At 42.9% G+C, this 60,412-nt stretch overlaps 2 protein-coding genes and 2 pseudogenes across 2 annotated transcripts in view; 2 read left to right on the top strand and 2 right to left on the bottom strand.

The window, feature by feature from the left end:
• Positions 1–2,989, bottom strand: part of LOC126945690 (protein SSX4-like) — a 9,266-nt gene extending 6,277 nt beyond the window's left edge. The window contains exons 1-3 of the mRNA XM_050775823.1: positions 2,919–2,989; positions 2,367–2,481; positions 1,606–1,701 (exon numbers count right to left, since the gene is read on the bottom strand). Of these exons, the coding sequence (XP_050631780.1) occupies positions 1,606–1,701; positions 2,367–2,481; positions 2,919–2,987 (280 nt within the window). The 5' untranslated portion in view covers positions 2,988–2,989. The remainder of the gene's footprint in view (positions 1–1,605; positions 1,702–2,366; positions 2,482–2,918) is intronic.
• Positions 2,990–3,895: 906 nt separating this feature from the next.
• LOC126945769 (ornithine aminotransferase, mitochondrial-like) lies at positions 3,896–6,189 on the top strand (annotated as a pseudogene).
• Positions 6,190–30,372: 24,183 nt separating this feature from the next.
• LOC126945768 (ornithine aminotransferase, mitochondrial-like) lies at positions 30,373–45,639 on the bottom strand (annotated as a pseudogene).
• Positions 45,640–45,775: 136 nt separating this feature from the next.
• Positions 45,776–54,739, top strand: LOC126945767 (protein SSX5-like). Its single transcript, XM_050775857.1, has 8 exons — positions 45,776–45,798; positions 46,946–47,081; positions 47,517–47,631; positions 48,173–48,268; positions 50,108–50,157; positions 52,156–52,291; positions 53,795–53,872; positions 54,639–54,739. The coding sequence occupies exons 1-8, from the start codon at positions 45,776–45,778 to the stop codon at positions 54,737–54,739; spliced, it is 735 nt and encodes a 244-aa protein (XP_050631814.1).
• Positions 54,740–60,412: the final 5,673 nt, after the last annotated feature.

Here is a 60,412-nt window from a genome sequence, read left to right as displayed (position 1 = left end):
ACGTGTCTTTTACTTTTTCCCAAATAGTTAAATTGATTGTTTAGGAATCTGAACTGTATCCACTCAAGATGTGCAACAGCTGAAAATCTCTCTACACTTGAAATGGGTGAATCTTATGGTATGCCAATTAAGCTGTTAAATGTGTGACGAACCCACGGATGATTTAGTCCAGTGGCTCTGAAATATTTTCAGTATAAAGACACTCCTTTAATGTCAAAAACTTGGCAGATACTCAAGCACTGGATTTTCAGACCTCTTATAGTGATTGTGGGAGATGGTAGAATCTGGCCTGTTTAGTTGGGGAGTAATAGGTCTATTGGAGACAGTTTGGACATTTTGACCTTGTCTTATAACTGTGTTCTCAGAGCAGAAGAGCAGGTAAACACATATGTCCCCTTTATATTCCTGAAATGCACAAAGATCTCTACTCAAGAACCCGTCTGTTTTTCACCCTATATTATCTCTGCTCACTGAGAAGTGGGAAAGCTCTCTGTGTGTTGGATAAGGGATCACTCTTTCAAACCCTCTTCCAAGCTCAACACGGAGAACAGGGGTTGTTGCAGAATGTGAGGACTATTTGGTTTTGATAAAATACAGAGAAACAGCGATCTTTATTACATAATGTGTTCATCACCCTCTCTTAAGATACTTATTCAATACCCACATGCTGTTAATGAAACAAACTCTGGAAGTTTTTGGCGGATCTACAGTTTTAACATTTTCTTTTTTTCACCTTTAACATTTTCTTAAATGTCCTTTGATTCATTAACAGTGCTTAGGAAGAACAACACGTTCTTTAAAAAAGAAATATTTCAAACCCACAGAAAAGTATGGGGAATAAAATTGAGTCCAGTCGGGTCTCAACATTACCTCACAGTTATCTTAGATCTGATTTATTTATTCAGAATATTAGCAATAGTATAAACAGTCCAGGAGTGGTAGCTCATGCCTGTAATCCCAGCACTTTGGGAGGCTGAGGCAAGTGGATCACCTGAGGTCATGTAGTTTGAGGTCAGACTGGCCAACATGGTGAAACCCTGTCTCTACCAAAAATACAAAAATTAGCTGGATGTGGGGGTGGGTGCCTGTAATCCCAGCTACTTGGGAGGTTGAGGCAGCAGAATTGCTTGAACCTGAGAGGTGCAGGTTGCAGTGAGCTCAGATTTTGCTATTGCACTCCAGGCTGGGTGACAAGAGCGAAACTCAAAAACAAAACAAAACAAACAAACCAAAAAAACCCAAAAAACGCAAAACGTACTATCAATAAGTCACAGCTGAAGCTGTCTGTGCAGCACTCACCAATCCATGCCCTCCCTCCCTCCTCCACTACAGCCAGTCACCTTAATTTGATGGCTTTTTATTCACATTCAGGTTTGTATACATTTACCATTTACTTATTATCCATAAAAATATATTTTCTTGTTTTGCATGTTTTAGAATTTTATATGATTGGCCTCTGTAATTAATTTTCTGCATGCAATTTCTTTTTTCACTCAGCCCTGATGTGTATGAGGGAACAAATGTCTGAGGATCTTTCCCAGGTCGCTGAGCTGAAAAGCAACTGGGCTTGAGGAGACCCTTTCCAGCCCCTTCCCATCTACTCACCCTGATTCCCGCGGTTTCTATCGTTATCAAAATCATTCCTGTGGAAGTCTGCAGCCCGTTTACTACACATGAAAGGTGGGAGGGTGACCTTGAAACCTAGAAAGAAGCAAAATGTTTATTCTTTAAGAGACAAGCTTAGGCCTGGCACGGTGGCTCATGTCTGTAGTACCAGCACTTTGGGAGGCTGAGGCTGGAGGATTGCTTGAGGCGAGGCACTCAACACGAGCCTGGGCAACATAGAGAGACCTCTATATCTACAAAATATAAAATAAAATTAGTTCCGCATGGTGGCACGTGCCTGTAGCCTCAGCTTTTCCACAGGCTGGGCAGGAGGATTGCTTGAGCTCAGGAGTTCAAGGCTGCAGTGAGCTATGATTGCACTACTGCACTCTAGCCTAGGTGACAGAGTGAGACTGACTCATAGAAAAAAAAAAAGAGAGAGAGAGAGAGAGAGAGACAAGCCAAGAGACGGAAGGGAGGGTATGTGTGTTGGTTGAGGGGATGGAGGGATGCCACAGAGACAGCTGGGCTCATCAGAAAAGACGGTATGAGCAGGATACAGGTATGAGCTCCACTGTGGCCAGTCCCTGCCCTCAGCCCTGCAGGATACAGAAGAGCAGAACACCCAGAAGCTGCCTTGCGATTTTTCCCTACACAAAATGAAAATGTGGGGTACTTTCTGTAGCCTAAGAAGTAGCCAAAGCAGGAAAAGGGATGCTCATGTGTCCCCAGACTTCTGTGTACCTAGAACTTTCTGTTACCTAGTTTAGTCATGACCTCATAGTTTATCTTCATATACACATAGATGATTTTCTCTGAGGCTTTCATCTTTTCCCACTCTTTCTTAGAGAAGTACTGGGCAATATCATCGAAGGCCTGGAAAAAAAAAAAAAAGAAATTCTGGCGGTGACTCAGCTAGGCATGTCTGCCATTCAGCTGGAGCCACTTCCTGTGTGCTGGATCTAGGAAGTGGGGATGATAATCCGTCCTGGTTGATGCCATGGTTAACTGAGAGAACATGGGGACCTACCCTAGCTTCTCCCCTGTCACACAGTAGGGCTTTAATGCTGCTGGCTGACTCTCTTCCCACCTTCCAGAGTGGACTGAGAGTCACCAAATGAAGTGCAAGATCACAGACTTGTCTCCAGGGATGCTAGGTGATGACAGAGCGAGGGTGGGAGGCTCCCAAGGGTCCAGATCTCCCCCGAGACCCTGCTCCTTGTCCCTAGTACCTCTGTCCTCTCCCCCTCAGAAACCTACTCACCCCACACTGTCCCCTGGTCCACTACTCTGCCCCCTCCAGGTCGCCTCACCTTTTGTATCTTCTCTGATATTTGAGCATCATCCCTGGGTCTCCTTGCAAAGGTGTTGTCTCCGTTCATGGCACCGGGAGCAGTCTGATCTGCAAGAGAAACAGCCTGAGCCTTTCCAGCCACAGGACCTTTGGTGCTCTGGGCAGGGTGGTGTGTGCCTGTAGTCCCGGAGCCGAAGGAATGATTTGAGTGAGTTTTTTTTTTTTTGAGACAGGTTTTCGCTCTGTTGCTTAGGCGTGTTGCAGTGGCATGACCCTGGCTCACTGTAACCTCCACCTCCCAGGTTCAAGCGATCCACCACCTGTGGCCTCCAAAGTGCTGGGATTACAAGCGTGAGCCACCGCACTCCGCCCAACTTTCTTAAGTTACTACAGAGTTCCTAGGAAAAATACCATACCTGAAAAAGTTAGAAACGGACAGGAAGGAGTTGAGATGGCGACCTGCCTCATATAAACACATTATTAATGCTAGATAAGAAATGCACCACGGGGGAGGGGATGGGTAGGAAGAACGGAAGGAGAAAATCAGCGCACGCTTACCCTGATTGTGGAAGAATCAAAAGAGCAAATCAGAGCATGCGCACTCTGAACTTAAAGTAGCCAATCCAAGGGGATGCTTTTGGCGGGAAAATCAGAGTCTCCGCCCCGCTTTTGAGAAGGTTCGTTCCCTGGAGCCTGGACTGATAGACGCCAAATCAGCTTCGCTTGTTCCGCCTACTGTCCTGACTTCTAATTGGCCAGATGGAGTTCACTAACTGCCCTGATTGGTCCATCATCCTTGGGCAGTGACATTGCAGAATATTGTTGCCTCCTCCATCCACACTTTGTGTGACAAAGTGGGTGGTCCTCAGGTGCCATCAGGAGATTTTGATCTCTCTGAAGACCGTCCCTGGATCTTGCGTTAAACATCTGTATTCTAGTCTGAACCATGGGAAGAAAACAATAGTCGATTTGTGATTTTTCTACTTGAAAGACACAATGTTTTCCAAACTAGCACATTTGCGGAGGTTTGCTGTGCTTCGTCGTGACATTCATTCTTCAGTGGCTTCTACATCTGTTGGAACTAAAAAATCCGTCCAAGGCCCTCCAACCTCTGATTGCATTTTTGGAAGGGAATCTAAGTATGGTGCACACAATTACCATCCTTTACCTGTAGTCCTGGAGAGAGGAAAAGGTATTTACTTACGGGATGTGATTGTGGTATTGATTACGTCCGCCTTGGCCAATCCTCCCACCTCGTTCTCAGTACTATAGGCATGCGCCACCTTGCCCACGTTTTTTTTTTTTTTTTTTTTTTGTAGTTAAAACCGGGTTTCTCTATGTTGGCCAGGCTGGCTTCAATCTCCTGGGCTCAAGAGATCCTCCCGCCTCAGCCTGGGGTCTACAGGCATGCACCACCTTGCCCACGGTATTTTTTTTTTCAGTAGAAACCGGGTTTCGCTATGTTGCACAGACTGGCCTCAATCTCCTGGGCTCAAGCGATGCTTCTGCCTTGGCCTCAGGACTACAGGCGTGTGCCATTCTGCCCTGATAATTTTTTTAGGAGAGACAGGCTTTCGCTATGTTGACCAGGCTGATATTGACCTTCTGGGCTCAAGCAATCTTCCCACCTCAGGCTCGGAACTACAGGGGTGAGCCACCCTGCCCATGCTATTTTTTGTTGTCCTTGTTGTTAGTAGAAATGGGGTTTCACTATGTTGGCCAGGCTGGCCTTGACCTCCTGGGCTCAAGCAATCCTCCTGCCTCAGCCTCGGGACCACAGGCATACACCACCCAGCCCCTTCTAATATTTTTAATTTTTCTAGTAGAGACAGTTTTGCTATGTTGTCCAGGCTAGTCTCTACCTCCTGGGCTCAAGTAATCCTCCCCCCTCGGCCTCGGGACTACAGGCATGCACCACCCTGCCTTTTGCTATTTTTCCCAGGCTGGTCTTGACCTCCTGGGCTCACTCAATGATTCGAACCCGGGAGGGGGAGGTTGCATTGAGCTGAGATCCCACCACTGCACTCCAGCCTGGGCCACAGAGAAAAACTGTTGAAAAGAAAAGGAAGGCAAGGGAGAAGGGATGGGAGAAGGGAAGGGAAGGGAAGGGAGAAGGGAAGGGAGAAGGGAAGGGAAGAGGGAAGGGAAGAAAGGGAAGGGCAGACGGAAGGGAAGATGGGAAGGGAAGAAGGGAAGAGAAGAAGGAAGGGAAGGGAAGGAAAGGGAAGGAAAGGGAAGAAGGAAGGGAAGAAGGAAGGGAGGGAGGAAGGAAGGAAGGAAGGAAAGAAAGAAAGAAAGAAAGAAAGAAAGAAAGAAAGAAAGAAAGAAAGAAAGACAGACAAGAAAGACCAGCTGAATCTCTGTAAGAATAGTAAGCTTTGTGGTATTTTAACTTACTCTTGTCGCATCTCATGATCCCAGCTTGGTTCTGTTTATTGTTGATGAAATACATACAGGAGTGGCCAGAACTGATAGATGGCTAATTGTTGATCATGAAAATGTCAGACCTGATATAGTCCTCCTTAGAAAGGCCCTTTCTGGGGGCTGACAATCTGTGTCTGCGCTGCTGTGGAATGATGACATAATGCTGACCATTAAGCCAGAAGAACATGGGTCCACATACGGTGGCAATCCACTAGGCTGCCAAGTGGCCATCGTAGCCCTTGAAGTTTTAGAAGAAGAAAACCTTGCTGAAAATGCAGAAAAAAATAGGTATTATCTTGAGAAATGAACCCATGAAGCTGCCTTCTGATGTTGTAACTGCTGTAAGAAGAAAATAATTATTTTATTTATTTATTTACTTAAGTCACAGGTTCACTGTGGTTGCCCAGGCTGGATTGCAATGGCGTGATCTTGGCTCACTGCAGCCTCTGCCTCCTGGGTTCAAGTGATTCGCCTGCCTCAGCCTCCTAAGTAGCTAGGATTACAGGCACGCACCACTATGCCTGGCTAACTTTTGTATTTTTTAGTAGAGACAGAGTTTCACCATGTTGGCCAGGCCGGTCTCAAACTCCTGACCTCAGCTGATCCACCCACCTTAGCCTCCCAAAGTGTTGGGATTACAGGTGTGAGCCACTGAGCCCAGCGAGGAAAAGAATTATTAAACGCTATTGTTATTAAAGAAACCAAAGATTGTGATACTTGGAAAGTGTGTCTAGACTTCAAGATAATGGACTTCTGGCCAAACCAACCCATGGCGACATCATCAGATTTCGCCTCCGCTGGTGGTCAAGGAGAATGAGATTCCAGGGTCCATCGTTATCATTAACAACACCATCTTGTTGTTCTGAGGGTAGCAGCTGTTTTCAGTGGTCGCTGGGAGCCGGCTGGAGAGACAGGTGGTCCTATAAAAGCTCTGCTCTTAATGTGGGCACATCCCACTCCCATGTGTCTTCAAAACCTTTTTGTGGAATATGTGTTTTTTGCAGTTGATACATACTAGAACAACATTTATGAACTGGCCCTTTGCTTTGTAACGTAAGTAAGAGAATTTAATGGCATTTATATTCAGTGAATGTTTTGATGTGCACGTGTACTTTCTAAGGTGAAACACATCTATGTATATAGATAGCCTTTAAATCACATCCTTCAGTATAATTTATGTATGTTTTTATAATTTCCATGCTAGTATAAATGTTTTGTATTTGAAAATGTTATATCTGGGGTATTACATAAATGGCTTCACCTTATAAATTCAAATCATTGTTATCATTGAATTTTAGGAAGGATGAATAGTTAAGCATATATAAAATACCAATATTAAGTAAACCTGATGTTGGCTAACACCAGGATGTATTCTATGGATGTCATCATTTTCAATTAAGAATTAGTGTTTAACATTCCTGAATTGCTTTGAGTGCTTGATTAAAATTTGTAGAAAAATGTGTATTTATTTTTTATTCTTTTATTTTTTATTTTTGAGACCGAGTCTTCTTTGTCACCCAGGCTGGAGTGCAGTGGCGCGATCTCGGCTCACTGCAGGCTCCACCTCTGGGGTTCATGCCATTCTCCTGCCTCAGCCTCCCAAGTAGTTGGGACTACAGACGCCTGCCACCGCACCTGGCTAATTTTTTGTATTTTTAGTAGAGACGGAGTTTCACCGTGGTCTCGATCTCCTGACCTCGTGATCCACCCGCCTCGGCCTCCCAAAGTGCTGGGATTACAGGCATGAGCCATCGCGCCAGGCCGAAAAACGTTTATTTTTAGTATTTCTTTAAATTTTAAATAAAGCTTATATTTCAGAAAAAAAAAAATACAGAACACGGCCAGGTGCGGTGGCTCATGCCTGTAATCCCAGCACTTTGGGAGGCTGAGGTGGGTGGATCATTGAGGTCAGGAGTTTGAGACCACCCTGGCTAACATGGAGAAACCCCATCTCTACTAAAAATACAAAACTTACCAGGCATGGTGGCACGCACCTGTAATCCCAGCTACATGGGAGGCTGAGACAGCAGAATCGTTTGAACCTGGGAGGCAGAGGTTGCAGTGAGCTGAGATCGTGTCACTGCACTCCAGCCTAGGTGACAGAGTGAAAATCCCTCTCTGGAAAAAAAAAAAAGTTACAGAACATTTCCATCACCACAATGCTATCCCTTGTGCTACTCATTTTTACTAATACCCACTCTCCTCCCATCCACCATCCCTAACCCCTGGCAACTACTAATCTGTTTTTCATTTCTATAATTTTGTCTTTTCTATGATGCTGTACAAATGAAATCTTATAGTATGTAATGTTTTAGGGGCTTATTTCACTCAGCATAATTCCATGATGATTCATCTAAGATATTAATATTTTTGTATCAATAGTTCATTGTTGTTGTTTTTGTTGTCGAGACGGAGTCTCAGTCTGTTGCCCAGGCTGGAGTGCAGTGGCGTGATATCGGTTCACTGCAACGTCTGCCTCCCAGGTTCAAGCAATTTTACTGCCTCAGCCTCCTGAGTAGCTGTGACTACAGGTGCGCGCCAGCACGGTCGGGTAATTTTTTTTTTTTTTAGACGGAGTCTCCCTCTGTCGCCCAGGCTGGAGTGCAGTGGCGCCATCTCTGCTCACTGCAAGTTCTGCCTCCCAGGTTCACACCATTCTCCTGCCTCAGCCTTCCGAGTAGCTGGGACTACAGGCGCCCGCCACCACCCCCGGCTAATTTTTTGTATTTTTTAGTAGAGATGGGGTTTCACTGTGTTAGCCAGGATGGACTCGATCTCCTGACCTCGCGATCCGCCCGCCTCGGCCTCCCAAAGTGCTGGGATTGCATGCATGAGCCACTGCGCCCGGCCAGTTGTTCATTTTTATTATTGAGTAGTATTCCATGGTATGGAAGTACCACAGTTCAACCATTCGCTTATTGTAGGACATATTGATTATATCCAGCTTTTGACTATTACAAGTAAAACTGCTATGAACAATTATGTACAAGTTTCTGGATGGGCATACGTTTTAACTTCTCTGAAGTGTAATTGTTGAATTGTATGGTCATTGCATGTTTAGTTTTATAAGAAACTACCAAACTGCTTTCCAGAGTGGCTGTAAGATTTTACCTTCCCAGAAGCATTTTACTAGATGTCCAGTTTCTCTGCATCCTTGTCACCATTTGGTGTTGCCACTATGTCTTTTATTTTAGCTATTGTAATAAAGTGTGTCGTGATACCTCATTGTGGTCTCAATTTGCATCTAATGAAGCGAATGAGTGTGGAATCTCTTTTCATGTGCTTATTTGCTTATTTCCTCTTCAGTGAAATGTATGTTAATATCTTTTCATAATTTTCTAATCATATTATTTGTTTTTTTACCATTGAGTTATTATTATTATTATTATTATTTTTTTTTTTTTAGGCAGAGTCTTGCTCTGTTACCCAGGTTGGAGTGCAGTGGCATGATCTTGGCTCATTTCAACCTCTGCCTTCCAGATTCAAGCGATTCTCGTGCTTCAGCCTCCCGTGTAGCTGGGATTACAGGCGTGCATCATTATGCCTGTCTAATTTTTGTATTTTTAGTAGAGATGGTTTTTTGCCATGTTGCCCAGGCTGGTCTCAAACTCCTGGCCTCAAGGGATCTGCCTTCCATCCATCTCGACCTTTCAAAGTGCTGGGATACACCCGGCCTACCGTTGAGTTTTGAGAGTACTATACGTATCCATTATATATTCTGGATGTGAGTCCTTTCTTGAATATGTGGTTTGCAAACATTTTCTCCCAGTCCATATGTTGTTTTTTCATCCTTTTAACAGGGTTTCTTGCAGAGCAAAAGTTTTAAATTGGATGAAATCTAATTTACTTTTTTCCCTTATGGTTTATGCTTTTTGAACTGTTCACTATGCCCTAGATCTCAGACGTTTCTCCTATGTTTTCTTGTAAAAGTTTTTTTTAGTTTTCTATTTCAGATTTAAATATATGATCCACTTGAGTTACTTTTTTGTATAAAGTTATGAAGACTAGGTCTTTTTTTTTTTTTTTTTTTTTTGGCCTATGGCTATGCAACTGCTCCAGCACCATTTGTTAAGCAGATGATCCTTCCTTCTTTTTGTCTCTTTGTGAAAAATCAGCGTGGGGCTCTTTCTAGGTTCTCTATTTTGTTCCAGTGATCTATGTGTCTATTATTCTCCCAATACTACACAGTCTTAATTCCTGTGGCTATATAAGAAGTATTGAAAAATGGTACAGCCATTCCTCCCACCTTATTCTTCTTTTTCAAAAATGGTCTTAGCTATATAAATATTTTTTTGAGATGGAGTCTCACTTGTGTCACCCAAGCTGGAGCTCAGTGGGGTGATCTCGGCTCACTGCAACCTTCACTTCCGTGTTCAAGCAATTCTCCTGTCTCAGCTTCCCAAATAGCTGGGATTACAGGTGCATGCCACCACACCCGGCTGATTTTTGTATTTTTAGTAGAGACGGGGTTTCGCCATGTTGGCAAAGCTAGTCTTGAACTCCTGACTTCGAGCGATCCGCCCGTCTCAGCCTCCCAAAGTGCTGGGATTACAGGCATGAGCCACCGTGCCCAGCGTTGTCTTAGCTATTGGCAATTTGTTACAGCAGCAATAAAAAATGAACACATATAGAAACAGATTAATCAGTGAAAAAAATAGAAAGTCAAGAAACAGACTGATTTATGTACAAACTTCAGCATGCATTTCCAAACAGTGGCCTAAAGATGGGTTGTATAATAAATGATTGCTTGACAAGTGTCTATGCATTTGAAAAAAAAAAGATTAAATCCTTACTTTGAACCACATAAAACAATAAATGCCAAAAATTCAGAGACTTAAATGTGAAAACGTGAAGTCATAAAGAATTAGATGAAAATTTAGGAAAATATTACAGTGTAAGACATCTTGAGTTGGCATAGGCACTTCCTGACATTACACCAAAGCTATGAACAATGCATCTGACATACTTAAAGATGTAAAAATTAAAGTATCATCTAGGTCAAAAGACACCATAAACAACTGTTTAAACAGGCAAATTTTGGAGAAAATGGTGAAGCATCAGCAGTAAAAGTAATCATCTCTAATATACAAAAAAGCTTTTGCATATCAGTAAGAGAAACTGGAACAGCCCAATGAAAAAATGTGTTCAGGCACCGCACTACTTCACTGTATAGTAGAAAAGGATTACGAAATAGAAAGTATGAAAGTAAAATAATAAAGGAAATGGAGAATAGATCCCAGAAGTTTCACGGTTCATCCAATAGAAGTTCCAGACATACAGAATAGAAAGACTGGGCCGGGCGCAATGGCTCACGCCTGTAATCCCAGCTCTTTGGGAGGCCAAGGCAGGCAGATCACCTGAAGTAAGGAGTTCGAGACCAGCCTGTCAAACATGGCAAAACCCTGTCTCTACTGAAAATACAAAAATTAGCCTGGTGTGATTGTGGGCACCTGAAATCCCAGCTACTTGGGAGGCTGAGGCAGGAGAATCAGTTGAACCCGAGAAGCGGAGGTTGCAGTGAGCTGAGGTCTTGCCACTGCACTCCACCCTGGGTGACAGAGCAAAACTACGTCACAAAAGTGAAAGAAAAAAAAAAAAAAAAAAGAAAGAAAAGAAGACTGTAAAGACTAGAGAGAAGGCAGTACTTGAAAAAATAATGTTCTAGAATTTTCTGAACTGAGCAAAGACATGAATCTTCAAACTGAAAAGAGCCACCTAGCTCTGAGTCTGATTAACGCATGTGCACACACACCTGTGCGCATGCACACACACACCCCCTAGGAATAAAATTTCTAAGATAAAGATAAAATCCTGAAAGGTCCCAGAGAGAAAGAGAGAAGAGAGAATTTAATGGAGAAGTTTTTCAAGGAGCTGATTAAAAATAACTTTGGGCCAGGCGCAGTGGCTCATGCATATAGTCCCAGCATTTGGGAGGCTGAGATGGGAGGATTGCTTGAGCTCCGGAGTTTGAGACCAGCCTAACAAACAAGGCGAAACCCATCTCTACAAAAAATACAACAATTAGCCAGGTGTGTTGCCATGTGCCTGTAGTCCCAGCTACTTGGGAGACTGAGGCAAGAGAATAGCTTGAGTCCAGGAGATGGAGATTGCTGTGAGCTGAGATTGTGCCATTGCATTCCAGCCTGGGTGACAGAGCCAGACACTGTCTCCAACAAAACAAAACAAAACAAAACAAAAACAAACAAAAAAAGATGTACCTGGATATCTATATACCAGGTTAATCCAGAATGAGGTAAAAAAAAAATTTTAGAAAATTAATGAGACATATACCCTTCAGAAATAATTATTGGTGTACAGTCCTATGAGAAGAGAAAACTAAATTTAGGAGGAAGGAGGTGGTTTCAATAAGCAATGGTGAGGAGAAAAATAGTAAAATGTATTGAAAAGTGTAAACTTCAGATTGTAAACATAAAAAATTATAGTCTTAACTAAAATTCCTGGTATTATAAACATGGAAGATGGGAGGAGGGACAGGAAAGAAAAGAGAAGTTCTTTTGGTGTTCAAGGAATGGATACAGATGCTAATGAATGATAGAATGGTTAAAAGCACTAGCATTTCATTTGGTTTTATTTTAGACAGAGCCTCACTCTGTTGCCCAGGCTACAGTTCCATAGCACAATCATGGCTCACTGTAGCCCCAGCCTCCTCAGCTCAAGTGATCCCCCTGTCTCAGCCTTCCATGTAGCTGGGACTACAGGCATGCACCACCAAGCCTGGCTAATTAAATTTTCTTTTTTTGGTAGGTATTTTCTTTTTCTTGCTATGTTGCCCAGGCTGATCTTGAACTCTTGTCTTCAAGCAATCCTCCCACCTCTGCCTCCCAAAGGGGTGGGATTACAAGAGTGAGTCACTGTGCCCAGTTAACGCTAGTATTTTAGAGTACAGACTCTGGAACCAGACAGCTTGGGTTCAGTTTCTGGCTTCTCGACTTATTAAGCTGTGTGACCTTGTGTAAGTCATATAACCTTTCTGTGTCTCAGGCTACTCAAGAGTGAACTGGGGATAACCACATTATCTAACTCATTTGATTGCTATGATTAAATGGGTAAATACATGTAAAAAACTTAGAATAGTGCCTGTCATGTGGTTAAGTGGTATATATATTTTAGTTGTTGTCAGTAATGACTTCACATTACTTTCAAAATGTACAAGCATATCTGGTTCCAGAAGAAGATGGTGAACCAGCAATAGCTGCTGGCTTCCTTCCCAAACCCAACACTGCAGATGCCACAGAAGAGGTGGGAAGTGGTTGGAGTTCAGAACAGTTCCCAGTAACAAAACCCTTGATGTTTGGCCCCACTGAAGGATGAGATAGCTTAGAGTGGGAAAAGGTCAGAGGCCACAGATGGAGGATCAGCCCAGGTGGAACTTTCTAAGTTGCATTCTTTATTCTCCTTGTTTTCTGGAAGGCTTATTACCTGTTCTGCGAACATATAGAGCAGACACTTGGCAGGGCTGGCCCAGTGCTAGCCCAAAGTGGCGTGATAACATTAAGGAATGGGGGCTTGGAAAGCTCCTAGAAAAAGTGCAGACTCATCAAAGCTGGCCAGTAACTGAGCATTCCTTTCCTACTTCTCCCTCTGCCCTCTGAGCTAGGCAACTACAACCAATATCATTCACCCGTAGACTCCCTTCACATTGTAAGGCAGAAATCCTGTAAGCTTCTGTAGGGGTTCATAGGCTAGAAATTGAAAAGAAGAATTGTCTCAGCTCAGCTCTAGAGGCTCTCTACTCTAAGTCCTATCAATCCAGAAACCCTGAAACTCACGTGGAATGTCTGGACTTACACATCTTCCCAGTAACAAAGAGTTATATAGAAAAACTATCGGATAGGTCGGGCGTGGTGGCTCACACCTGTAATCCAGCAGTTTGGAAGGCCAAGGCGGGAGGATCACTTGAAGTCAGCAGTTTAAGACCAGCCTGGCCAACATGGCAAACCCCATCTCTACTAAAAATACAAAATTAGGTGAGTGTGGTGGTGCACACCTGCAACCCCAGCTACTCAGGAGGCTGGGGTAGGAGAATCACTTAAACCTGGGAGACAGTGGTTGCAGTGAGCTGAGAACACACCATTGTACTCCAGCCTGAGCAACAAGAGTGAAACTCCGTCTAAAAATAAATTTAAAAAAAGCTCAGGCGAGGTGGTTAACGCCTGTAATCCCAGCACTTTGGGAGGCTGAGGCGGGCGGCTTACTTGAGGTCAGGAGTTCGAGACCAGCCTGCCAACATGGTGAAACCCTGTCTCTACTAAAAATACCAAAATTAGCCGGGCATAGTGTCACACGCCTGTGGTCCCAGCAACTCAAGAGGCTGAGGCAGAAGAATTGCTTGGACTCGGGAGGCACAGGTTCATTGAGCCAAGATCGTGCCACTGCACTCCAGCCTGGGCGAAAAAGCAAGACTCCATCTTACATAAATAAATAAATAAATAACCTGTTGTATAGCTTGGATATGAAACATTAAGTGCCCAAATAAATAATGCAGTGGAATAGGTTGGATATTAAAATGGATATAGTTGAAAAAGCAATGACTGAGCTGAGGAAATGCATCTAAGAAATTCATAAAAGTAAATGGTAATGGTAGAGATGAAGTAAATGATAGAAAAGTTAATTAATAGTGAGGATTGAAGAACAAATGTCAAAACACATCTAATAGTAGCCTTATAAGAAGAGAATATAGTCATTAAAAAGGAGAGTATACTTAAATGAGTAATGAATGAGAAGTTCTCAGATTTAGAAAAATGACTTAAGATTTAAAGGTATTATAGTGCACACACACACACACACACACACACACGGGAACAGTGAAATGTACAACTGTGAAAGGCAAAAAATATTTTAAAAATTATCAGAGAGAAATAATAGCAGGTTACTTACACAGGAAAAATAATTAAACTGACATGGGATCTCTCAAACACCACACTGGAGGTAAGGATGCAATGGTGTAATAACTCCAAAGTGTTGAAAGAAAAGGATTTTTTTTTTGAGACAGAATCTTGCTTTGTCACTTAGGCTAGAGTGCAGTGGCATGATCTGGACTCAATGCAACCTCCGCCTCCTGGGTTCAAGAGATTGTCCTGCCTCAGCCTCCCGAGTACCTGGGGCTACAGGCACATACCACCACACCCGGCTAATTTTTGTACTTTACTTAGTAGAGATGGGGTTTCACCATGTTGGCCAAGCTGGTCTCAAACTCCTGACCTCAGGTGATCTGCCCACCTCAGTCTCTCAAAGTGCTGGGATTACAGGCGTAAGCCACTGCAAAAGAAAGGAATTTTTATATCGGATGGAGGAAAGACAACGTCAGGCACATAAGACTTCAGGAAATTGAAGACAGGGAAATGTTAAAACAAACAAGTATTTATTACACCTATTAAAGACTTAAGGAAGGGCCAGATGCAGTGGCTTATGCCTGTAATCCCAGCACTTTGGGAGCCCAAGGCAAGAGGACTGGTTGAGACCAGGAGTTCAAGACCAGCCTGGGCAACATGGCGAGACCCTGTCTCCGCAAAAAATACAAAAATTGGCCCGGCGTGGTGGCTCATGCCTGTAATCCTGGCCCTTTGGTAGGCGGAGGCTAGTGGATCACCTGAGGTCAGGAGTTTGAGACCAGCCTGGCCAACATGGCGAAACCCCATCTCTACCAAAAGTACAAACATTAGCTGGGTGTGGTGCCACATGCCTGTAATCCCAGCCACTCAGGAGGCTGGGGCAGAAGAATCGCTTGAACCCGGGAGGCAGGGGTTGCAGTGAGCCAATATCACGCCACTGTACTCCAGCCTGGGCGACAAGAGCAAGAATCCGTCAAAAAAAAAAAAAAAAAAAAAAAAAAAAGCTGGATTTGGTGGTGCGTACCTGTAGTCCCAGCTACTGGGGAGGCTGGGGCAGGAAGATTGCTTGGGATCTGGAGTTTGAGGCTGCAGTGAGCTAGGATTGGTGAGCTAGGATTGGGTCACTGCACTCCAGCCTGAGTGACAGAGTGAGACTTTGTCTCTGAAAATAAAAAAAAGATCTTAAGGACGATTTTACTCAGAGCGGGGACTACTGTGCTAGGTACAGGGACCACTGCAATGGGGTCTTGCAGTGGGAGAGTGATATTAGGATCGACTTCAACTCCACCAAGGACAAGTGGGGATTTGTAGTCAGGGAGTAGGAGCGGGGTGTCAGAAGATGGGAAATTACTTGGAGGAAACCTCAGGGGCAGGGGGATTCTGGCTAAACGGACTTGACACGATTTTTGCTGAAACAGGCTAAATGGGCAGAGTCCCTGGATGAAGGACAGAGTCTGAGGTTGGGACCTAGTCAGAAACAGGACTCAGAGGAGCCTGACTCAAGTTTGGTCAAAGGATAGTGTCTGTCTGAAAGCATAAGCAATAAAGTCAACAGCAGTATAATGAATGGATCACAAAGGAGAATTTTTGTGCATTGCTAAGCAGGACTCGATTTACAATCATTGTAAAAGTTGATTATGTGAAGTGAGTCGTTCTTAGTTTTTTTAAAGTTCTTATTTGCAGAGGAAGCCTTCAGCTACTACACTTCAGAGAGAATTGGTTGTAACATGTTTCTTTTCGTTTTGTTTTGTTTTGAGTCGGAGTCTTGCTATGTTGCAGTGGCGAAATCTCCGCTCACTGCATCCTTCGCCTCTCAGGTTCACGCCATTCTTCTGCCTCAGCCTCCCGAATAGCTGGGACTACAGGCGCCAGCCACCACGCCCGGCTAATTTTTTGTATTTTTAGTAGAGGCAGGGCTTCACTGTGTTAGGATGGTGTCGATCTCCTGACCTCGTGATGCACCCTCCTCGGCCCCCAAAGTGCTGGGATTACAGGCGTGAGCCACCGCGCCCGGCCGTAACATGTTTCTTATCAGACTTCAAGTCTGTGTTGATGTTGATGCCAGAGAGGTAAAATAAGGCATGTCTGACCCCCACTTCCTGTCATGGCCTGAAACCGTCTCTCAGGTTAAATTTTAAAAGAGCCCTGACTAAGGAGGAAGTGCATTCAGATGGTTGGGGGCAGACGGCTTAGGATTTTATTTTTGATTTACAAGTCCTATGAAATAAAACTGCATAAATTTTAAGGAACAAGTCTTGTGCCTGATGTATGGACCACATAAAAAGTTCACGAAACTGTCCAATGCCGTAACCAGAGACATTTGAACGACAAATCAGGGTGAGAAGATGATGTTTCCACACTGTAGACAGCTTTTCCCAAGATGTCAGAATAAGTCTTCATATCATAATGAAACCCTTACCCCCTGAATGTCTACATTTTTCACTTGACAGAACCTGATCCCCAAATCCTTTACATCACCTAGTGATCACCTAGTGGTCCCTTTTATAGAGTTGGCACTCTGCTTTCATTCAACCCACTCCTAAAATGCTACTCAAAGACTACAGGAGGCCTCATTCACTTCCTCCATAGTCTTTCCATTTGTTTAGCTGGTGGCCTCTAGGCTTGGGATCTTGGTTCAAAACCATTGTACAAACTAAATTTATTATACTATTGCTAATTATAGCTGGGTGTGGTGGCTCATGCCTGTAATCCCAGCACTTTGGAATGCCAAGGCAGGCAGATCACTTGAGGTCAGGAGTTTGAGACCAGCCTGGCCAACATGTTGAAACTCCGTCTCTACTAAAAAGACAAAAATTAGCAAGGTGTGGTGGTGGGCACCAGTAATCCCCACTACTCGGGAGGCTGAGGCACAAGAATCACTTGAACCTGGGAGGTGGAGTTTGCAGTGAGCAACCTTGCTCACTGCACTGGCTGGATCGCACCACTGCACTCCAGCCTGGGCGACAGAGTGAGACTCTGTCTCAGAAAACCAAAACCAAAACCAAAACCTAATAAATGCAGTTAAGAAACTATTTTAATTTTTTTTTTTTTTTTTTTTTTTTTTTTTTTTTTGAGACGGAGTCTCGCTCTGCCGCCCAGGCTGGAGTGCAGTGGCTGGATCTCAGCTCACTGCACGCTCCGCCTCCGGGGTTCACGCCATTCTCCTGCCTCAGCCTCCCGAGTAGTTGGGACTACAGGCGCCCGCCACCGCGCCCGGCTAGTTTTTTGTATTTTTTAGTAGAGATGGGGTTTCACCGTGTTAGCCAGGATGGTCTCGATCTCCTGACCTCGTGATCCGCCCGTCTCGGCCTCCCAAAGTGCTGGGATTACAGGCTTGAGCCACCGCGCCCGGCCAAGAAACTATTTTAAAACACAAAATCCCCGTTTTTTCAGATTGATTATTTAAAAGATGAAGAAAAGCAGATCAACATGTTGAGAAAACCTATGTCAATCCTAGAGGAGCAGACTCGTCCTGCTTTCAGTGCACCCTTGACACTAATGTTCGATTTTTAGAAAAACTGATAATTTCTTTTCAATCCCAACCAATCTGATCACATATAAGACTCCCTTCCCAAGGCTCATCCTTCATAAACCCTTAGCAACTTGCCTAGACATTCCATCATTTTTTTTTACCCCTAGTCTTAGTCCTATAGTTTTTCATTTTTATATTGGACTCCAATCCAAGAACTAACCAACCCCGACCCTGTTTAACTTCTAAAATCAGACAAGGTTTGGCAAATTCAGGTGGTAGAGCCATAGACTTTTTTTTTTTTTTTTTTTTTTTTTTTTTTTTTTGAGACGTAGTCTCATTCTGTTGTCAGGCTGGAGTGCAGTGGCGCGATCTCAGCTCACTGCAACCTCCACCTCCTGGGTTCAAGCAATTCTCCTGCCTCAGCCTCCCAAATAGTTGGGACTACAGGCGTTAGCCACCACACCCAGCTAATTTTGGTATTTTTAGTAGAGTCAGATTTTCATCATGTTGGTCAGGATGGTCTCAATCTCTTGACATCATGATCTGCCCACCTCTGCCCCCCAAAGTGCTGGGATTACAGGCCTGAGCCATCACTCCCGGCCTAGACTATTTTTAATATAAGGCAACCAATCATTTTATTTTAGGATAAAAATGTATTTATCACTCAGATCACACAAAATTTTGCCATATAAAAATTATTTTTTGTACATTTTGTATACAGAATTACATATACTAAGAACCTTTAATTTTTAGTAACCTTAATTTCTTTTCTTTTCTTTTTTTTGAGACAGAGTCTTGCTGTGTTGCCCAGGCTGGAGTGCATTGGTGTAATCTCAGCTCACTGTAACCTCCACCTCCTGGGTTCCAATGATTCTCCTGCCTCAGGCTCCTGAGTAGCTGGGATTACAGGCACGGGCCACCACGCCTGGCTAATTTTTTTACTTTTAGTACAGACGGGATTTCACCACATTGGCCAAGCTGGTCGCGAACTCCTGACCTCGTGATCCACCCGCCTCAGCCTCCCAAAGTGCTGGGATTACAGGCTTCAGCCACTGCACCCGGACGTAATCTTAATTTTTAGTAAAAATCTGGAAAGTAGTTTGGAATTGTTATATATTAACATCTCATGAATATGTACTTTATAATCTTTAAAAATATTTTTATAGAACAATTTTTTCATTATATTTTAAGTTCTATGGTACGTGTGCACAACAGGCAAGTTTGTTACATATGTATACACGTGCCATGTTGGTGTGCTGCACCTATTAACTTGTCATTTACATTAGGTATATCTCCTAATGTTATCCTTCCCCCCTCCTCCCACCCCATGACAGACCCCAGTGTGTGATGTTCCCCATCCTGTGTCCAAGTGTTCTCATTGCTCAGTTCCCACCTATGAGTGAGAACATGTGGTGTTTGGTTTTCTGTCCTTGCAATAGTTTACTCAGAATGATGGTTTCCAACTTCATCTATGTCCCTACAAAGGACATGAACTCATCCTTTTTCATGGCTGCATAGTATTCCATGGTGTATATGTGCCACATTTTCTTAATCCAGTCTATCATTGATGGACATTTGGGTTGGTTCCAAGTCTTCACTATTGTGAATAGTGCCACAATAAACATACATGTGCATGTGTCTTTATAGCAGCATGATTTATAATCCTTTGGGTATATACCCAGTAATGGGATGGCTGGGTCAAATGGTATTTCTAGTTCTAGATCCTTGAGGAATCACCACACTGTCTTCCACAATGGTTGAACTAGTTTACAGTCCCACCAACAGTGTAAAAGTGTTCCTGTTTCTCCACATCTTCTCCAGCACCTGTTGTTTCCTGACTTTTTAATGATCACCATTCTAACTGGTGTGAGATGGTATCTCATTGTGGTTTTGATTTGCATTTCTCTGATGACCAGTGATGATGAACATTTTTTCATGTGTCTGTTGGCTGCATAAATGTCTCCTTTTGAGAAGTGTCTGTTCACATCCTTTGCCCACTTTTTGATGGGGTTGTTTGATTTTTTCTTGTAAATTTGTTTATGTTCTTTGTAGATTCTGGATATTCGCCCTTTGTCAGATAGGTAGATCGCAAAATTTTTCTCCCATTCTGTAGGTTGCCTATTCACTCTGATGGCAGTTTCTTTTGCTGTGCAGAAGCTCTTTAATTTAATTAGATTCCATTAGTCAATTTTGGCTTTTGTTGCCATTGCTTTTGGTGTTTTAGACATGAAGTCCTTCCCTATGCCTATGTCCTGAATGGTATTGCCTAGGTTTTCTTCTAGGGTTTTTATGGTTTTAGGTCTAACATTTAAGTCTTTAATCCATCTTGAATTAATGTTTGTATAAGGTGTAAGGAAGGGATGCAGTTTCAGCTTTCTACATATGGCTAGCCAGTTTTCCCAGCACTATTTATTGAATAGGGAATCCTTTCCCCATTTCTTGTTTTTGTCAGGTTTGTCAGAGATCAGATGGTTGTAGACATGTGGTGTTATTTCTGAGGGCTCTGTTCTGTTCTATTGGTCTATATCTCTGTTTTGGTACCAGTACCATGCTGTTTTGGTTACTGTAGTCTTGTAGTATAGTTTGAAGTCAGGTAGCATGATGCCTCCAGCTTTGTTCTTTTTGCTTAGGATTGTCTTGGCAATGCAGGCTCTTTTTTGGTTCCATATGAACTTTAAAGTAGTTTTTTCCAATTCTGTGAAGAAAGTCATTGGTAGCTTGATGGGGATGGCATTGAATCTATAAATTACCTTGGGCGGTATGGTCATTTTCATGATATTGATTCTTCCTATCCATGAGCATGGAATGTTCTTCCATTTGTTTGTGTCCTCTTCTATTTTGTTGGGCAGCGGTTTGTAGTTCTCCTTGAAGAGTTCCTTCACATCCCTTGTAAGTTGGATTCCTAGGTATTTTATCCTCTTTGAAAGAGTTGTGAATGGGATTTCACTCATGATTTGGCTCTCTGTCTGTTATTGGTGTATAGGAATGCTGTGATTTTTGCACACTGATTTTGTATCCTGAGACTTTGCTGAAGTTGCTTATCAGCTTAAGGAGATTTTGGGCCGAGACAATGGGGTTTTCTAAATATACAATCATGTCATCTGCAAACAAGGACAATTTGACTTCCTCTTTTCCTAATTGAATACGCTTTATAACAATTTTCTTTTTTGAGACAGAGTCTTGGTCTGTCCCCAGGCTAGAGTGCGGTGGTACAATCTAGGCTCACTGAAACTTCTGCCTTCTGGGTTCAAGTTATTCTTCTGCCTCAGCCTCCCGAGTAGCTGGGACTACAGGCACCTGCCACCATGCCTGGCTAATTTTTGTATTTTTAGTAGAGACAGGGTTTCACCATGTTGGCCAGAATGGTCTCAATCTCCTGACCTCATGATCCAACCACCTTGGCTTCCCAAAGTGCTGGGATTACAGGCTTGAGCCACCGCACCCAGCCAGAACAATTTTCAGTGTGAAACAGGGCATTTTATTAACAGATCCAAATATCTTTTGTCTTTTATAAAACTTAAGGGCCAAGAACAAACTTGTATTTATGTTCAGTGATTTGTTTCAGTTGTTTTCTTAGTTGGAAATGATCCCAACATTTAATGAGTACCTATTACTTAATCTAATATAACATTACTTTAAATTTCATCTTCCTATGATAACAGCAAGATAAAAAAAATTTCAAATTACATGAAAAGTTCATTTATAAACATGTATCTCACATTTACCTCATTGATTCATTTTTAACAATTATACCTAGATTACTTATAAAAACTGACATATTAAACAAAGCCAGTTGGCCAAGTGAGGTGGCTCATGCCTCCCCATCCAGGGACTCTGCCCATTTAGTCTGTTTTAATAAAATTCGTGTCAAGTCTGTTTAGCCAGAATCCCCCCGCACCTGATGTCTCTTCCAAGTAATTTCCCATCTTCTAACCCCCCGACCCTACTCCTTGACTATAAATCCCCACTTGTCCTTGGTGGAGTCGAAGTCAACCCCAATATCACTCTCCTACTGCAAAACCCCATTGCGGTGGCCCATGTATATATCATAGTACTCTCGCCTCTGAGTAAAATCGTTCCTAAGATCTTTTTTTTTTTTTATTTTTTATTTTCAGAGACAGAGACTCAGGCTGGAGTGCAGTGACCCAATCCTAGCTTACTGCAGCCTCAAACTCCAGGGGTGAAGCAATTTTCCTGCCCTAGCTTCCCCAGTGGCTGGGACTACAGGTACACACCACCAAATGCAGCTATATATATTTTTTAATTCTCTACCAAGGCAGGAGAATTGCTTGGACTTGGGAGGCAGAGGTGCAGTGAGCCAAGATCACACTACTGCACTCCAGCCTGGGTGAAAGGGCAAGAGTCCTTCATAAATAAATAAATAACCTGTTGGATACATTGGATATGAAAACATTAACTGCTCAAATCAATAATTCAGTGGAATGGGTTGGATATTAAAATGGATATAGTTGAAAAAGCAATTACTGAACTGAGGAAATGACCCTGAAGTATTCATAAAGTAATCAGTAATGGATAGAGATGGAGTAAATGAAAGAAAAGTTAATTAATAGGGAGGATAGAAGAATAAATGTCAAAACGCATCTAACAGTACCTTTATAAGAAGAGAATATAGTCATTAAAAAAGAAAGTGTACTTAAATAAGTAATGAATGAGAATTTCTCACATTTAGAAAAGTGACTTTTTTTTTTTTTTTTTTTTTTGACAATTTCACTCTTGTTCCCTAGGCTGGAGTACAATGGTATGATCTTGCCTCACTGCAAGCTCCACCTCCCAGGTTCAAGTGATTCTCCTGTCCCAGCCTCCTGAGTAGCTGGGGTTACAGGCATGCACCATGATGCCCAGCTAATTTTGTATTTTTAGTAGAGATGGGGTTTCACCATGTTGGCCAGGCTGGTCTCTAACTCCTGACCTCAGGTGATCCTCCCACCTCAGCCTTCCAAAGTGCTGGGATTACAGGTGTGAGCTACCATGCCTGGTTTATCTGATAGTTTTTCCATATTACTCTTTTTTCCTGGGAAGATGTGTCAGCCCAGACATTCCACTTGAGTTTCAGGGTTTCTGGATTGATAGGACTTAGAGTACAGAGCCTCCAGAGCTGAGCTGAGACAATTCTTCTTTCCAGTCCCCAGCCTATGAGCCCCCAGAGATGCTTACAGGATTTCTGCCTTACAGTGTGGAGGGAGTCTATGGGTGAGTGATATTGGTTTTAATTGCCTAGCTCAGAGGGCAGAGGAAGAGGTAGGAAAGGAATGCTCAGTTACTGGCCAGCTTTGATGAGTCTGCATTTTTTCTAGGAGCTTTCCAAGCCCCCTATTCCTTAATGTTATCACGCCACTTTGGGCTAGCACTGGGCCAGCCCTGCCAAGTGTCTGCTCTATAGTGTTTTCAGAACAGGTAATAAGCCTTCCAGAAAACAAGGAGAAAAAAAGAATGCAACTTAGAAAGCTCCACCTGGACTGATCCTCCATCTGTGGCCTCTGACCTTTTCCCACTCTAAGCTATCTCATCCTTCAGTGGGGCCAAACCATCAAGGGTTTTGTTACTGGGAACTGTTCTGAACTCCAACCACTTCCCACCTCTTCTGTGGCATCTGCAGTGTTGGGTTTGGGAAGGAAGCCAGCAGCTATTGCTGGTTCACCATCTTCTTCTGGAACCAGATACGCCTTTACATTTTAAAAGTAATGTGAAGTCATTACTAACAACAACTAAAATATATATACCACTTAACCACATGACACGTGCTATTCTAAATGCTTTACATGTACTTACTCATTTAACCATAGCAATCAAATGAGTTAGATAATGTGGTTATCCCCAGTTCACTCTTGAGTAGCCTGAGACACAGAAATGTTATATGACCTACACAAGGTCACACAGCTTAATAAGTTGAGAAGCCAGAAACTGAACCCAACCTGTCTGGCTGTTGGGGGAACCAGCCCCCTATATTTTAACGTAGGTTCTTTTCTATTTCCCTAAGTGTCAACTGGTCTGAGAAATAAAGAGAAAGATTACAAAGAGACAAATTTTACAGCTGGGCCTCCGGGGGTACCATCACATATTGGTAGGATTGTGATGGTGACCCTGAGCCACAAAACCAGCAAGTTTTTATTAGGGATTCCGAAAGGGGAGGAGTGTATGAATAGGGAGTGTGTCACAGAGATCACATACTTCAAAGGGCAATAAAAGATCACAAGACAAAAGGGCAGAGCAGGATCACAAGGCAAGGGCAAAATTAGAATTACTGATGAGGGTCCATGTCCTGTTGGGCACACATTGTCTTGATAAACATCTTAACAGGAAACAGGGTTCGAGAGCAGACAACCGGTCTGACTAGAATTTACCAGGCTGGAATTTCCCAATCCTAGTAAGCTTAAGGGCACTGCAGGAGACCAGGGTGTATGTCATCCCTTCTCTCAACTGCATAAGACAGACACTCCCAGAGTGGTTGTCTATAGGCCTACCCCTGGGAATGCGTTCCTTCCCCAGGGTTATCAGTTATTAATATTCCTTGCTGGGAAAAGAATTCAGTGATATTTCTCCTACTCACACGCCCGTCCTCTGTGAGAAGGCTCTCTGTGAGAAGAAAATTAAGACTCTACTCTGCCCGACCACACAGGCAGTCAGAGCTTATGGTTATCTTTCCTTGTTCCCTGAAAATTGCTGTTTTTCTGTTCTTTTTCAGGGTGCCCTGATTTCATATTGTTCAAACACCCATGTTTTACAACCAGATTTCATATTGTTCAAACACACATGTTTTACAAAAAATTTGTACAGTTAATGCAATCATCACAGGGTCCTGAGGCAACAATCATCCTCAGTTTATGAAGATGACAGGATTAAGAGATTAAAGTAAAGACAGGCATAGGAAATTATGAGTACTGATTGGGGAAGTGATAAACGTCCATGAAATCTTCACAATTTATGTTCAGAGATTGTAGTAAAGACAGGTGTAAGAAATTATAAAATTATTAATTTTGATAACTAATAAATGTCCATGAAATCTTCACAATTTATGTTCTTCTGCTGACGCTTCAGCTAGTCCCTCCGTTCAGGGTCCCTGACTTCCCGCAACATTTGGCTGCAGAGTTTGTACTCTAAAATACTACTATTAACTGGACACAGTGACTCACGCCTGTAATCCCACCACTTTGAGAGGCAGAGGTGGTAGCTTTGTTTGAGGACAAGAGTTCAAGATCAGCCTGGGCAACATAGCAAGACTCTGTCTCTACCAAAAAATAAAAAAATAATTAGCCAGGGATGGTGGTTCATACCTGTAGTCCCAGCTACATGGAAGGCTGAGGCAGGAGGATCACTCGAGCTGAGGAGGCTGGGGCTACAGTGAGCCATGATTGTGCTATGGAACTCTAGCCTGGGCAACAGGGTGAGGCCCTGTCTAAAATGAACCAAAATAAAATGCTAGTGTTTTGACCATTCTACTGTTCTATCATTCACTGGCATCTGTATCCATTCCTTGAACACCAAAAGAACTTCTCTTTTCTTTCCTGTCCCTCCTCCCATCTGACAAGTTTATAATACTAGGAATTTTAGTTCAAGACTGTAATTTTTAAAATTTATAATCTAAAGTTCACACTTTTCAATACATTTTACTATTTTTCTCCTCACCATTGCTTATTGAAACCACCTCCTTCCTCCTAAATTTAGTTTTCCCTTCTCATGGAACTGTACACCAATGATTATTTCTGAAGGGTATATGTGTCATGAATTTTCTGGAATATTTTTTCCCTCATTCTGGATTATCCTGGCTGTATATAGATATCTAGGTTCAACTTTTTTTTATTTGTTTGTTTTTGTTTTGTTTCATTTTGTTTGAGACAGTGCCTGGCTCCATCACCCAGACTGGAATGCAGTGGCACCATCTCAGCTCATGGCAATCTCCACCTCCTGGACTCAAGTGATTCTCCTGCCTCAGCCTCCCAAGTAGCTGGGACTACAGGCAAATGGCACCACACCTGGATAATTGTCGTATTTTTTGTAGAGATGGGTTTCACGTTCTTGGCCAGGCTGGTCTCAAACTCCGTAGCTCAAGCAATCCTACCATATTGACCTCCCAAAGGGATGTGACCACAGGCGTGAGTCACTGCGCCTGGCCCAAAGTTATCTTTAATCAGCTCCTTGAAAAACTTCTCCATTGCATTTTCTCTTCTCTCTTTCTCTCTGGGACCTTTCAGGATTTTGTCTTTATCTTAGAAATTTTACTCCTAGAGGGGGTGTGTGTGTGTGGGGTTGGGGCGGAGGAGGGGTGCACATGTGTGTGTGTGCCCATGTGTGTTAATCACTCTCAGAACTAGGTGACTCTTTTTAGGTGAAGATTCATGTCTTTGTTCAGTTCAGAAAATTCTGGAACATTATTTCTTCAAGTACTTCCTTCTCTCCAGTATTTCTATTCTTTCTTTCTTTCTTTTTTTTTTTTTTTTTTTTTTGATGAGGAGTTTTGCTCTGCCACCGAGGGTGGAGTGCAGTGGCACAACCTCAGCTCACTGCAACCTCTGCCTCTGGAGTTAAAGTGGTTCTTCTGCCCAGCGTCCCAAGTAGCTGGGATTTCAGGCACCCACCACACACCGGGCTAATTTTTGCATTTTTAGTAGAGACAGGGTTTCACCATGATGGCCAGGCTGTTCTTGAGTGCTGACCTCAGGTGATCTGCCTGCCTCAGCCTCCCAAAATGCTGGGATTACAGGTGTGAAACACCGTGCCTAGCCCAGTCTTTCTATTCTGTATGCCTGGAACATCTATTGAATGAATGTTGAAACTTCTGGGATCTATTCTCCATTTCCTTTATTATTTTCCTCTCATCCTTTCTATTTTGTAATCCTTTTCTGCTATATGGTGAAGTAGTGCCATGCCTGAACACATTTTTTTCATTGGGCTGTTCCAATTTCTCTTACTGATATGCAAAACCTTTGTTATATATTAGAGATGGTTACTATTAATTTACTGTGGATGCTTCACCAGTTTCTCCAAAATTTGCCTGTTTAAACAGTTGTTTATAGTGTCTTTTGACTTAGATGATACTTTAATTTTTACATCTTTAAGTATGTCAGATTCATTGTTCATAGCTTTGGTGTAATGTCAGGAAGTGCCTATGCCAACTCAAGATGTCTTACACTGTAATACTTTCCTAAATTTTCATCTAGTTCTTTATGACTTCACGTTTTCACATTTAAGTCAGCGAATTTTTAGAATTTATTATTTTATGTGGCTTAAAGTAAGGATTTAGTCTTTATTGTTTCAAATGGATAGACGCTTGTCAAGTAATAATTTATTATACAATGCATCTTTTGCCCACTGTTTGGAAATGCATGTTGAAGTTTGTACATAAATCAGTCTGTTTCTTGATTTTCTATTTTTTTCACTAATTAATCTGTTTCTATGTGTTCATTTTTTATTGTTGCTGTAACAAATTGTCAAGAGCTAAGACAACGCTGGGCACAGTGGCTCATGCTTGTAATCCCAGCACTTTGGTAGGCCGAGGCAGGTGGATCGGTTGAGGTCAGGAGTTCGAGACCAGCCTTGCCAGCATGGCAAAACCCCGTCTCTACTAAAAATACAAAAATTAGCCGGGTGTGGTGGTGGGCACCTGAAATTTCAGCTATTCAGGAAGCTGAGACAGGAGAATCGCTTGAACATGGGAGGCAGAGATAGCAGTGAGCTGAGATCACCCCATTGCCTTCCAGCTTGGGTGACACAAGTGAGACTCCTCAAAAAATATTTATATAGCTAAGACCATTTTTGAAAAAGAAGAAGAAGGTGGGAGGAATGGCTGTACCATATTTCAATACTTCTTATATAGCTACAGGAATCAAGACTAGGTAGTATTGGGAGAAGAATAGACACATAGATCACTGGAACAAAATAGAGAACCTAGAAACAGCCTCACACTAATTTTTTACCAAGAGACAAAAAGAAGGAAGGATCGTCTGCTTAACAAATGATGCTGGAGCAGTTACATATCTGTAGGCAAAACAACAACAACAACAACAACAACAAAAACCCTAATTTTCATACGTTTATATATATCTCAAGTGGATCACAGATTTAAATCTAAAATATAACACTAAAAAAACTTTTACAAGAAAGCGTAGGAGAAACGTCTGAGATCTAGGGCATACTGAATGGTTCAAAAAACATAATCCATAAGGAAAAAAATAAATTAGATTTCATCCAATTTAAAACTTGTGCTCTGTAGAAACTGTGTTAAAAGGATGAAAAAACAGGGTATAAACTGGGAGAAAATGTTTATAAACCACATATCCAACAGAGGACTCACATTAAGAATATATAATGGATATGCATAGTACTCTCAAAACTCAACGATATGCCGGGCATGGTGGCTCACGCTTGTAATCCCAGCACTTTGGGAGGTGGAGGTGGATGGTGGGTAGATCCCTTGAGGCCAGGAGTTTGAGACCAGCCTGGGCAACATGGCAAACCCCATCTCTACTAAAAATACAAAAATTAGACAGGCATGATGATGCACGCCTGTAATCCCAGTATGTGGGAGGCTGAGGCACAAGAATCACTTGAACCTGGGAAGCAGAGGTTGCAGTGAGCCAAGATCATGCCACTGTATTCCAGCCTCGGTAACAGAGCCAGACTCTGTCTCAAAAATAAAACAAAACAACAGTAAAAACAAACAAACAAATAATTCAATTAGAACATTATGAAAATATATGAACATACATTTCACTGAAGAGGAAATAAGCAAATAAGCTCATGAACGGATGTTCAACATTTATTTGCTTCACTAGATGCAAATTAAGACCACGATGAGGCATCACTACACACTTATTACAACAGTTAAAATAAAAGACATAGTGACAATACGAAATGCTGGAAAGGATACAGAGAAACTGGATATCTAGTAAAATGTTGCTGGGAAGGTAAAATCTTACAGCCACCATGGAAAGCAGTTCGGTAGTTTCTTATACAAGTAAACATGCAATGTCCATACAATTCAACAATTACACGTCAGAGAAGTTAAAATTTATCCCCATCCAGAAATTTGTACATAATTGTTCACAGCAGCTTTACTTGTAATAGCCAAAAGCTGGAAATAATCAATATGTCCTACAGTAAGTGAATGGCCAAACTGTGGTACATCCATACCATGGAATACCACTCAGTAATAAAAATGAACTATTGGCCGTGTGCGGTGGCTCATGCTTGTAATTCTAGTACTTAGGGAAGCCGAGGCAGGCAGATCATGAGGTCAGGAGGCAAGTAGATCATGAGGTCAGGAGTTCGAGACCAGCCTGGCTAATATGGTGAAACTCTGTATCTACTAATAATACAAAAATTAACAGGGCGTGGTGGTGTGCACCTGTAGTCCCAAGTACTTGGGAAGCTGAGGCACAAGAATTGCTTAAACCTGGGAGGCAGAGGTTGCAGTGAACCAAAACCGTGCCACTGCACTCCAGCCTGGGCAACATAGTGAGACTCCATCTCAACAACAACAAAAATATGAACTATTGATACACAAATATTAATATCTTGGACAAATCTCCAGGTTATCATGTGGAGTGAAATAAGCCTCTAAAATGTTATATACTATGAGATTTCATTTGTACAGCATTCTAGAAAAGACAAAATTGTAGAAATGAAAAACAGATTAGTGGTTGCCAGGGGTTAGGGATGGTGGATGGGAGGAGAGTGGGTATTACTAAAAATGAGTAGCACAAGGGATAGCATTGTGGTGATGGAAATGGTCTGTACCTTTTTTTTTTTTCTTTTTTTAAAATTCCAAGACTGAGTCTCACTTTGTCACCCAGGTTGGAGTGCAGTGGCAGGATCTCGGCTCGCTGCAACCTCTGCCTCCCAGGTTTGAACCATTCTCCTGTCTCAGACTCCCATGTAGCTGGAATTACAGGCACGTGCCACCATGCCTGGCTAAGTTTTGTATTTTTTTAGTAGAGATGGGGTTTCACCATGTTGGCAGGCTGGTCTCAAACTCCTGACGTCAAGCGATCTGCCTACCTTGGCCTATCAATGTGCTGGGATTACAGCCATGAACCACTGCACCTTGCCATGTTCTGTATCTTTTTTCTTCTGAAATATATGCTTTATTTTAAATTTAAAGAAAAGAAATATTTAAAATAAACATTTTTTTCCACAAATTACAATCAAGCACTCAAAACAATTTAGGAATTTTAAACACTAATTCTTAATTCAAAGTAATGACATCCATAGAATACATTCTGGCATTGGCCCAATATGAAGTTTACTTAATATTGGTATTTTACATATGACTAACCATTCATCCTTCCTAAAATTCAATGATAAAAGTGATTTGACTTTACAAGGTGAAGCCTTTTATGTAGTACCCCAGAGATAACTTTTTCAAATACAAAACATTTATACCAGCAAGGAAATTATAAAAACATATATAAAGTATACTGAAAGATGTGATTTAAAGGCTGTCTGTATATATAGATGCATTTCACCTTAAAAAGTACGCTTGCACATCAAAATGCTTTCACTGAATATAGATGCCATTACATTCTCTTACTTATATTACAAAGCAAACGGCAGGTTCATAAACGTAGTTCTATTATGTATCAACTGAAAAAAATGGATATTCCGCAAAAAGGCTTTGGAGATACATGGGAGTGGAATGTGCCTACATTTAGAGCCAAGCTTTTACAGGGAGCCAAGCTCCCATGGACCACTGAAAACAGCTGCTACCCTCAGAATGACAAGATGGTCTTGTTAATGATTTCACTGGACTCTCAAATCTCCTCTTCCTTGATCACTAGTGGAGGTGCAAACCTGATGATGTCACCATGGGTTGGCTTGGCCAGAAGTCCATTATCTCGAGTCTTAGAAACACCTTCCAAGCATCACGATCTTTGGTTTCTTTAATAACAATAGTGTTTAATACTTCTTTTCCTCACTGGGCATGGTGGCTCACCCCTGTAATCCCAGCATTTTGGGAGGCCTAGGCAGGGGGATCCATTGTTTTCTTAGCTGGAAATGATCCTGGCATTTAGTGAGTTCCTATTACTTAATCTAACATAACATAACTTTAATATTTCATCTTCATATGGTAAGAGTAAGAGAAAAAAAGATTTCAAATTACATGAAAATTTCACTTATAAACATGTACCTCACATTTACCTCATTTATTCATTTTAACAATTATACCTAGATTACTTATGAAAACTGACATATTGAACAAAGCTAGTCGGCCGGGGGTGGTGGCTCACGTCTGTAATCCCAGCACTTAGGGAGGCTGAGAAGGGCAGATCACTTGAGGTCAGGAGTTCAAGACCAGCCTGGCCAACACAGTGAAATCCCACCTATACTAAAAATACAAAAAGTATCCAAGCATGGGGGCGCATGCCTAGAGTCCCAGCTACTTGGGAGGCTGAGAAAGGAGAACCTCTTGAACCTGGGAGGCAGAGGTTGCAGTGAGCCGAGATAGCACCACTGCACTCCAGTCTGGGCGACGGAGGGAGACTCTGCTCTAAATAAATAAATAAATAAATAAATAAATAAAGCTAGTCATCAGTTCGAGTTATTTTCCTGTTAAAACATTTTTATAGCCTGTAAATGTCAGGTGTTCACCTGAGCAAAAACCTTAAATATATGAGTATTTTGCCAATAACTCAGAAAATACAGCTGTTTTATTACACCCACAATATTAAATTAGTCTTACTTATCAAAGAATTGCACATAAGAGACCATTCTGTTTTTAGGTTAGGTTTATGTTTCATAACCTTAAAACATCTAACAGAGACAAATATAGAACCAGTAAACCCAGCCAAAAATGTGTACTGACAATTTTGAAAACATTTGTCATTTTATTTTACCAACAATTTTAAAACCAACTTATTTTTCAAAGACTTAATTAAATTGCATGAACTAAATGCATTTTAGTTAATTACTGTATATTTATATGAGCACCTATTTAAGCCAATCTGAATAGGATTCTTTAAATAATTGTTTGCTAACGATTCCAGATTTTACCATGTTGACACATTTAACATAACACATGTGCATATGTATGAATACATCCAAACACGGATACGTACATAAACAAAGATAGCTTTCATTTTAGAATTTTGATTATGGGACAGTAAAACATGCAAACTCACCAATTTGTAAAAGACATTGGATCTAAATTATATTTCTGACAAAATGGAAGAAGGCTAAACTTTATTTAAGATTTTTCTCCTCAATAGGTAATCTTATGAAGGTGGTGACACAAATTTCGGGTAAAGCAGTTTGAGTCAGTTACCAACATGTTGAATTAGACAAAGAATTGTTAACGGTAAAATGTGACTGAATTATGTGAGGAGGCCCAAAAGATAAGAGGTATTCTCATAAGCTTTGTATAGTGTTCTCTTGGTCTCAATTCCTCATCCTTGAAGATAAGAGTGTTGTCTTTCCTTTTACTATAGGAAGGAGATCTTTTACATGGAATTTCATCTTTTGCTTTTAAGAAACACTACAAAGGTCAGTGATTTTATTTGTATCTGATGTTTTTCAACTGTCTTTATTTTAATAGTCAGTATGCCAGAGTAGCTGAGGCATTTTGGGAAAAGAGTTTTGCTTAAAGAAGGATAAAGAGGAAGCGGTAAAGGAAGGAGAGGGGAAGGCTTTGGAGAAGAAAATCTCAGCTAGCTTTAGACAGTATTTTGCAGTGAGGCAATCTTTGAGTCTTGAATGTGTTCTGGAGCCTCAAGATACCGAGACAGGAGTCCCATATGGACTGTATTATTTTAGTTCACTTTGAGGAAAACAGACTGCATGAATGATCCCCATAATGTTGGCACATATTACCAGCTGGCGTCCCAGAAAGAGGGAGCTATGTTGGCATGCCTTTGAACTTTGAGAGCCCGTGTGTGAACAAATTAATCTAGGTGATTTGGTTTAATGCCTAATACACAAAAGCCAAATTAAAGTCCAAGCATGCAAATGATTCTGAAAATAAAGTGCAAACTTATCAGGAAGCATGAGAAGCCTTCTCTAACAGAAAAATCTCTGTAACCAGGCCTCATAACCAGGAGGGAGAAAATCCCTCTTAAACGGGTGGTCTCTGGCTGGGTATAGTGGCTCACGCCTGTAATCCCAGCACTTTGGGAGGCCAAGGCGGGCAGGTCACTTGAGCTCAAGAGTTCAAGACCAGCCCGCCTAACGGGGTGAAACCCCATGTCTACTAAAAAATACAAAAATTAGCCAGGCGTAGTGGTGCACGCCTATAATCCCAGTTACTCGGGAGGACGATGCACGAGAATCACTTGAGCCTGGGAGGTGAAGGTTGCAGCGAGCCCAGATCACACCACTGCACTGCAGCCTGGGCGACAGAGCAAAACACTGTCTCAAAAAAAGAAGAAAAGAGAAAAAAGACAAGACAAGAAAAGAAAGGAAAAGAAAAGAGGAGGTTTCAAAACCAGAAGAGAGAGAAAGACCCTTCCTAACAAATTCCCAAATAAAACTGAACTCAACCCCCCAGAAAATGACAGTTTGATCCAAGAGGGACTCACCGGGTGGGGGGAAAGAGGCAACCAGAAAAGCAAAAGCTTAAGGGGGCCAAGTGTGCAGACCTCACACCATAGCTCCAGAGGTCATTGATGTCTCCAAGGCGAGTCAGCTTTGGACCCCACTTCTGACACCACAAATATCAAAATCAAAGACTATGGAGATGAATCTCTTTTTTTTAAACTACAATATTAAGGATGTTATATTATGTTTTTGTTTTTGTTTTCTGTTTTAAGACAGGGTCTCACTCCGTCACCCACCCTGGAGTGCAGTGGCACAATCTCAGCTCACTGCAACCTCTGCCTCCCGGACTCAGCCTCTGGAATAGCTGGGATTACAGGCATGCACCACCACATCCAGCTAATTTTTGTATTTTTTTGTGGTGACAGGGTTTCACAACACTGTCCAGGCTGGTCACGAGCGCCTGGGCTCAAGTGATCTGCCAGCTTCAGCCTCCCAAAGGGCTGGGATTACAGGGTAAGCCACCACGCCATGCCATGAATCTATAAACATTTTATTTGAGAATCATAGACACAAACTGACTGGTCTTTGGTATGTCCAAAGAACAAAGAGAAAGTTGAGAGTTTTATTAGAAATAGAAATGTTACCTATATTTTTTAAAGCAAGTCCATTGGCACCAGAGAAGCTTTTGGGAGCTGGAAGCTCTGATTGGTGAGTGCGGACAATAGGTAAAACGAGCCTTAGAGTCATTGCAGGTTGTTTCAGCAGTTACTACGTAAAAGTGGTTTTAGGGTGACAGCAGGCCATTTCAGCCACCAGCCTTGTGGAAAATTCAATTCTTGGAGCAGGTGCAATGTGCTCTGAGTGCTTTTTCCCCTGATCACTCAACTCTGACATAGTTGTGTATGCCAAGAATGACTCAATGCCTGGATTGTGGTGGAGCACGCCTGAAATCCCAGCACTTTGGGGGGCCAAGGTGGGCAGACGACTTGAGGTCAGCAGTTCCAGACGAGCCTGGTAAACATGGCAAAACCCTGTCTCTAGTAAAAATACAAAATTAGTGGGGTGTGGTGGCACGTGACTGTAGTCCCAGCTACTCGGGAGGCTGAGGCAGGAGAATCGCTTCAACCCACGAACCTGAGGTTTCAGTGAGTCGAGATTATGCACTGCACTCCAGCCTGGGTGACACAGGGAGACTTCATCTAAAAAAACCACACACACACAAAAAAACAAAACAAACAAACAAAATGAAAAAACCAAGCAAACAAAAAATCAACTAAGAATGGCTCACTTCCCATAATCAACTTTTACAATGATTAAAGCAGAGTCCTGCTTAGCAATGCACAAAAATTCTCCTTATACTGCTGTTGACTTTATTGCTTATGCTTTCAGACAGACACTATCCTTTGACCAAACTTAAGTCGGGCTCCTCTGAGTCCTGTTTCTGACTAGGTCCCAACCTCAGGCTCCGTCCTTCATCCAGGGACTCTGCCCATTTAGCCTGTTTCAGCAAAAATCCTGTCAAGTCCGTTTAGCCAGGATCCCCCTGCCCCTGAGGTTTCCTCCAAGTAATTTCCCATCTTCTGACTCCCTGACCCTACTCCCTGACTACAAATCCCCACTTGTCCTTGGTGGAGTTGAAGTCGATCCTAATATCACTCTCCTGCTGCAAGACCCCATTGCAGTGGTCCCTGTACCTAGCACAGTAGTCTTTTGCTTTTACTAGAGTAAAATCGTCCTTACGATCTTTTTTTTTTTTTCATTTTCAGAGACAAAGTCTCACTCTGTCACTCAGGCTGGAGTGCAGTGACCCAATCCTAGCTCACTGCAGCCTCAAACTCCAGAGCCCAAGCAATCTTCCTGCCCCAGCCTCCCGAGTAGCTGAGACTACAGGTGTGTACCACCATACCCAGGTTTTGTTTTTTTTTTTTTTTTTTTTTTTTAATTCTCTACAGACCGAGGAACTTGATATGCCCATCTAATTTTTGTATTTTCTGTAGAGTTGGGGTTTCGCCATGTTGCCCAGACTGGTCTTGAATTTCTGGGCTCGATGAATCCTCTTGCCTTGGGCTCCCAAAGTGCTGGAATTACAGGCATGAGCCACTGCAGCTGACCCTTCCTTACAGTCTCTAATAAGTGCAATACATACTTGTTTGCTTTAACATTTCCCTGTGTCTTCAATCTCCTGAAGTCATATGCCTGACATTGTCTTTACTTCACCCGATATAAAAATTCCTTTCTTTCGTCGGGCGCAGTGGCTTATGCATGTAATCCCAGCACTTTGGGAGGCCAAGGCGGGCAGAAAACCTGAGGTCAGGAGTTCCAGACCATCCTGGCCAACACAGCAAACCACCATCTCTACTAAAAGTACAAAAATTAGCTGGGTGTGGTGGTGTGCACCTGTAGCCCCAGCTACTCAGGAGGCTGAGGCAGGAGATTTGCTTGAACCCAGGAGGCAGAGGTTGCAGTGAGCCGAGATCACGCCACTGCACTCCTGCCTGGGTGACAATGTGAGACTCTGTCTCAAAAAAAAAAATCATTTTTTTCAACATCTTGGAGTTATTACACCATTGTATCCTTGCCTCCAGTGTGGTATTTGAGAGATCCGATGTCAGTTTAATTATTTTTCCTCTGTAAGTAACCTGCTATTTCTCTCTGATCATTTAAAAAATAATTTTTGTCTTTCACAATTTTACATTTCACTGTTCCTGTGTGTGTGTGTACTATAACATCTTTAATTCTTAAGTCATTTTTTTAAATCTGAGAAATTCTCATTGATTACTTATTTAAGTACACTCTCCTTTTTAATAACTATATTCTCTTCTTACAAGACTACTATTAGATGTGTTTTGACATTTATTCTTCTATCCTCCCTATTAATTAATTTTTCTTTCTTTTACTTCTTCTCTATCCATTACTGATTACTTTTATGAATTCTTTAGACGCATTTCCTCAGCTCAGTAATTGCTTTTTCAACTATACCAGTTTTAACATCCAACCTATTCTGCTGAATTATTTATTTGAGCAGTTAATGTTTTCATATCCAATGTATCCAATAGGTTTCGTATTTATTTATTTATTTGTTTATTTATTTAAGACAGAGTCTTCCTCTGTTGCCCAGTCTGGAGTGCAGTGACGCAATCTTGGTTTATTGAACCTGTGTCTCCTGAGTCCAAGCAATTCTACTGCCTCAGACTCTTGAGTAGCTGCAACCACAGGCATGTGATGCTGTGCCAGGCTAATTTTTTTATTTTTAGTAGAGACGGGGTTTCTCCTTGTTGGCCAGGCTGGTCTCGAACTCCTGACCTCAAGTGATCCACCTGCCTCGGCCTCTCAAAGTGCCGGGATTACAGGCGTGAGCCACTGTGCCTGGCCTTTTAAAAAAAATTTTATTATTTAAAAAAAAATTTTTTATTTTTTACAGAATTTCACTCTTGTTTTCCAGGCTGGAGTGCAATGCTGTGATCTCACCTCACTGCAACCTCCACCTCCCAGGTTCAAGTGATTCTCCTGCTCCAGCCTCCTGAGTAGCTCGGGTTACAGGCGTGCACCACCACATTCTCTCATTCATTAACATCTGTATCCATTCCTTGAACACCAAAAGAACTTCTCTTTTCTTTCCTGTCCCTGCTCCTATCTTCCAAGTTTATAATACCGGGAATTTTAGTTCAAGACTGTAATTTTTAAAATTTACAATCTAAATTTATACTTTTCAATAAATTTTACTATTTTTCTCCTCACCATTGCTTACTGAAATCACCTCCTTCCTCCTAAATTTAGTTTTCCCTTCTCATAGAACTGTATACCAATGATTATTTCTGAAGGGTATATGCGTCATGAATTTTCTGGAATATTTTCCCCTCATTCTGAATTATCCTGGCTGTATATAGATATCTAGGCTCAACTTTTTCTGTTGCTTGTTCTTGTTTTGTTTTTTTTTGAGACAGTGCCTGGCTCTGTCACCCAGGCTAGAATGCAGTGGCACAATCTCGGCTCACTACAATCTCCACCTCCTGGACTCAAGCAATTCTCCTGCCTTAGCCTCCCAAGTAGCTGGGACTACAGGCACGTGGCACCACACCTGGTTACTTGTATTTTTTGTAGAGATGAGTTTCGCCTTGTTGGCCAGGCTGGTCTCAAACTCCTGAGCTCAAGTGAGCATCCGTTCTTGGTGCCCAAAGTGCTGGGACTACATGCATGAGCCACTGTGCCTGGCCCAAAGTTATTTTAAATCAGCCCCTTGAAAAACTTCTCCATTGCGTTCTCTCTTCTCTTTTTCTCTCTGGGACCTTTCTGGATTTTATCTTTATCCTAGAAATTTTACTCCGAGGGTGTGTGTGTGTGTGTGGGCTTGTGTGCCTGCAGGTGTGTGTGCACATGTGTGTTAATCAGGTTCAGAACCAAGTGGCTCTTTTCAGTTTGAAGATTCATGTCTTTGTTCAGTTGAGAAAATTCTAGGACATTATTTCTTCAACTAGTGCCTTCTCTCCAGTCTATTTTTTTTTTTTTTCATTTTTGAGATGGAGTTCTGCTCTGACCCTGAGGTTGGAGTGCAGTGGCAGGACCTCAGCTCACTGCAATATCTGCTTCCTGGGTTCAAGTGATTCTCCTGTCTCAGCCTCCCCAAGTAGCTGCGATTTCAGGCACCCACCACCACACTGGGCTAATTTTTGTATTTTTGGTAGAGATGGGGTTTCACCATGTTGGACAGGCTGGTCTCAAACTCTTGACCTCAGGTAATCTGCCTGCCTTGGCCTCACAAAGTGCTGGAATAACAGGCATGAGCCACTGCACCTGACCCAGTCTTTCTATTTTTTACCTCTGGATCTTCTATGGATGAACGTTGAAAGTTCTGGGATCTCTTCTCCATTTCCTTTATTATTTTCCTTTCATACTTTCTATTTCGTAATCCTTTTCTGCTATACGGTGAAGTAGTGCCATGCCTGAACACATTTTTTCACTGGGTTGTTCCAGTTTCTCTTATTGATATGGAAAAGCTTTGTTATATATTAGAGATGGTTACTGTTAATTTATTGGGGATCCTTCATTTTCCCCAAAATTTGCCTTTTTTTTTTTTTTTGAGACAGAGTCTCACTCTGTTGCCCAGGATGGAGTGCAGTGGTGCGATCTCGGCTCACTGCAAGCTCCACCTCCCAGGTTCACACCATTCTCCTGCCTCAGCCTCCTGAGCAGCTGGGACTACAGGTGCCCACCACCACACCTGGCTAATGTTTTGTATTTTTAGTAGAGACGGGGTTTCACTGTGGTAGCCAGGATGGTCTTGATCTGCTGACCTTATGATCTGCCCGCCTTGGCCTCCCAAAGTACTGGGATTACAGGCATGAGTCACCGCGCCTGGCCTAAAATTTGCTTTTTTAAACAGTTTTTTATGGTGTCTTTTGACTTAGAAGATACTTTAATTTTTACATCTTTAAATATGTCAGATTCATTGTTTATAGCCTTGGTGTAATGTCAGGAAGTGTCTATGCCAACTCAAGATGTCTTACACTGTAATATTTTCCTAAAATTTCATCTAGTTCTTTATGACTTCACGTTTTCACATTTAAGTCTCTGAATTTTTAGAATTTATTATTTTATGTGGTTGAAAGTAAGGATTTAATGTTTATTTTTCCAGATGGATAGACACTTGCCAACAATCTGTTTTTATACATCCCATCTTTTGCCCATTGTTTGGAAATGCATGCTGAAGTTTGTATATAAATTAGTCTGTTTCTTGAATTTCTATTTTGTTTCACTAATTAATCTGTTTCTATGTGTATTCATTTTTGGTTGTTGCTGTAACAAATTGTCAATGGCTAAGACAACACTGGGCCCGGTGGCTCACGCCTGTATTCCCAGCACTTTGGGAGGCTGAGATGGGCAGATCACTTGAGGTCAGGAGTTCAAGACCAGCCTGGCCAACATGGCAAAACCCTGTCTCTACTAAAAATACAAAAATTAGCTGGGTGTTGTGGCGTGCACCTGAAATCCCAGCTACTTGGGAAGCTGAGGCGGGAGAATCACTTAAACCTGGGAGGCGGAGGTTGCAGTGAGCCGGGATCAACCCACTGATCTCCAACTTGGGCGACCCAAGTGAGACTCCATCTCAAAAAATATTTATATAGCTAAGACAATTTTTGAAAAAGAAGAATAAGGTGGGAGGAATGGCTCTACCATATTTCAATACTTCTTATATAGCTACAGGAATCAAGACTATATACTATTGGAAGAAGAATAGACACATAGATCACTGTAACAAAATAGAGATCCTAGAAGTAGCCCCACACTGATTTTTTACTAAGAGACAAAAATAAGGAAGGATCATCTGCTTCACAAATGGTGCTGGAGCAGTTGGAGAGCCATAGGCAACAACAACAATAACAACAGAAAGTCTTAATGTTCATACCTTTATACAAAAAAGTAAGTCAAGTGGATCATAGATTTAAATCTAAAATATAAAACTAAAAAAGGCCGGGCACGGTGGTTCATGCCTGTAATCCCAGCACTTTGGCAGGCCGAGGTGGCCGGATCACGAGGTCAGGAGATCCAGACCATCCTGGTTAAAATGGTGAAACTCCGTCTCTACCAAAAATACAAACAAGTTAGCCCGGCATAGTGGCAGGTGCCTGTAGTCCCAGCTACTTGGGAGGCTGAGGCAGGAGAATGGCGTGAACTTGGGAGGTGGAGCTTGCAGTGAGCCGAGATCCTACCAGTGCACTCCATCTTGGGCAACAGAGCGAGACTCCATCTCAATAAATAAATAAATAAATAAATAAATAAAATAAAATAAAAAACTAAAAAAAAAAACTTTTACAAGAAAATATAGGAGAAACGTCTGAGATCTAGGGCATAGTGAATGGTTCAAAAAGTATAATACATAAGGAAAAATATAAATTAGATTTCATCCAATTTAAAACTGCTCTGCAAGAAATCTTGTAAAAAGGATGAAAAAATAAGGTATGATCTGAGAGAAAAAGTTTGCAAACCACATATCCAATAAAGGACTCACATCCAGAATATGTAATGGATACGTATGGTACTCTCAAAACTTGATGATAGGCTAGGTGTGGTGGCTCACACTTGTAATCCCAGCACTTTGAAAGGTCGAGGTGGACGGAGGGCAGATCCCTTGAGCCCAGGAGTTCACGACCAGCCTGGGCAGCATGGCAAAAACCCATCTCTACTAAAAATACAAAAATTAGACAGGCATGATGATGCGTGCCTGTAATGCCAGCTACTCGGGAGGCTGAGGCACGAGAATCACTTTAACCTGGGAGGCGGAGGTTGGAGTGAGCCAAGATCGTGCCATTGCACTCCAGCCTGGGTAACAGAGCAAGACTCTGTCTCAAGAAAAAAAATAATAAAAACCTCAATGGTAAAAAATACAAACAAATAATCCAATTAGAAAATCATGAAAGGATACATTTCACTGAAGAGGAAACAAGCAAACAAGCACATGAAAAGATGTTCAACATTCATTTGCTTCACTAGATGCAAATTAAGACCACGATGAGGTATCACTACACACTTATTACAATAGCTAAAATAAAAGACATAGTGACAACACCAAATGGTAACGAGGATGCAGAGAAACTGAACACCTCATTAAGTGCTGCTAGGAAGGTAAAATCTTACAGACACTCTGGAAAGCAGTTTGGTAGTTTCTTATAAAACTAAACAATGCAATGACCTTACAATTCAACAATTACACTTCAGAGAAATTAAAATTTATGCCCATCCAGTAGCTTGTACATAATTGTTCATAGCAACTTTACTTGTAATAGCCAATAGCTGGAAAAAATCAATATGTCCTACCATAAGTGAATGCTCAAACTGTGGTACATCCATCCTCTGGAATACTACTCAGTAATAAAAATGAACTATTGGCAGGGCACAGTGGCTCACCCTGTTATCACAGCACTTTGGGAGGTCGAGGCTGGCGGATCATGACGTCAGGAGTTCAAGACCCGCCTTGCCAGTATGTTGAAACCCTGTCTTTACTACTAATACAAAAATTACCTGGGCATGGTGGCGTGCACCCGTAGTCACAGCTACTCAGGAGGCTGAGGCTGGAAAATCACTTGAACCTGGGAGGCGGAGGTTGCAGTGAGCTGAGACACTGCATTCCAGCCTGGGCGACAGAGTGAGACTCTGTCTCAACAACAACAACAACAACAACAAACTGTTGAGACACAAATATCAATATCTTGGAGGAATCTCCATGGAATTATGCTGAGTGAAATAAGCCCATAAAACGTTATATACTATAAGGTTTCACTTGTATAGCATTGTAGAAAAGACAAAATTGCGGAAATGAAAAACAGTAGTATAAGGGACAGCATTGCGGTGATGAAAATGTACTGTACCTTTTTTATTTTCCCCCCGAGAGGGATTCTCACTCTGTCACCTAAGCTGTAGTGCAGTGGCACAATCTCTGCTCACTGCAACCTCTGCCTCTCGGGTTTGAGCTGTTCTCCTGTCTCAGCCTCCCATGTACCTGGGACTACAGGCAGGTGCCACCATGCCCGGCTAATTTTTGTATTTTTAGTAGAGATGGGGTTTCTCCATGTTGGCCAGGCTGGTCTCAAACTCCTGACCTCAAGTGATCTGCCCACCTAGGCCTCCCAAAGTACTGGGATTACAAGCGTGAACCACTGCACCTGGCCATGTTCTGTATCTTTTTTTTATTTTCTGAAATATAAGCTTTGTTTAAAATGTAAATAAATATTAAAAATAAACATTATTTTTTACAAATTATAATCAAGCACTCAAAACAATTTAGGAATGTTAAACACTAATTCTTATTCAAAATAATGACATCCATAGAATATATCCTGGTGTTGGCCAGTATAAAGTTTACTTAATATTAGCATTTTATAGGCCGGGTGCTGTGGCTCACGCCTGTAATCCCAACACTTTGGGAGGTTGAGGCGGACGGATCACGAGGTCAGGAGATTGAGACCATCCTGGCTAACATGGTGAAACCTCATCTCTACTAAAGATACAAAAAACTGGCCAGGCGTTGTGGTGGGCACCTGTAGTCCCAGCTGGGGACTGGGGAGGCTGAGGCAGGAGAATGGTGTGAACCCAGGAGATGGAGCTTGCAATGAGCCGAGATCGAGCCACTGCACTCCAATCTGGGCGACAGAGCGAGATTCCGTCTCAAAACAAAAACAAAAACAAAAACTAAACAAAACAAAAAAGCTAGTATTATATATATATATTTTATATATGCTTAACCATTGATTCTTCCTAAAATTCAATGATATCAATGATTTGACTTTATGAGGTGAAGCCTTTTATGTAATACACTAGAGATAACTTTTTCAAATACAAAACCTTTACACCAGCAAGGAAAGTATGAAAACATATATAAAGTATACTGAAAGGTGTGATTTAAAGGCTGTCTGTATATATAGATGCATTTCACCTTAGAAAGTACACATGCACATCAAAACACTTTCACTGAATATAGATGCCATTACATTCTCTTACATTACAAAGCAAATGGCAGGTTCATAAACGTTGTTCTATTATGTATCAACTGAAAAAACATACATTCCCCAAAAAGGTTTTGAAGACACATGGGAGTGGAATGTGCCCGCATTAAGAGCAGAGCTTTTACAGGACCACCTGTCTCCAGCAGGCTCCAGGGACCACTGAAAACAGCTGCTACCCTCTGCATGACAAGATGGTCTTGTTAATGATTTCACTGGACTCTTGAATCTCATCCTGCATGAACATCAGCAGAGGTGAAACCTGATGATGTCACCATGGGTGGGCTTGGCCAGAAGTCCATAAACTCGAAGTCGTAGACACACCTTCCAAGCATCACAGTCATTGGTTTCTTTAATAGCAATAGCATTTAATAATTCTTTTCCTCCCGGGCACAATGTCTCACAACACTTTGGGAGGCCAAGGCAGGTGGATCACCTGAGGTCAGGAGTTTGAGACCAGCCTGGCCAACATGGCGAAACCCTGTCTCTAATAAAAATACAAAAATTAGCCGGACATAGTGGTGCATGCCTGTCATCCCAGCTACTCAGGAGGCTGAGGGAGAAAAATCGCTAGAACCCAGGAGGCAGAGGTTGCAGTGAGCCGAGATCGCACCATTGCAATCCATCCTGGGCAACCAGAGTGAACCTCTGACTCAAAAAAAAAAAAAAAAAAAAAAAAAAAAAAAAAAGAATTCTGTTCCTCTTATGGCAGTTACAACATCAGAAGGTAGCTTCATGGGTTCATTTCTCAAGATAATACCCATTTTTTTCCCTGCATTTTCAGCAAGATTTTCTTCTTCTAAAACCTTGAGGGCTGCAATGGCCATTCAGCAGCCTAGTGGATTGCCACCATGTGTGGACCCATGCTCCCCTGGCTTAATGATCAACATTATGCCATTGTCCCACAGCACTGCAGACACAGAGTATCAGCCCCCAGAAAGGGCCTTTCCAAGGACTGTATCAGGTCTGACATTTTCATGATCAACAGCCAGCCATCTACCGGTTCTGGCCAATCCTATCTGTATTTCATCAGCAATGAACAGAACCAAGCTGGGAGCATGAGATGGGACGAGGGTAAGTAAAAAATACCACTAAGCTCACTGTTCTTATGGAGATTCAGCTGGTCTTCCTTCCTTCCGTCCTCCCTCCCTCCCTCCCTCCCTCCCTCCTTTCGTTTTTCTTTCTTTTCTTTCTTCTCTTTCTCTCTTTCTCTCTCTCTCTCTCTCTTTCTCTCTCTCTCTCTTTCTCTCTTTCTTTCTCTTTTTTCAGTCTTGCTCTGTCGCCCAAGCTGGAGTGCAGTGCTGTGCTCTCAGCTCAATGCAACCTCCATTTCCCGGGATCAAATTATTGAGCGAGCCCAGGAGGTCAAGACCAGCCTGGGAAAAATAGCAAAAGGCAGGGTGGTGCATGCCTGTAGTCCCCAGTCCGAGGCGGGAGGATCACTTGGGCCCAGAAGATAGTGACCAGCCTGGACAACATAGCGAAATTATCTCTAATAGAAAAATTAAAAATATTAGTAGGGGCAGGGTGGTGTGAGCCTGTAGTCACAAGGCCGAGGCGGGAGGATTGCTTGAGCCCAGGAGGTCGAGGGCAGCCTGGCCAACATAGCGAAACCCCATTTCTACTAACAACAAGAACAACAACAAAAAAGCATGGGTGGGGTGGCTCACCCGTGTAGTTCCCAGGCCAAGGTGGGAGGATTGCTTGAGCCCAGGAGGTCGATACCAGCCTGGCCAACAAAGCAAAAGCCTGTCTCTCCTAAAAAATGAATGAATGAATGAATGAATGAATAAATAAATAAATAAAAATGAGCAAGGCAGAATGGCACATGCCTGTAGTCCTGAGGCTGAAGTGAAAGCATCATTTGAGCCCAAGAGATTGAGGCCAGCCTGGGCAACATAGCGAAACCCGGTTTCTACTAACATGAAACAAAACAAAACAAAACAAAAAAAATTGCTTGGGCAGGGTGGTGCATGCCTGTAGTCCTGAGGCCAAGGCGGGAGGATCCCTTGAGCACAGGAGCTTGATGCCGGCCTGGCCAACATAGCAAAACCTGGTTTCTACTACTAAAAAAAAAAAAAAAAAGCATGGGCAGGGTGGTGAATGCCCTTAGTCCTGAGGCCAAGGTGGGAGGATCGCTTGAGCCCAGGACGTCGAGACCAATCTGGCCAACACAGCGAAACCATCTCTATTAAAAAATCAAAAAATAAAAAATATTAGTGGGGGTGGGATGGTTTACGCCTGTAGTCCCAAGAACGAGGCGGGAGGATTGGCCAAGGCAGATGTAAACAACACCACAATCACATCCCATAAGTAAATACAGTTTTCTCTCGCCAGGGCTACAGGTAAAGGATGGTAATTGTGCGCACCACACTTAGATTCCCTTTCAAAAATGTGATCAGAGGTTGGAGAGCCTTGGACTGTTTTCTGAGTTGCAACAGATATAGAAGCCACTGAAGGATGAACGCCACAACTAAGTACAGCAAACCTCCCAAATGTGCTAGTTTGGAAAACACTGTGTCTTTCAAGCAGAAAAATCACAGATGACTATTTTTTTCTTCCCATGGTTCAGACTAGAATACAGATTTTTAACCCAAGATCCAGGGACGGTCTTCAGAGAGATCAAAATCTCCTGACGACTCCTGAGGACCACCCACTTTGTTGCAGTGGTGACAAAGTGTGGCTGGAGGATGAGACATTATTGTGCAATGTCACTGCCCAAGGATGATGGACCAATCAGGGCAGTTAGTGAACTCCATCTGGCCAATCAGAAGTCAGAATAGTAGGCGGAATAAGCGAAGCTGATGTGGCTTTTATCAGTCCAGGCTCCAGGGGCAGAACCTGCTCAAGGTGAGGGTGGAGACTCTCATTTTCCCGCCAAAAGCATCCCCTGGGATTGGCTACTTTCAGTTCAGAGTACGCATGCTCTGACTTTCTCTCTCTTTCGTTTCTTCCACACTCAGAGGACGCACGCTCTGATTCTCTCGATTCTTCCAAAATCAGAGTAAGCATGCGCTGATTTTCTTTTTTCATTCTTCCTACCTCTCTCCTCCTCCGTGGTGCGTTTGTTATCTAGTTTTAATAAGGAGTGTATATGAAGCAGGTCGCCATCTCAAATCCTTCCTGTCAGTTTCTAACTTTTTCAGGTATGGGATTTTTCCTAGAAACTCTGTAGTAACTTAAGAAATTTGGGCTGGGTGCGGTGGCTTATGCTTGTAATCCCTGCACTTTTGGAAGCCACAGCTGGTGGATCGCTTGAACCCACGAGGCGGAGGTTGCAGTGAGCCATGATCACGCCAGTGTACCCCAGCCTGGCAACAGAGCTAGACCCTGTCTGAAAAAAAAAAAAAAAAAAGAATAAAAGCTCACTAAAATCTTTCATGCTGGGCTGATGTGATCCTCTTGCCTAGGCCTTGGGACCACAGGGGCGCACCACCCAGCTTCTGCTAATTTTTTTTTTTTTTTTTTTTTTTTTTTTTTAGTAGAGATGGTTTCACTGTGTTTGCGGGCCTGGTCTCAAGCTCCTGGGCTCAGGCGATCCGCCACCTCGGCCTTCCAAAGTGCTGGAATGGTACAGACCTGCCCCCTAACCCCCGGCTAACTTTTTGTATTTTTCGTAGATACGGGAGTTTTGCTATGTTTCCCAGCCCGGTCTCGACCTCCTGGGCTCAAGCGATCTGCACGCCTTGGCCTCCCAAAGTGCTAGGATTACAGGCGTGAGCCACTGCGCCTGGCTGATTGATGCATCTTGAAACGCCCCACATTCTCTCTAAGTGATGGCGGGCTCTTACAGTCTCAGAAATACCAGCTCTCTTCCTTCTAATAATTTACAAATCACCCAGTAATAGCCCCTAAACACGTTCATTGTAGTGATGCTCATTTCTCTTCAACAGAACAGAATCCCCCATCCCTCTGCCTGATCAGATCCATCACCAAAGAGACCATGTTATCTCTGGGACTCACTTCCCTTCCTTTATTTATTGAGTGGGGGTGTCAGAATGTCCCCACTGAATAAAATTACACAGTCACATCCCTGCCTCCCCAACAAGGGTCTGTACATCTTTTAGGGTAAGCCTAGCCCCCAGGAAAACTACTAACAACAGTAGCCAAACCCCTCTCAAAGACTCAAGGCTGCCTTGCCCATAAGAAACCTGTCATCCCAAATCAATACTTCTCCCAGAGACCCTTGGCTCCCTGTTTTCATCTCACTTCTCCCCATGTTCTTACTCAGGGACAGATAAGCCCTGGACGGAGAAATGCAGCACCTGATTCCAGGTGACTAAGTGTGGCCGGCCTTCACTGATTTCTCCCTCCACAGGACCAAAGGTCCTGCGGCTGGAAAGACTCAGGCAGTTTCTCTTGCAGGTCAGACTGCTCCCAGTACCATAAACGGAGACGACGCCTTTGCAAGGAGACCTAGGGTTGGTGCTCAAATACCAGAGAAGATACAAAAGGTGAGGTGACCTGGAGGGGGCAGAGTAGTGGCCCAGGGGACAGTGTGGGGTGACTAGGTTTCTGAGGAGGGGAAGACAGAGATAATGGGGACAAGAAGCAGGGACTTGGAGGAGATCTGGACCCTTGTGAGTTTCCCATCCTTGCTCTGTCATCACCTAGCATCCCTGGAGACAAGTCTGTGACCATGCACTACATTTAGTGAATTTCAGTTCATTCTGGAAGGTGGGAAGAGAGCCAGCCAGCAGCGTTAAAGCCCTACTGTGTGGCAGGGGAGAAGCTAGGGAAGGTCCCCCATGTTCTGTCAGTTAGCCATGGCATCAGCCAGAATGGTATATCATCCCTACTTCCGAGATCCAGCACACAGGAAGTGGCTCAATCTGAATGGCAGACATGCCTAGCTGAGTCACTGCCAAAATTTCTTTTTTTTTTCCTAGCCCTTTGATGATATTGCCAAATACTTCTCTAAGAAAGAGTGGGAAAAGATGAAATACTCGGAGAAAATCATCTGTGTGTACATGAAGAGAAAGTATGAGGCCATGACTAAACTAGGTAACAGAAAGTTCTAGGAACAGACAAGTCTGGGGACATATGAGCATCCCTTTTCCTGCTTTGCCTACTTCTTAGGCTGCAGAAAGTACCCCACATTTTCCTTTTGTGCAGGGAAAATCGCAAGGCAGCTTCTGAGTGCTCTGCTCTTCTGTGTCCTGTCAGGGCTGAGGGGAGGGACTGGCCACAGTGGAGCTCGTACCTGGATCCTGCACGTTTCTCTCCCATGGGCGTCTTTTCTGATGAGCCCAACGGTCTCTGTGGCATCCCGGCAACTCCCTCCATCCCCACCCCACACACACTGACCCCTACCTTCTCTCGGCTTGTATCTTTCTTTTTCTTTTTATTCTTTTTTGAGTCAGAGTCTCAGTCTGTCACCTAGGCTAGAGTGCAGTAGTGCAATCATAGCTCACTGCAGCCTCGAATTCCTGGCCTCAAACAATCCTCCAGCCTCAGCCTCCCAAAGTGCTGGTACTACAGACATGAGCCACTGTGCCAGGCCTAAGCTTGTCTCTTAAGGAATAAACATTTGGCTTCTTTCTAGGTTTCAAGGTAACCCTCCCACCTTTCATGCGTAATAAACGGGCCACAGACTTCCAGGGGAATGATTCTGATAATGACTGTAACCGCGGGAATCAGGGTGAGTAGATGGGAAGGGGCTGGAAAGGGTCTCCTCAAGTCCAACTGCTTTTCAGCTCAGCTACCCGGGAAAGATCCTCAGACATTTGTTCCCTCATACACATCAGGGCTGAGTGAAAACAAAATGCATACAGAAAGTTAACTACAGAGGCCATTCATATAAAATTTTAAAACATGCAAAACAAGAATATTTATTTTTATGGAAAATAAGTAAGTAGTAAATGTATACAAGCATGAATGTGAATAAAAAGACATCAAATTAAGGTGACTGGCTGTAAGTGGAGAAGGAGGGAGGGCAGGGATTGGTGAGTGCTGCACAGACAGCTTCAGCTGTGACTTGTTGATAGTGTGTTTTGTTTGTTTTTGTTTTTGAGGTGGAGGTTCGCTCTTGTCGACCAGGCTAGAGTGCAATAAGGCAATCTCAGCTCACTCCAAATTTCACCTCCCGGGTTCAAGTGATTCTCCTGCCTCAGCCTCCGGAGTAGCTGAGGTTACAGGCGCCCGCCACCACACCCAGCTAATTTTTAAATTTTTGGTAGAGGCGGAGTTTCATCATGTTGACCAGGCTGGTCTCAAACTTCCTGACCTCAGGTGATCCACCCGACTCAGCTTCCCAAAGTGCTGGGAATACAAGTGTGAGCTACCACTCCCGGTCTGTTTGTAGTATTTCTAATATTCTGAATTAATAAATCAGACCTAACATAGCTGTGGGGTAATGTTGAGATCCGACTGGCCTCAATATTATTCCCCATACTTTTCTGTGTGTTTGAAATATTTCGTTTTTAAAGGACATGTTGCTCTTCCTAAGCACTGTTAATGAATCAAAGGACAGTTAAGAAAATGTTACAAGTGAAAAAAAAAAAAAAAAAGAAAGCAAATGTTAAAACTGTAGATCTGCAAAGACTCCCCGAGTTTGTTTCATTAACAGCATGTAGGTATTGGATAGGTATCTTAGTAGTAGGGGTGATGAACACATTATGTAAAAAAGGCTGCTGTTTCTCTGTATTTTATCAAAACCAAATAGTCTTCTCATTCCCAAAGAACCCTGATTCTTTGTGATGAGCTCGGAGGTGAGTTTGAAAGAGTGATCCCTCATCCAACACACAGAGAGCTTTCCCACTTGTCAGTGAGGAGAGATAACATGGGGTGATAAAACGACAGGTTATTGGGTAGAAATCTTTGTACATTTCAGGAATATAAAGGGGACATATGTGTTTACTTGCTCTTCTGTTCTGAAAACACAGTTATAAGACAAGGTCAGAATGTCCAAACTGTCTCCAATAGACCCCAACTAAACAGGCCAGATTCTACCACCTCCCACCATCACTATAAGAGATCTGAAAATCCAGTGCTTGAGTATCTGCCAAGTTTTTGACATTAAAGGAGTGTCTTTATACTGAAAATATTTCAGAGCCACTGGACTAAATCATCCATAGTTCATCACACATTTAAGAGCTTAATTGACATACCATAAGATTCACCCATTTCAAGTGTACAATGATTTTCAGTTGTTGCACATCTTGAGTGAATACAGTTCAGATTCCCAAACAATCAATTTAGTTATTTGGGAAAAAGTGAAAGATATGTAATGGAAGAAGATGAGACTGTGATGGGGTTTAACCCCCATTTGATAAACCATGAGATGGAAAATTCTGAACTGATGCCACAGATAAATGCACCAACCATTACTGAACATAATTCAGAAGCAAATCTCACATAACTCCTCAACAATGAGTGGACGGAAAACCCTCTGCTGCAGAATGCCCTCATGCGACAGAAGTCTCTCTAGAGTTTGGAAATCTTTCCCAACAAAGAAAAATTCTGATGTATTCTCTTTCAGTTGAACATCCTCAGATGACTTTCGGCAGGCTCCAGGGAATCTTCCCGAAGGTGAGTATCTCTCAAATCTAAAGGACCAGAGAACCTTTGTCCCTCCACAGATGCGAACACTGGTAAGAGTGGGAGAATATCAAAAATGCCTTCACTGCCTCCTTCTCCCCATGTCTATCACAACAACTGATGTAGCATCAACAGCTTGATAATACTAAGAGTTGTGATCCTTAATACTTCTTTTGTTTTCATAGTGATGCCAGATAGTATTTTAAACAGTTCACATGGATTCATTTATTTAATCCATAAGAAGACCTCTATGATGTTTCTATTATTATCTCCAAATAATAAAGAGTCACACACTTCGGTTGTCATCCGTATAAAAGCCATGTGACTTGGTGCAAATCTTCTAAGTCCTCTCAGCTCCAGATTCCTGGTCCATGCAATGGAAGTAAAGAATCATAGTTCATGTTATAGATCCTAGTTATCAGCGACATAATAATAAAATGAGGCTGTCGTGGTACGGAGATGTTAATGAATGTTCCTGAGGTGCAGTGGCAGTGGTAGTCTAATCCAGAGCTCCAAACCATTTAAAACTCATTCATGTTTGCATTTTTTTATGAAGTTTGGATGTTGCTCACTAGGGCTTTACCTCATAGCGCCTGCTGGAGCTTCCATTGAGACACTTACTCTTGTAACAGGAAGGACCAGCTGGTCTCTGCTGTGTTACTGGGGCCATCTGCATGGCTTAGGAATCACTTTGACTGTTGGCCCTTCCTTACTGTGAGCTCCTTGAGGGCCTTGTCTGTACCTGGAGCATCCGGGAAGCCCCCATCCCAGCCCAGTGATCCCTCGGAGGCCCCTGAATGAGTGACCCTACAACTGCAGATTCAACTCTGGGTTAGAGGGTATAGGGATCTGGGAGTTGGGTGGCCAGTGTGTAGACTGAATTCAAAGAAGGATCATGAAAGGTATTAGTTGTTATTATTACTACATTTAAACAGTGTTTACAAGCTCAGAGAGGACTTTCCCGTAGCCTATTTTACATGTATTGTTCACTATTTCATAAGTGAGGAAGTTGAATAAAAAGTAGCTTAAGAGCCAGGCACGGTGGCTCAAGACTGTAATCCCAGCACTTTGGGAGGCCGAGGTGGGCGGATCATGAGGTCAAGAGATCAAGACCATCCTGCCCAACATGATGAAACCATGTCTCTACTAAAAATACAAAACTTAGCAGGGTGTGGTAGCTCCTGCCTGTAGTCTCTGCTACTCTGGAGGCTGAGGCAGGAGAATCGCTTAAACGTAGGAGTCAGATGTTGCAGTGAGTTGATATCATGCCACTGCACCCCAGCCTGGCAACAGAGCGTGACTCCGTCTTAGAAAAAAAAAAAAAAAAAAAAAAAAAAAAGAAAGAAAAAAAAGTAGCTTAAGGTTGTTGGTCAGTGACACATTCCAATGCAAGCAGAATTGGTATGGGTACCACTTCACTGAATTCCACATTCAATGTTGGTGCCTCTGTGGGGTGGTATGCCATATCTGGTACTGCTTTCTTTGCTGCTTAGATTAATTTCAGCAAACCATTTCTTTCCTTCTCCCTTTCCTGTATTCATCTCCCCACACTATCTTTCCCAGCAGTTTTTTGTCCCTTCTCTATGTTTTTACATTTACTCTCCCAGCAGCTATCTACAAGCTTATATGGGATCCCTTGTATTTTACAGAAGCTCTTCCTTTTGTAGACCTTGTGAATTCTTAGAATGCTATTCTTCTTCAAATCTTCTGTATATGACACTCTCAATTACATGGAGAATTTTGCTGTTTGCAAGAATGTCAGTCCTAAAAGAGTGTGAAGATAAGCATTCTAGCTCTGGAAACCATATTCACATAGGCCATTCCTTTCCCATCTAACCTCCCAGATTTCTTCTAATTTAGGCCTATGTAACTCTCCCAGTGTTGTTGAGAGCATTAATTAAGTTAATGCATGGGAAAATGCTTTGTAAGCTCAAAAGCACTATAGAAATGTCACTGATACTGTTTATCTGTAACCTTCACATTATAAAGATCATGCCCAAGATGCCAGCAGAGGAAGGAAATGATTCGAAGGGAATGTCAGAAGCATCTGGCTCACAAAACAATGGAAAACAGTTGTGCCCCTCGGGAAAACCAAGTACCTCTGAGAAGATTAACGCGACATCTCGTAAGAGGAAGCAATTCGGGAACAACCCCTCTGGCTTCCCTGGCTATGTTCAGGTGTGGGGACTGGGTGTGTGGCATGGATCCCAGACAAGCCTGGGTCCAGGTTGGGCTGAGGAGCTCGCCCAGCTCCAGATGAGATGTTAGACATGATTTCCAGAGGCACAGACTTGAGTTGTCACCCATAGAAAAAACCACGTGACTTGGGGTAAGTCTTTCAGATTTTCTCAGCTCCAGATACCTAGTCCATAAGATGGAAATAATCATAGTTCATAAGTTGTTTGGAGGCATTAAATTAAATCTAGAAGGCCTGATGACATGAAAGGTGCTCAAGCAATTCTATCTGTGATTACCTAGGATCATATCATACTTAGCTCAGTGCCTGATACCCAATATAGATGTACTTCAGAGATATTGCTGGTTTGGTTCCAGACCACTGCAATAAAGTGAGTCACAGACTTTTCTTTTTTTTGGTTTGGTAGTGCATAAAAACATTGTTTCTACTATAGTGTAGTCTACTAAGTGTGCAACAGCATTATGTCTAAAAATGTATATACCTTAATTTTAAAATAATTCATTGTTAAAAATGCTAACAATCTTCTGAGTCTCCAGTGAGTCACACTCTTTTTGCTGGTGGAGGGAGGGTCTTGCCTCTGTGGTGATGGCTGCTGGCTGATCAAGGTGGTGGTTGCTGAAGCGTGGAGTGTCTGTGGCAGTTTCTTAAAAGAACACAACAATGAAATATGCCACATAGATTAGCTCTCCCTTTCATGAAGTATTTCTCTGTAGTATGTAATGCTATTGGATAACATTTTACCCACAGTAGAACTTCTTTCAAAGTTGGAATCAATCCTCTGTAGCTATGAAAGTCCTGTATGGCATCACCTTCCAATGGAAGGCTATTTTATCTACATTGAAAATCTGTTGTTTAGTGTAGCCACCTTCAACAGTGATCTTAGCTAGATCTTCCAGATAACTTGCTGCAGCTTCTCCATCAGGGTTTGCTGCTTCACCTTGCACTTTTATGTTATGGAGACGGCTTCTTTCCTTAAACCTCACGAACCAACCTCTGCTAGCTTCACACGTGTCTCCTGCTGCTTCTTCACCTCTCTCAACTTTCACGGACTTAAAGAGAGTTTGGGTCTTGTTCTGAATTCGACTTTGGCTTAAGAGAATGTTGTGGCTGGTTTCATCTTCTATCCTGACCACTCAGACTTCCTCTATTTCAGCAGTAAGATTGTTTTGCTTGGTTATTCATGTGTTCACTGGAGTATTAGTATTACTATTTCCTTCAAGAACTTTTCCTTTGCATTCACAGCTTGGCTGTTTGGTGCAAGAGGCCGAGCTTTCAGCCTGTCTTGGCTTTCAGCATGCCTTCCTCACTCAGCTTAGCCATTTCTAGCTTCTGATTTAAAGTGAGAGACATGCAACTCTTCCTTTCACTTGAACATTTCGGGGCCATTGTAGGATTGTTCACTGTCCTAATTTCAGTATTCCTGTGTCTCAGGAAATAGGGAGGCCCAAGAAGAGGAAGAGAGACCCGGGACAGCTCACTGGTGGAGCAGTCAGAACACACACAACATTGGTCGATTAAGTTTATCATCGTCTATGGGTACAGTTACTGTTACCCCCAAAACTATTACAAACAAGAGGGTGACTATAGTCAATAATAACTTAATTGTACATTAAAAAAAACTAAAAGAGTGTAAATGGATTGTTTGTAACCAAGGATAAATGGTTGAGGGGATGGATACTCGATTTTCCATGATGCGATTATTACGCATGGCATGCCTGTATCAAAGCATCTCATGTACCCCATAAGTATATACACCTACTGTGGACCCACAAAAATAAAAAACAAAAATTATTTTAAAAGACTAAAAAACAGTAAAAACAATTGCAGTAATAATATCAAAGCTCACTGATGACAGATCACATAATAGATAAAATAATAATGGAAAAGTGTAAAATTGGTGAGAATTTAAAAAAAAATTACAGTATCTGTGAAGCACTATGAAAATGAGGTGCGATAAAACAAGGTATGCCTGTGTGGCCTTAATAAATATGTGCTGAATGAAAGGAGGTATGGGTGAATGTTCCTATAAGTGAAGAGGTTGGGAATCTAAGCCTGACAAGGGAAGGAGCCAGAAGCTAAAACTTCAATTGGCATTTGGCCTGTATTAGTGTGGGTCTAAGGTTTCAGCCTCTCTAAGCCAGAGAATGTGAAAACCTGGATAAAGAAGGCCCATGGGCACTTGGGAGCGGGGACGCATCTCCTGTTTTTTGAGTAAACAGAGCCTAACACTCTCCAGCCTACCCAACCCTCATCTTTCAACTCTTCTCCATCATAGGACCCAAAAGGGGGAAACATGCCTGGACCCACAGACTGCATGAGAGAAAGCAGCTGGTGATTTATGAAGAGATCAGCGATGCTGAGGAAGATGAAGAGTAACTCCCTAAGTGAACCTTGGACTCATTCCCCACATCCCTGCAGATGTGCTATTCTGTTATGGTACTGGTATCCCATCTTATCACTTGTCCCCCAAATCATTCCCTTCTCATAATTTTCTAGGGTACAGCATTGAGACTGAATGATGAGATTTCCCATGCTCTTTCTACTCCCTACCCTTTATATCCAGGGATGCTCCTTACCCAGGATGCTGTGGGATCCCAAACCGGAGGTCAGCCCTGATACACGGGCCACACTTTCCTCTAGCCTTGGAATGGATAAAACAAGTGAGGAGGTCACTGTGGCATGAGCAGATGGTTCACTTCAAGGAACCGTGGAAGGCGTGTGCAGGTCCTGAGGTAGGGCAGAATCGGAGTGTGCAGGGTCTGCAAGTCAGGAGGACTTGAGATTGAGTTGTCACGCTGTGGGAACTCACTGCCACTTACTTTCCTTCTCTCTTTTTGCCTCAGCCTCAGGGATATGACACATGCCCATGATGAGAAGCAGACCTTGGTGACCTTTCACAAACATGGGCATGGCGGCGGATCCCTTGTCATCAGGTGTATAGCAAGTGAAAGCAAGTGTTCACAACAGTGAAAAGTTGAGCGTCATTTTTCTTAGTGTGCCAAGCGTTCCATGTTAGCATTTCCCTTGTAGTTTCTTGCAGTGTGCCATTTTGTTAGATATTAGCATTTTCACTGATCAGCAAGACATACTTAATGCATATTTCGGTTTGTGTATCCATGCATCTACCTTAGAAAACAAGTATTGTCAGGTATTCTCTGCATAGAACAGCACTACCTTCCTCTCTCCCCAGATGTGACTACTGAGGGCAGTTCTGAGTGTTTAATTTCAGATTTTTTCTTCTACATTTACACACCACACACACACACACACACACACACACACCAAGAACCACTATAAGCATCTCCCGTCTGCTTTTCCCATTGCCGTGCATCCTGCTCAAGCCCCGCTCACTCCGTTTCCTGTTCATCATGTACTTCCCTCATCCGATTTTCCTGTATCAGTCTCTGACAGTTAATAAACATTTGCAAACATTCCCCAGTTGTTTGCTCCTCTCATTACTGTGCACACAGCTCTATGCACGTGTGTGAATATTTCTTTAGAAAAGATTCTTAGAAGTGGAATTGCTGCGTCAAAGGAGTCATTTATTCAACAAAAACCGAATGAGTACTTACTCGTGCTGAGCGCTGTTCTAGGTGCTGAAGAGACATCAGGGAACAAGGCAGACAGATGTTCCTGACCACCATTCTAGAGGAGGATGTGTCCAGTTGTTGTCTTTGTTTGTTTGTTTGTTTGTTTCTTCTAGAGATGGGGGGTCTTGCTGTGTCCATAATAGAGTGCAGTGGCACGATCATAGGTTAATGCAGCCTTGAACTTGTGGGCTCAAGCAATCCTCCCACCTCAGCCTCCAGAGAAGCTGTGACTACAGGCACGCACCATCATGTTCCACTAATTTTTTTGGGTTTTGTCAAGAAAGTCTCGCTCCGTTACCTAGGCCAAAGTGATCCTCCCACTTTGGCCTCCTAAAGTGTTGGGATTACAGGCATGAGCTGCCGCACCTGGCCTCCAGTTTTCATTTTGATAGAGACTATACACCTCATTCCTGGAGCAGGATTCTGCAGCAGGGGGTTGGACATCTTGGCCTTTGCTCTCTAGATGATTTTCGGATTCTATGGCTGGGACTGTCCATTTGGGAGTATGTGGGAGGAGACACAGATGAAATCGTCATCTGGGGAACGTGGAGGAATGAGGAAGATGTGTTCACTGTAGACCCTGTGATGGACAGGGAATAGAAGAGTCCACTTAGTCTCCATGCAGGGGAGCAATGGTGGGAAAGTCCCCTGGACAGAAGCATGAGACTGCCCATCAAGGGTCTCACCAACCAAGGGCCTGGGGTCTGGGGTGGGGACGATGATTGGGGAATGGGACAGTTCTTTCTCACAGGTACCACTGCACAGTGCAGAGGTGAAACTGTTGTGGGGAAAGGAAGGGCAGAGGGGAGTCTGTTTTAGAACAAACCATTGTGTGTGAATGGAGACATCAAAGCTCCATTCACACACAATGGACTTGAAACACCAGACCTGAGTGGAGGCAGGATTGGAGCCGTTTGACCATCCGTGGCCCATCACTTTGGCCTCCTGGTTCTCCCCAGCCTTGGAAGGAGGACACTATCATCATTATGCCTATATGATAGATGAGAGACGGAGTCCCAGACAGATGGTAAGCATCTTGTCACAGGTCCTACAGCTGGCAGGTGCAGGAGGGGCTGAATTTGGAGCTCACTGACTTTAGAAACATTAAGGAGGACAGATGTGTGTGATGGAGGGAGGGAGAATTGAACAAGTCCCGGATGCTGCCCCCAATCACAATGTAGAGGCTGTGGGTTCATTTTCCCAAGACAAGGATCACTTGGACAGAGAGAGTGCAGGGAGGGAGAGGCAAACGTGGTCATAGTGGGGACAGTGGGAGACAGAGATATGCAGGGTGGGCAGAAGACGGGCAGGCAAAGAAGCAGGGGAGACACAAAGCCACATGTGGGCTGTCACAGCCACCAGAGTGAGAGGGTGCCAGGAAGGAGGTTGTGGGGCTCCAGGAGCAGCAGAGTTTCCCCAGATCTGTGAGCATGCCCTGCCTGGCACTGCAGGAAGAGGTGGCTGCCACCCAGGTCAGTGTGGACGTACCTCTACCTGTGTCTCGGAGGAGACAAATTCTATTTTATCCCAATATAGTTCTGTATTACACAAATGTAACATTCCGATACTAGATATTGAGTGCCTTATCCTCCATGCAAATAGAGGAGAGCATGCCCCAAAAGAGATACTGAAGGATTTGATTTTTCTTTCTCCCTGGGAAGATGGGATCCATAAGTTGGGTCCCCCAGCCCACAAGACAGGTGCGAGAAAGGGTGGCTGGAAGATTGTGAGTCATGACAGGGAACATTTTTCCTTAGGTTCCTTGGGTATATAAAGCTCCCGACTATCTATCGTGAACAGATAAAGAGTGAACATGGTCCCCTCTCCACAAATGTGATTCTCTCCTTCACTATTACTGTGAAAGACTGAAGGTACACCAAGTCCTGATATATTACTTTTTTTTGTTGTTTGAGACAGGATCTCACTCTGTCGCCCAGGCTGCAGTGCAGTGATGCAAGTCCAGCTCACTGCAGCCTCGATCTTCCAGGCTCAAGGGATTCTCCCACTTCAGCTTCCATTCTAGCTGGGACTACAGGCACATGCCACCACACCCAGCTAATTTTTGTATTTTTGGTAGAGATGGCATCCACTATTTTGTCCAGGCTGGTCTGTATCTCCTGGCCTCAGTCAATCATCCTGCCTCAACCTCCCAAAGTGCTGGGATGACAAGTGTGAGCCACCTCGCCAGGCCTTCATTGCTTTAATGTACAATTATCAGAGTTTCATCTTAGAGGCAAAAGTGGCTACTGCCAGCCAATCTGAGTGTGGTGTTGGAGGGGAATCTGGCTGATTCAGACATTTCAAATGAACTTTTAAATTAACCTACCTGATGACTATCCTAAGGTCTTTTCCAGCTCTGTTTTTTTGTTGTTGTTGTTTGTTTGTTTGTTTGATTCAGGGTTTGGAGATTTTCAGAGGCTTTGCTACAATGAGCATCTCCTGGGAGGGCGCGGTGACCCACGCTGTAATATCAGCACTTTGGGAGGCCGAGGCAGGCAGATCACTTGAGGTCAGGAGTTGGAGACCAGCCTGGCCAACTGGGTGAAACCCCCATCTCTACTAAAAATACAAAAATTACCCGTAGTGGTGGCTGGCCTCTGTGAATTCCGGTTACTGCGGGGAGTGAGGCGGGAGAATCCCTTGAACCTGGGAGACAGAGGGTGCAGTGAGCCGAGATCATACCACTGCACTCCAGCCTGGGCGACAGAGTAAGTCTCTGTCTCAAAAAACAAACAGCATCTCTTTCCTACAGTGATTTGAGCTGTGGTCTTGTCTTCTTGGGTTTCTCTATCAGTCTGATCCCATCTACTCTATCTCCCAGGAAAGCCTCAGTATTTCTGGTGGACCACTGACCTGTTTTCCTATTTTCCTCCACTGTTAAGAATTGAACCTTGAAAACATTTCTTCCCAGTTCAATGGAATGTTGAGTGGGGCACGGGATCTATCCACCATCTTGCTCCAATCATCTGGTTTTAGATATTTTATGTATTTTTGTCACTACATAAGTGTAATTTTTCTCAATTTGGTTTTCTAAATGGTTGTTATTGGTATGTAGAAAACCTATCTATTATTGTATATAGTATTTTGTTACCTGTCTGGGTGCAGCTTCCCCTTCATTTTGGCACAAGACTCAACCTGTTTTATTCTCCAAAAGAAATGTGACAGGCTGGGTGCAGTCTGCGATTACATGCCTGTAATCCCAGCACTTTGCTAGACTCAGGCGGGTGGATCACCTGAGGTCAGGAGTTCGAGACCAGCCTGGCCAAGATGGTGAACCCCCCTTCTCTTCTAAAAATACAAATAAAAAAATTAACCAGGCATTGGTGGTGCATGCCTGTAGTGTCAGATACCAGGGCAGCTGAGGGGGGAGGATCTCTTAAACTCAGGAGGCAGAGATTGCAGTGAGCCGAGATCAGGGCACTATACCTCAGCCCGGGCGACAGAGCCTCTATCTCTAAATAATAAAGAAAAAGAAAAAAAAAAAAAAGAAAATTCACTTCAGAGGCAACAGATATCCCACAGGCACGAACTCCCCTACACTTCTAGATTGCATCACCTGCCCTTTTGGCAGCTGTCTGGGAAGCCAGATCCCATACTTGGATGCGTAGTATTTCATACAATCCAAAAGTGGTAACAGAGGCCAGGCATGGTGGCTCACACCTGTAATCCCAGCACTTTGGTAGGCCAAGGCAGGCGTATCATGAGGTCAGGAGTTGGAGACCAGCCTGGCCATAATGGAGAAACCCCGTCTCTACTAAAAATACAGAAATTAGTTGGGCATGGTGGTGTGCGCCTGTAATCTCAGCTACTCGGGAGGCTGAGGCAGGAGAATCACTTGAACCTGCGAGGTGAAGGTTGCAATGAGTTGAGATCACACCAGTGCATTCCAGCCTGGGCAACAGAGGAGATTCTGCCTGAAAAACAAACAAACAAACAAAAAAAAGCAAAACAAACAATAAAAAGTCCAGATATGTAGGCAATTGGCCTGGCTGTACAGCAGCAGCCAAGGGTGAACACTAAATGCTCCCAGGCAAGTCCTAAGTTCACCAAGTAATTGGAGTACCCACCTGTGTTAATTAATTGCCTTTATCTGAAGGAAAAATAAAACTCATATCTCTATGACAAGCAGGTGCTTACAGCTTGGAGCAAGGCACCTAGGCTAAACTCCCCAGGTGACAGGGAGACAAGGACATCATCTTCCTTGATGTTCACATTTCAAAGAGATGGCTCCAAGGACCTGAAGATAGACATTCTTAGGGGCTGGGCATGGTGGCTCATGCCTATAATCCCAACACTTTGAGAGGCTGAGGCTGGAGGATCACTTGAGGCCTGGAGTTCAAGTTCAAGACATTCCTGGGTTCTAGGGTGGCCAGAGGCTTACAGATCAAAGGAAGAATTTACAAATACAACTTTTCTGAAGGAAATGCTCTGAGGAAAGTGAAATGGAGAAAGGTCTCTT

The sequence above is a fragment of the Macaca thibetana genome, chromosome X (assembly GCF_024542745.1).
Source record: "Macaca thibetana thibetana isolate TM-01 chromosome X, ASM2454274v1, whole genome shotgun sequence".
Lineage (NCBI taxonomy): Eukaryota > Metazoa > Chordata > Mammalia > Primates > Cercopithecidae > Macaca > Macaca thibetana.
Note: the sequence above shows the minus strand (reverse complement) of the source record. Positions and strands in the feature narration are given on the sequence as shown.

Coding starts and splice junctions, on each gene's coding strand:
- LOC126945767 (XM_050775857.1), top strand. CDS start 45,776: ATGGGATTTTTCCTAGAAACTCT. Junction 52,292..53,794: donor GAAGATTAACGCGACATCTC/GTAAGAGGAAGC, acceptor CCTGTGTCTCAG/GAAATAGGGAGGCCCAAGAA. Junction 53,873..54,638: donor TCAGAACACACACAACATTG/GTCGATTAAGTT, acceptor TCTCCATCATAG/GACCCAAAAGGGGGAAACAT.